This window comes from Coregonus clupeaformis, chromosome 29 (genome assembly GCF_020615455.1).
Source record: "Coregonus clupeaformis isolate EN_2021a chromosome 29, ASM2061545v1, whole genome shotgun sequence".
Taxonomy (NCBI): domain Eukaryota; kingdom Metazoa; phylum Chordata; class Actinopteri; order Salmoniformes; family Salmonidae; genus Coregonus; species Coregonus clupeaformis.
This window is the reverse complement of record NC_059220.1, coordinates 36,331,587-36,402,811: the sequence shown is the minus strand read 5'-3', so window position 1 is coordinate 36,402,811 and position 71,225 is coordinate 36,331,587. Positions and strand designations below refer to the sequence as shown.

General features: G+C 44.1%; 4 protein-coding genes and 2 long non-coding RNA genes across 6 annotated transcripts in view; all 6 read right to left on the bottom strand.

The window, feature by feature from the left end:
- Positions 1–7,939, bottom strand: part of LOC121545068 — a 9,996-nt gene extending 2,057 nt beyond the window's left edge. The window contains exons 1-5 of the mRNA XM_041855435.2: positions 7,859–7,939; positions 1,838–1,924; positions 1,623–1,695; positions 1,367–1,436; positions 1,097–1,202 (exon numbers count right to left, since the gene is read on the bottom strand). Of these exons, the coding sequence (XP_041711369.2) occupies positions 1,097–1,202; positions 1,367–1,436; positions 1,623–1,695; positions 1,838–1,852 (264 nt within the window). The 5' untranslated portion in view covers positions 1,853–1,924; positions 7,859–7,939. The remainder of the gene's footprint in view (positions 1–1,096; positions 1,203–1,366; positions 1,437–1,622; positions 1,696–1,837; positions 1,925–7,858) is intronic.
- A 29,051-nt stretch (positions 7,940–36,990) lies between these two features.
- On the bottom strand, positions 36,991–38,728 carry LOC121545069 (protein transport protein Sec16A-like). Its single transcript, XM_041855437.2, has 5 exons — positions 38,685–38,728; positions 37,763–37,980; positions 37,601–37,657; positions 37,397–37,496; positions 36,991–37,295 (listed from the first exon to the last, which is right to left on the bottom strand). Exons 2-5 carry the CDS (start codon positions 37,946–37,948, stop codon positions 37,123–37,125), a joined length of 516 nt encoding a protein of 171 aa, XP_041711371.2. The 5' UTR covers positions 37,949–37,980; positions 38,685–38,728; the 3' UTR covers positions 36,991–37,122.
- On the bottom strand, positions 38,627–48,332 carry LOC121545070 (uncharacterized protein KIAA0754-like). The gene is made up of 4 exons (XM_045208971.1): positions 48,299–48,332; positions 41,115–41,184; positions 40,845–40,950; positions 38,627–39,418 (listed from the first exon to the last, which is right to left on the bottom strand). Exons 1-4 carry the CDS (start codon positions 48,330–48,332, stop codon positions 38,627–38,629), a joined length of 1,002 nt encoding a protein of 333 aa, XP_045064906.1.
- Positions 48,333–54,148: 5,816 nt separating this feature from the next.
- LOC121544411 lies at positions 54,149–54,633 on the bottom strand. Its single transcript, XR_005996103.1, has 3 exons — positions 54,546–54,633; positions 54,342–54,441; positions 54,149–54,240 (listed from the first exon to the last, which is right to left on the bottom strand). It is a non-coding gene; the product is annotated as an uncharacterized LOC121544411 (long non-coding RNA).
- Positions 54,634–58,139: 3,506 nt separating this feature from the next.
- LOC121544410 lies at positions 58,140–59,676 on the bottom strand. Its single transcript, XR_005996102.1, has 4 exons — positions 59,444–59,676; positions 58,691–59,005; positions 58,435–58,504; positions 58,140–58,270 (listed from the first exon to the last, which is right to left on the bottom strand). It is a non-coding gene; the product is annotated as an uncharacterized LOC121544410 (long non-coding RNA).
- Positions 59,677–60,480: 804 nt separating this feature from the next.
- Positions 60,481–62,399, bottom strand: LOC121544409 (zinc finger BED domain-containing protein 4-like). Its single transcript, XM_041854347.2, has 2 exons — positions 60,912–62,399; positions 60,481–60,757 (listed from the first exon to the last, which is right to left on the bottom strand). Exons 1-2 carry the CDS (start codon positions 62,090–62,092, stop codon positions 60,544–60,546), a joined length of 1,395 nt encoding a protein of 464 aa, XP_041710281.2. The 5' UTR covers positions 62,093–62,399; the 3' UTR covers positions 60,481–60,543.
- Between the last annotated feature and the right edge of the window lie 8,826 nt (positions 62,400–71,225).

Genomic DNA, 71,225 nt, shown 5'->3' with positions numbered 1-71,225 from the left:
GGCGCACCGGTTTGTGTCAAGAACTGCAACGCTGCTGGGTTTTTCACGCTGAACAGTTTTCCGTGTGTATCAAGATTGGTCCACCACCCAACTCAATATTAGGAAGCTGTTCTTAATGTTTTGTACACTCATTGTAGATCAATCCCAAACATGTACATTCATTTGTACGTGTACTGATACTGTAAATACACAAATTACATTAATGTTATCTACAATATATTATAATACCGTAAGCCTCTTTGCTGCGGGGGATCTCCTTCTACAATTTTGAGTGGATGTTCTTCATTTTAGGCATATTCCGCTGTGTTTTGTATTTTTGTTTATTTAAAAAAATATGTGTTTGGAATGGCACTCTTAACTACAGGAGATGATGCTGTCATAAAGCATTTGATGTAAGTATGTAGGACAATTACCCATAATGCTCACTGACTGAACATTTAAAATTACCATGGCAATTATTGACGCATTCACGTACTATCGGAAACTTGGAACCTCAGAGTTAAAATGAATATAAGTTATTTGCGTAGAGTTTCCTATTGGTTGATTCTGATACTTCACACGTGGGAAAATTGGGATCAGAAATGTCAGAGTTTCCTAGTTCCGACTTGCACTTGAACGCGGCATATGGTGAGGGGCCTTCTATGATGTAGGGCAGGTCAGCAACCAAATTATTTTACTGTGCCCAGTCGCACACAGACTTTTATGATCCCACACGTTGCCACCAATGGATTCAAAATGAGTAGCCTAACAATTATTTACATGGCCCCAGTTACATTTGCAACCAAATTATTTTTCTGAGAGAAATCAATAATAGTTGCACACAAATGGTAACAGTGAGCAATTCACAGTGAGCAGTGAGCAAAATAACCATAGATGGGAAGTTGACAATAGCTTATTAGTAGCATAAATAAATTGTATTTCTATGGTTGCAGTCCTCAAAGATTGAATTGCATTGAACTGAATTAATCAGATCCAATGATTTACCGCCCGTAGGGTGGGGTACCGCTAGTCATCATTATTATAATCACCATCTCAATCATTATCACCATACCATCATAGACTTATTCTTCTGTATCTCAGACTCATCTGGCACTACCTTAGATATGGCAGTCTGCAACTCAATACACTGCCCCTGCATGGTGTTCAGCTTCCCCTGCATGTGGTTAATGGACTGCTTAACATCGTTCAGCAGGATCTGAATCCTATAGGAAATCAGGTGGTTCAACATGCTGAGGTGATGAGAGGCTTCAGACAATGCCCATTGGACCATCTTTAGGATTCTTTCTCACTTAACACCAATCTTATTAGGAATGTACCTTTGTGCAGAAGATGTTACTATAGTGTTATTTAGAAGAAAAAAGTGTACTTTGTCAGGTGCCGAAGGGATGACGGGATGTCTCCCTGCTCCAGTGAGCTCTGTTGGCAGGTCTTGTTCACTGTTGGAGGAACGTGAGCCAAATTAGAGGAAAAATATCTATGGTTGTTCAGCAATGAAACATTCAAGGCATATGGGGGATTGTTCTTCCCTGGGAAAAGAATAACAACAGCTGGGGTTTACTTTCAAACTTTTAGATAAAGTGATACGATACAATCTTTAAACCCATCAGAAGTGTAGTGCTTACCTCCATGAAAACATTTATTTTGGGCAACATTGTCCCAATTTTGACCACTAGATCCAACTTGTGATGCGCAGATCTTGATGAAACGGTCAAGTCAACATTTTGTTAGACATTTCAGAGATAACATTAACAATTGTACATGAGACAGTGCTTCCAGATATTGCAATCCCAGTTGGTCCTTCTGAGGTATGTAAAAAATCTGGTGTGTGAGTACTCACATGAAAGGTATCCATGATTCTAGATTAAGTGATAACCATCCGATGGGTCAGCAATGGAATGATTGCAGGCTACTTTATGTCTTGGGCCTTTATGAATCATTGAAATACAAGTAATATTGTGAATTTGTAATGCATAACTGCCATGGTAATATGGAATATTCCATCAATGAGGGTTCCAGTGGCCATGCTGTTTTTGGACTATGAGACCCTGGGCTATATACTATGATGAGCAAATAACATGCATAGATTTTGCATTACCCATTGAACGAGTCAATGTCAACTGATTATTCGCAAAAATAGCAACTTTATTTTCCTTCCTGGACACTGACTCGTGCAATGCGTAATGCATAATCTATGCTTGTTATTGTCTCATTATAGTATATAGCCGAGGGTCTCATAGTCCTAAAACAGCATTGGCCTGTAACGATTCCGGCAGTCTGAGTCGGTTCCGTCTGTGTATTAGTTTTTCTGGTCGGGATCTCCAGTTTCCCGAGGGTTCTGGAACGCTCCCTGCCTGGTTGCCGGGCTACGTTGCTAGGCGGGAGCTCTCCTGATTTCCACACCTGCATTCCATCAGCAATCTGCACACCTGGCCCTGATCATCACCTTCATAAGCTCTGACCTGACATCCATTCCCTGCCGGATCGTTAGCCATGAACAGTATGTTTGTCCGTGTATCAGCCTTGGAACTTCTAGCGTTAGTTTTGTTGTTTTGCACATTTTTGACTTGCTGTATACTTACCTCCGTTTTGTTCTATCTGCAGTCACTCACCCGGAACCTTCACCCAACCTCTGCCTGATGGTCGGCGGCTGCCGAGCCATTACTGGACCTACCACTGCACCCTCAACAACCCATCCACGCCACCCGCTCTGTTCCCTGGATTATTCAGCCTCACTCGTGGATCTATTAAATAAACACTCACCTTTGTTTCAACTTACCTTGTCCTGGTCTGCTTCTGGGTTCTGGCTTAGTAAACCGTGACAGAACGATCCGGCCAGTAATGAACCCAGCGGACCTGGACTCTGTTCGCCATGCCATTACCCATCAGGAGAAGATGTTGGGCCATCATAGCACGGTACTACAGGAGATCGCGTTGTCAGTTCGGAACCTTTCTACCGGTCTGACGGAGGTCCAGAACCAGCGCAAGTTTCCGGTGGAGGATCCACTACCGGTTTCACCCATCTCGCCTGCCGCTTCTGGAGCCGTGTCCTTCCGTGAGCCCAAGGTTCCGACGCCGGATAAATATGAGGGGGAGCTGGGAAGATGCCGTTCCTTCCTTATGCAGTGTGGGTTAGTGTTCGATCTACAGCCCTACTCTTATGCCACAGACAAGGCTAGGATAGCCTTTGTGATTGAGTTGCTGCGTGGTCGAGCGCTGGAGTGGGCTTCAGCCGTTTGGGAACGACAGGATCCCTGCATGGCTTCATACCAGGGGTTCACGGCCGAGATGAGGAAGCTCTTCGACCATTCCGTCCGAGGGAGGGACGCAGCTAGGCGCCTGTTTTCGCTTCGCCAAGGAACTCGCAGCGTGGCCGACTTCGTGATCGAGTTCAAGACGTTGGCTGTGGAGAGTGGGTGGAATGAGGAGTCTCTGCAAGCGGCCTTTTACCAGGGTCTGTCGGAGCAGCTCAAGGATGAGTTGATCTCCTATCCGGAGCCTAGTGACCTGGACAGCTTGGTAGCCTTGTCTATTCGGGTGGATAATCGAGTCCGAGAGCGAAGGAGGGAGAAGCAATGGGTCCCGTTCCAACCGATCAGCTTCTCAGGTTCCAGTCGGGTCAGGGATTGGACCAGAATACGTCGATCATCGTCCACCACACAGGATTAGTGGAGAGGTCCTGTCTCCCGATTCTGAACCCATGCAAGTGGGGCGGCACGGGTTAACCAAGGAGGAGCGCCAACACAGACGTAGGACTAACTGTTGCCTCTACTGTGGTGGTTCGGGACATTACCTCGCCACTTGTTCCCGGCGGTCGTCAAACTGCGTGGCTCGCTAAAGTTGGGAGGACTTTTAGCGAGCCAGTTTCGACCTCTCAATACCTCTGTCAGACCCCGTTTCCCGGCTACCCTTGTGAACAGGAATCAGAGCTTAGCGATTAACGCTTTTATCGATTCAGGTGCCGGCGGAAGCTTTCTTGATGCCGAGTTGGTGGAACAGCTGGGGCTTTCCAAGGAGCAATTGCCGGAAGCCATTGAAGCTACCACTCTGGACGGCAGTAGTCTGGTACGTATCACGATGAGGACTGAACCGGTTAAGATGCTGTTGTCGGGGAATCATTCTGAGATGATTTCATTCTTCATTCTGCCGTCTTCCCATGTTCCTCTGGTCCTTGGATACCCCTGGCTGAAGGAACACAATCCCACGTTCGATTGGGTGACGGGCAAGGTAACGAGTTGGAGCCTTGATTGTCATGCTAACTGTCTCAAGACTGCCTGTCCCCATTCGGTTCCCAGTCAGGTGATTGAGGCTAAACCCCCAGATTTGTCCCTGGTTCCCGAGACATATCACGATTTGGGGGAAGTGTTCAGTAAGCAGAAGGCTCTGTCACTCCCTCCCCACCGACCATATGATTGTGCCATCAACCTGTTCCCTGGAGCTGTCTACCCCAAGGGAAGGTTATACAGTATCTCCCGACCTGAACGTGAGGCTTTGGAGACCTACATCAAGGAGTCCCTAGCTGCTGGTCTCGTTCGTCCCTCGTCATCACCCCTGGGGGCAGGATTCTTCTTTGTGGGTAAGAAGGATGGCTCTCTTCGACCGTGTATTGATTATCGGGGGTTGAATGACATCACGGTCAAGAACAAGTATCCCCTGCCCTTGATGAGTTCTGCCTTCGACTGCTTACAGGGTGCTACGGTGTTCACCAAGCTAGACCTACGCAATGCGTATCACATGGTCCGGATCAGAGAGGGGGACGAGTGGTTGACGGGTTTCAATACACCGATGGGTCACTTCGAGTATCAGGTGATGCCGTTTGGACTGACCAATGCTCCAGCGGTATTCCAGAGTATGGTGAACGACGTCCTGAGAGATATGATCGGTCTCTTTGTGTTTGTTTACCTGGATGACATTCTGATCTTCTCAAAGGAACCTTCCGACCACGTCCAGCATGTCCGGCAGGTTCTGCAGCGATTGTTGGAGAATCGCCTGTTCGTGAAGGCCGAGAAGTGCGAGTTCCACGCCCACACGACATCCTTTCTCGGGTACATCATCTCCAGGGGAGAGATTAGGATGGACCAGGAGAAGGTTAGAGCGGTTCTGGAATGGGCCCAGCCGGTACGAGATTGCAGCTCCAGAGATTTTTGGGGGTTTGCGAATTTCTACCGCAGATTCATCCGGGATTACAGCCGTGTGGCCGCTCCGTTAACTGCCTTGACTTCCAGTATCAGGACCTTCAAGTGGAATCCGGAGGCGGATCGAGCGTTTCTGGATTTGAAGAGGCGATTCACCAACGCACCGATTCTCTCTCAACCGGACACGGCCCGTCAGTTCGTCATTGAAGTGGACGCGTCTGATGTGGGAGTTGGCGCCATCCTGTCGCAGCGATGCTCCACGGACAGTAAACTCCATCCCTGCGCCTACTACTCGCTCGCCTTTCGCCTGCGGAGAGGAACTACGATGTGGGTAACCGGGAGCTTCTCGCGGTGAAACTTGCCTTGGAGGAGTGGCGCCACTGGTTGGAGGGGGCGGAGCAACCGTTTATTGTCTGGACTGACCACAAGAATCTTGCTTACGTGCAATCGGCTAGACGCCTCAACTCCCGGCCAGGCCAGGTGGGCGTTGTTTTTCGGACGATTCAATTTTTTCCCTGACGCTCCGACCTGGATCTAAGAACGGCAAGGCGGACGCCTTGTCCCGGATGTTCTCCAAGACGGAAGAGAGTGGGTCCAAGACCGAGACAATTCTTCCCCCGGAACTGCGTCGTGGGAGCAGTTATGTGGAAGATTGAGGAGGAGGTGATGGCGGCCCTTCGGACGCAGCCCGGTCCCGGTAACGGTCCACCCGGTCGGTTGTTTGTGCCTGAGTCGGTTCGTCCTGCTGTCCTCAAATGGTCCCACGCCAGCAAGATGGCTTGTCACCCTGGCGTGGCTCGGACGATGGCGTTTCTTCGCAGACGTTTTTGGTGGCCTGCCATGGCCGAGGATACTCGGGGTTTTGTTGCTGCCTGTCCAGTGTGTGCGCAGAATAAGAGTACCAATCGGCCCAGCTCTGGACTACTTCACCCCCTTCCTATTCCCCGCGACCATGGTCGCATCTGGCCCTGGACTTTGTCACTGGGTTGCCCGCTTCTGAGGGGAACACGGTCGTTCTGACTATCGTGGACAGATTCAGCAAGTTCGCCCACTTTGTGCCAATTGCCAAGCTTCCCTCTGCCTCGGAGACGTCCGAGATCCTGGTTAGGGAGGTTTTCAGGGTCCACGGTTTGCCCAGTGATATCGTTTCCGACCGTGGCCCTCAGTTTACCTCTGCTGTCTGGAAGTCCTTCTGTTTGGCCATTGGAGCTACAGTCAGTCTCACATCTGGTTTTCACCCCCAATCTAATGGTCAGGCGGAGAGAGCCAACCAGAAGATGGAATCCACGCTACGCTGCCTTGTCTCTTCCAACCCCACCTCCTGGGTCTCTCAGTTGCCTTGGGTTGAGTATGCCCACAATACTCTCCCTACATCTGCCACTGGGATGTCTCCCTTCCAGTGCTTGTATGGCTACCAACCTCCCTTGTTCCCTTCTCAGGAGAAGGAGCTCTCAGTGCCCTCTGTTCAGGCCCATATTCGTCGTTGCCACCGGACCTGGCATCGGGCCAGAAAGGCACTCCTTAAAGTTTCGGACCGGTATCAGCTCCAGGCGAATCGTCGCCGGATCCCCGCTCCCACCTATACCATCGGAGATAGGGTCTGGTTGGCCACACGGGATCTTCCTTTACGGACTGAGTCTAGGAAGTTGTTACCGAAGTTCATTGGTCCGTTTGTGGTGGAGAAGGTGATCAATCCGGTGGCAGTTCGACTCAAACTACCGAGGACGCTCAGAGTCCATCCCACCTTTCATGTCTCCTGCCTCAAGCCTGTTTTCCTCAGTCCTCTGTTGCCCCCTCCGCCTCCTCCTCCTCCTCCTCGGATGATCGGAGGTGGTCCTGCCTACACGGTGCGACGCATCATGGATTCCAGACGGCGGGGCCGGGGTTTCCAGTATCTCGTGGACTGGGAGGGGTATGGTCCTGAAGAGAGGAGTTGGATTCCGCGGCAACAGATCCTAGATGCTGACCTCATTCGTGACTTCTACCGCCTCCATCCTGGCGCTCCGGGAGTCCGCCCGGTGGCGTTTGCCGGAGGGGGGGTACTGTAACGATTCCGGCAGTCTGAGTCGGTTCCGTCTGTGTATTAGTTTTTCTGCTCGGGATCTCCAGTTTCCCGAGGGTTCTGGAACGCTCCCTGCCTGGTTGCCGGGCTACGTTGCTAGGCGGGAGCTCTCCTGATTTCCACACCTGCATTCCATCAGCAATCTGCACACCTGGCCCTGATCATCACCTTCATAAGCTCTGACCTGACATCCATTCCCTGCCGGATCGTTAGCCATGAACAGTATGTTTGTCCGTGTATCAGCCTTGGAACTTCTAGCGTTAGTTTTGTTGTTTTGCACCTTTTTGACTTGCTGTATACTTACCTCCGTTTTGTTCTATCTGCAGTCACTCACCCGGAACCTTCACCCAACCTCTGCCTGATGGTCGGCGGCTGCCGAGCCATTACTGGACCTACCACTGCACCCTCAACAACCCATCCACGCCACCCGCTCTGTTCCCTGGATTATTCAGCCTCACTCGTGGATCTATTAAATAAACACTCACCTTTGTTTCAACTTACCTTGTCCTGGTCTGCTTCTGGGTTCTGGCTTGGTAAACCGTGACATGGCCATTGGAATGATCAGTCAAAACAACTAACTTTTACGATAAATCACTTGACTTGAGTATTTTGAGTTCGGAACTAAAACATTAAAAGTAGGCTATAGCTTGACGCATATGCTTACCTTGGACAAGCGTATCCAAAAGGCCTATCCAGTCGTGCGTGAAGATACCGTTATGCAGATAAAAGCGCAGGACCGTTTGAGACACGCTCGGTAATGTGAATCTGTCACACTGATGTAAAAGCACATTTTAATTTATAATTCACACTGTTGAATGTCCTGCAAGCCAATCAGAATCGAGTTTTAAACAATAACGTGGGTTCCGTGGAACGTCACAAACATATTAGGCCACTTGCGTCACAGATTACAGTCAGTGAACATGGGTTTAATAGAATAACTTTGTTTTTCCCCAGAGGAAACTTCAGGGAAATCTTATTTGTCTATATGTATATGCACATCGTATTGAATTGAGATTACATTTACTGCACCACTGAAACTATGTAACCTAATCCTATGAGGATCATATGTCAAATGTCAGAATCATGGCACATGAAAACATAATGAAACTGACTTTGTAACAGTTGTTAAAGTACTTTGTGAATTTCACAATGTTCATATATTAATATAGCATGTTGATTTGTTATTATGCATGCCTGCATCCTGGGAATAGGAGAGTGTGTATTTACGTTTTGCCCTGCGTGCTCAAATAATTTTGATGCACTATGAGAGGTAGGCACGCTTTTTCTGTCGTCTTTAGAAAAGTTAGATTCCTTCAAGCACAAAGTCATACACACAGTGTTTTGTTCATGAATAATGTTGTATATTTAGAGTTTACTCATGAGTGGATGGTATTGTTAAGATGCAATTGTAATTTTTAGGATGATATTAACATGGTTACCAGCTAGCTAAGGTATTGTATGTGTGAACATGGCTAGCTCCTCGACTGATCCCAGTCCTTTGTATTGTGCGTCTATGTTGTAGAAAGAGGCGACAATGGGCAGAACATATTTGTGCTCTACAAATGTTTTGTCTTTTCTTTTGGATGCAGAGATAATTCTGATTCATTAAAACAGCCTGATCTCCGAAGTCCACGTCTATAGTCCCAATCAATCACACACAATGCAGAGATACAGCCGTGCAGTACAGTGCCGGTTATGGGGCCTTCTAGACCCGGATTCATCGTTGATCGACGTCAGCTCAATCACCGCGGCCCTGAGACTCTGTTTACATCATTAAGGTACTCCTGCCGCCTTGTGGCAAAAAGCGGATCTGCAGTCTATATTCTCTCTTGTTTATTTCTTTTCTGAAAACGATGTATTGAGAGTGCTGTTTATGGTTAACTAATATAGAAGTGTGTTCATCAACAGAAATTTTAACATAACATTAGTGGTTTAGTGACATGGCATCTTTTAATGGTGATGATGAACCCAAATTCACTGCTGCGAGGGGGAGGTTTTTCTCATACCCTGATCAAACACCTGTAAAGCGTGTAGGTGCAGTAGGTTCCCCCATGTTTTGCTCCACAAAAAATACTGATGAAAGCCCTTCATCTAGTGTTAATCAAAATGCCCCTGTAGATGGTTTAGCTGAGCTGGTCACTCAGCTAGCCCAGGAAATAGGGAGCTCCATTAGGGAGGAAATACAGAGTGGCAGGTCCAGCACTCATGAGCCACCAGTAACTACAGAAAAGATAAGTGATCATCACTCAGAGTCAGCAGGATATGTAGACCTCAGTAAAATGAAGTTCATCATGCAATCAGATGTAAAGGAACCTCCTACATATAGAGGAGATGGTAGAGGCAAATGCTCCATTCATGAATGGGAGGAGTTGATGAGAATATACTTGAGGAGGAAGAGATGTCCTGTTGGCTGTTGGGGAACAATCGGATGAGATGATTAGTCGATTATCTGGCAAAGCAAGAGACATGGTAAAGATACATTTACGCAATGAGACAACTGTTAATCCTAAAGAGAAGCCAGAGATTGTATTTGACATTCTGAAACAGAATTTCAGCGAATTGGCCTACTCATGCATGCCTTTAGCTGATTTTTACAATACTAAACCTGTACCCGGAGAGGCTGTTATGTTATCTTTGAACGTACCTTAGAGAAGAGCATACCATCTGTTATGGTTTCACAGACACAGGCCAGGGCGCCATCTTTCCCCGCCCTTCAGGCGTAGGGAATGCAGGGTTTGTGGCTCAACAGATCACTCCACTGTGATGCACTGTAGACATGAGAACCTGTGCTTCTGGTGCTTTTCCCCAGATCATTGGAAATCAAATTGTCCAAAACAGGGGGAACGCTATGCCAATCCCGGCAGTGAGAGACGCCCAACACAGCAGCAGAGAAACCCACTACAGCAGCAACCGTTAAACTGACACGCCCACAGGTGAAGGGGGGAAATGTGGGTGTTCAACTGTCTACCCCCAGGAAAGAATCTGATGATCTTGAGAAAACATATGAGATGTTGTGCTCTGATGCGAAAGAAGGAGAGAAAATTGTTATGTTAGGTTCACAAGAGGTTGAGGCTTTTTCAGATTTGTTTTACACCTCTGTGTCTGTACATGGGAAAGTGCAGCTTAAGGGCATGCTTGACACTGGGTCTATGGCCTGTACATTGAGTGAACCTACTGAGCAGAGACTTTTGGAAGCAGGTGCCCTTCCTCAGCAATATCAGCCTCCTAAAGAGTTAGTGTTAGTGGGTTGTGGGGGGAAGAAGGCCTCACCAAAGTGTTTCTATGGGATTTATGTTAAAGTGCCCACCCTAGTTGTTCCTGGACAGCGTGATGATCTTATCCTGGGATCGAACGTCATTAAGCATCTATTGCATGAGATGAAGGGCACTGACGAATACTGGAAGCTAGTCAACAACATGGATGGCTGAGACTCACTCACCAGAGGGTGAGCAGTTTTTGCAGATGATGACAAGTGTCACAAGATGGAAGGGACAGCAAGTTGATGGCAAGATTAGGACCGTGAAGCTCACTCAAGCTGTGACTCTTTTTCCCAAGACTGAACACTTAGTTTGGGGTAAACTTCCTAAAAAATGTGGCATTGTCTCCAGGCAGCACTGTAATAGTCGAGCCTACCAGGTCAAAGGTCATGCCCAGAAACATACTTGTGGGTAGAGTTATTACGCCCATGTGGGGAGATGGCTTGGTCACTTTAAAGGTAGTAAACTGTTCAGATAAACATCTCACTCTAAGACGTAACATGAAGCTGGCCGATGTGTCTACATGCTTGGCTGTTGAGGATGCAACAATTTGTCAGGGCCTTCATGAGGTGAGGAAAACCCCAGTGGAACAGAAGCAGGATGACAATGGCTGCCACAACCTGAAACAAAGACTGTCTGATCTAGGATTAGGAGACATCGACATTGATGGATGCCAAGTGACTGACCAGTGGAAGGAGAAGCTTGTGAATACCATCACAATATATGAAGACATCTTCTCAAATCATAATCTGGACTGCGGAGAAGCCAGGGGTTATGTTCATCGTATCCATCTGGTTGATGACAGACCCTTCCGCCTACCATACAGAAGGGTTCCGCCTGCTCATTACCTGAAGCTGAGGAAGGTATTAACAGATATGGAGGAAGTAGGCCTTATACGCAAGTCGGTTAGTGAGTATGCCTCCCCTTTAGTCATGGTATGGAAGAAAGACGGGAGTCTGAGGTTATGCACTGACTTCAGGTGGATGAATGCACGAACGGTGAAGGACGCTCATCCCCTTCCTCATCAAGCAGATTGCCTCGCAGCCCTTGGTGGCAGTGCATTTTTCAGCACCATGGACTTGACCTCAGGATTTTATAACATTCCAGTTCATGAAGAGGACAAGAAGTACACAGCCTTTACCACACCGATGGGACTTTGAGTACAATCGCATGCCACAAGGTCTGTGTAACAGCCCGGCCTCTTTCATGAGAATGATGTTAAGTATATTTGGGGACCTACATTTCTCAAATCTCCTTTGTTACCTAGATGACTTGTTGGTCTTTGCACCCACCGAGGAACTGGCTCTGCAGCGACTTGAAGTTGTGTTTAGCCGTCTAAGTGCCAACAATCTCAAACTAGCACCAAAGAAATGCCACTTCCTACGAAGAACAGTGAAATTCCTCGGACATATAATTAAAGAGGACGGTGTGTCTGTGAACGCTGAGAAGGTGGAGGCCATTGCCAAGATGAGCCAAGCTAAGCTATCTCCCGATTGGCGCAGTGGTCTAAGGCACTGCATCGCAGTGCTAGCTGTGCCATTAGAGATCCTGGTTCGAATCCAGGCTCTGTCGTAGCCGGCCGCGACCGGGAGACCCATGGGGCGGCGCACAATTGGCCCAGCGTCGTCCAGGGTAGGGGAGGGAATGGCCGGCAGGGATGTAGCTCAGTTGGTAGAGCATGGCGTTTGCAACTCCGGGGTTGTGGGTTTGATTCCCACGGGGGGCCAGTATGAAAAAAAAATATATAATAATAATGTATGCACTCACTAACTGTAAGTCGCTCTGGATAAGAGTGTCTGCTAAATGACTAAAATGTAAATGTGTACTCCCTCTGCTCGGAGACTGAAATCCTTCTTGGGGATGGTATTATATTACCAGCACTTCATTCCTGATTGTTCCTCCATAGCCAAGCCTTTGTTTGCACTCACTGGGGGTCAAAAGAGAAGAGGAAGAGATGGGAGGAAGAAGGGCAACAGTGGGATTTTCCGGAAGCTGATGCTATCGGATTGGACTGAGGAGTGTGTCATTGCATTCCAGAAGCTGAAGGATGCTCTTCTGAATTGTGTCGTGCTGGCTCACCCTGATTTTGAGAGGCCGTACATTCTCTTCACTGACACTTCTTTGGATGGTCTCGGGGCTGTGCTTTGTCAAGTGCCTGAAGGTGAAGATAAAGCAAGGCCCATAGCATTCGCGAGCAAGACCCTGAGTAAGTCGCAGAGAAGGTATCCGGCACACAGACTTGAATTTCTAGCACTGAAATGGAGCGTGTGTGAGAAATTCAGTCACTGGCTTAAGGGGCACGCGTTCACTGTCTGGACAGATAGTAACTCGTTAACGTACATCATGACAAAACCCAAGCTGGACGCTTGCGAGCAAAGATAGGTTGCCAAGCTTGCGCCGTACAACTTCGATTGAAGCGTATCCCAGGCAGCAAGAATACAGTTGCAGATGCACTGAGCCGCGACCCCTTCGCAGTGACTGCCGCGGGGAGACTTATGAGGGAGTCCTACCTAGCACTTCTGTCTGAGGCTGTTGGGACGCCAAATGATGATATCCAAGATGCCTTCCGGTGGGCTTCTTATCCCCAAGAGATAACCTCCTTGACCACTGCTGAAGTGAAAGCTATATGTCAGCTCCATATCGACTGGGAATGTTCAACGGAGATGCAAGCAATCCAGCTTGGTTCCAACATCCAACAGCTGCTTTCTCCTGGTATTGACACTTTGCCTGAACTCTTGCATGAGGAACTTCGAGGTCTCCAGCTGCAAGACTCTGTGGTTTCCAAGGTCATCCCTTTCGTCTTCAGTAAGAAACGGCCCACCAGACGAGACCGATATGATGTTTCTTCTAAAGTGTTGTTGCTGATGAAGCAGTGGGACCGCTTAATCCTAAGAGAGGGAGTTCTGTATCGTGTCATTAAGGAGAGTCACACAAACCGGAGAAAATTCCAGTATGTCTTACCAGAGGTGTTGCGACTCAAAGCAATGACCGGCATTCACGACCTTGCAGGACATCAAGGCCAGGCTAGAACTCTAGCCCTGGCAAGACAGAGGTTTCTCTGGCCTGCAATGGAGAGAGACATCAAGGAGTATGTACGCTGCTGCCAGAGATGCGTTCTAGCAAAGACTCCAGAGCCAGCGGCTAGAGCCCCGTTAGAGAGCATCAAAACCTGCTCTCCCGTGGAGTTTGTTTGTTTGGATTTTTGAACAGCGGAAGACAATAAGAAGAACTCAGTTGACGTTCTGGTGGTGACTGACCACTTCACTAAACTTGCCCGTGCATGGCCATGCAGAAACCAGACAGCCAAGCAAGTAGCTCGTAAACTGTGGGATCATGTCTTCTGTGTCTATGGATTTGCTGCAAGGATCCATTCTGATCAGGGCGCGAATTTCGAGAGCGAGTTAATAGCAGAATTGCTTAAGCTCTCTGGTGTCCAAAAGTCAAGAACTACGGCATATCACCCTATGGGGAATGGAGAGACTGAACGCTTCAACAGGACTTTAGGCAGCATGCTCAGGAGTCTACCCCTGAAAACCAAGGAACATTGGCCTGAACAAATCCAGTCATTGACATTCACCTATAATGCCACTGTTCACGAGACCACGGGCTATGCTCCATTCTTTCTCATGTTTGGTAGGGTCCCTCGGCTACCAGTGAATGTGATGTTCCACAATGTCTTGGACGACTCCAGTGTTGTGGATTGCAACAAGTATGTCGAGACGCTGATCACTGGGCTGAAGGAAGCTATGAGTGTTGCCCAAAGGCACACTGACAAGCAACAGAGACGACAAGGTTGGGAGTACGACAAGGTCGGGAGAACGACAAGCGGGTTAAAGGCATCAGTTTCCTCTGTAGCTCAGCTGGTAGAGCACGGCGCTTCTAATGCCAAGGTAGTGGGTTCGATCCCCGGGACCACCCATACACAAAAAAAATTATGCACGCATGACTGTAAGTCACTTTGGATAAAAGCGTCTGCTAAATGGCATATTATTTGTCCATGGGGGATCGTGTCCTCATCACCAACAAGGATGAAAGGGGCCGTCGCAAGTTGGCTGACAAGTGGAATCCCGAGATTTTCACAGAGACTTCAGTCAATCCACTTACTCACACATACAGAATCCAAGGCCGCGATGGCAGTGAGAAGGTGGTTCACATAAATCTACTGCTGCAGGTGAACTTCCTGCCATTTGAAATGTATGATTCAGAGTACTTCAATGACAGTGATGCTGCAGGACCTTCGATCAATGTAGATGCAGGAGAGGCCACGCATTCCGGTGATGGACTGGACAGGGAAGACATGGAGGACTCTGTGGAGGAAAGTGCATCTTGGATGGCGGAGGATTCAAGCGATTACTCCGAGCTGAGGACATCGGATGCAAAGACAGAACCAGAAGAACCTCGCCTGCCTGAGGAAAATGACCTGGGAAGCACTTCTGAGATCCTGGAGCTGATTCCTTCAAACCCTCCTCTGATCAATGATCTAAGGCCAGAACCACTGTTAGTCACCATGGCCCCTAGCCCAGTGGTGGGTCACACAAGGGCAGGGAGGGTAGTTAAACCTGTCAAGAGACTAATTGAGTCAATCCCCCAGAAGGTGCAAGTTGAACATAGTACAGAGATATAGTACAGAATTACAGTTTATTTTACGGCTAAGAAGGTAGATATATTGTAAGAGGCACTATGCATCTAGGGGCAGTTGAAGATCTGACCAACTTTCACTTGCCCTGAACCCTATGGGTAGCTTTGAGCTGAATTCAGAATTATGCCTTGAGCTTGGTAGATTATTTTGTTTCGTTTTACAAGGTTGGTGAAATTCAGGAGGGGTGAATGTATCAGTTGTTAAAGTACTTTGTGAATTTCACAATGTTCATATATTAATATAGCATGTTGATTTGTTATTATGCATGCCTGCATCCTGGGAATAGGAGAGTGTGTACTTATGTTTTGCCCTGCGTGCTCGTGCTCAAATAATTTTGATGCACTATGAGAGGTAGGCACGCTTTTTCTGTCGTCTTTAGAAAAGTTAGATTCCTTCAAGCACAAAGTCATACACACAGTGTTTTGTTCATGAATAATGTTGTATATTTAGAGTTTACTCATGAGTGGATGGTATTGTTAAGATGCAATTGTAGCTTAGTGGGTAAGAGCGTTGTGCCAGTAACCGAAAGGTCGCTGGTTCTAATCCCCGAGCCGACTAGGTGAAAAATCTGTCGATGTGCCCTTAAGCAAGGCACTTAACCCTAATTGCTCCTGTAAGTCGCTCTGGATAAGAGCGTCTGCTAAATGACTAAACATTTTTTTAAATGTAAATGTAATTCTACTTTTTAGGATGATATTAACATTCTGAATTCAACATGTGGTTACTAGCTAGCTAAGGTATTGTATGTGTGAACGATGGCTAGCTCCTCGCCTGATCCCAGTCCTTTGTATTGTGCGTCTATGTTGTAGAAAGAGGCGACAATGGGCAGAACATATTTGTGCTCTACAAATATTTTGTCTTTTCTTTTGGATGCAGAGAGAATTCTGATTAATTAAAACAGCCTGATCTCCGAAGTCCACGTCTATAGTCCCAATCAATCACACACAACGCAGAGATACAGCCGTGCATAACAGTGCCGGTTACAACTGCAGATTATAAAATTCACTGTGACACAATAAACCCACTGGGCATCAAAGTTGTTTCCAACGTGGAATAGAAGTTGAATTGACTTATGTGCCCAGTGGGAAGAGATCAATTCAAAATTATGGAATACATACAGTATTACAAAGAAAGAGATACAAAAAATTGCTTTGAAAAGTCTCATTTCCCTGGGCCACCCATACGTAAAATGTATGCACTCATTACTGTAAATCGCTTTGGATGAAAGCGACTTTTAAATGGCATATTATATTATATTATAATCCAGTTTCAAACCCCTGACTCTCACACATAATTACATTCTCGCGATGTTTATTTCTGGCGCGTTCACGTTTGCGGGATTTTGTGAAGCAAATGATGCACAGTTGAGCTCCTGGAAATCAGCGACATTGACGGGTCCAAATCTAGCAATAAGCTTCAAATTAAAAGTCCTCCGTTTACTTGAAACTTGTTGTATATTTTCCTGTTTCAAGATGAGTTCTGTTTCTCTGATCCTATGGAAACCGTATTGGAACAACAGTGTCTGTCGTGTAACTATTATTTCAAAGTTCAAATCCAGAAATAGAAAAGGTCTCTTCTACTGAAAAAGACAGAAAAAGACAGGAGAAATAATGAAATTTCAACACCTCCCCCACTCAATGATGAGCTCTGTACTGACTATAAAAGTGCAGGATGGCAAAGAAAGAAAACAGTCTTTCAGTCTTCAGGACTGTCCAATTGGAGGGCAGAGGGACACATAGAGAAGACAAACAAAAGCATGAGCATGGTTCAGCAATTACACAAATATGAGAGTCAGTTTGCAATGCCTGGATGTGTATGTTGAAACAGCATGTTACAGTTGAAGTCGGAAGTTTACATACCACTTAGCCAAATACATTTAAACTCTGTTTTTCACAATTCCTGACATTTAATCCTAGTAAAAATTCCCTGTCTTAGGTCAGTTAGGATCACCACTTTATTTTAAGAATGTGAAATGTCAGAATAGTAGCAGAGAGTATGATTTATTTCATCTTTTATTTCTTTCATCACATTCCCAGTGGGTCCGAAGTTTACATACACTCAATTAGTATTTGGTAGCATTGCCTTTAAATTGTTTAACTTGTGTCAAACTTTTCGGGTAGCCTTCCACAAGCTTCCCACAATAAGTTGGGTGAATTTTGGCCCATTCCTCCTGACAGAGCTGGTGTAACTGAGTCAGGTTTGTAGGCCTCCTTGCTCGCGCACGCTCTTTCAGTTCTGCCCACAGATTTTCTATAGGATTGAGGTCAGGGCTTTGTGATGGCCAGTCCAATACCTTGACTTTGTTGTCCTTAAGCCAATTTGCCACAACTTTGGAAGTATGCTTGGGATCATTGTCCATTTGGAAGACCCATTTTGCGACCAAGCTTTAACTTCCTGACTGATGTCTTGAGATGTTGCTTCAATATATCCACATAATTTTCCTTCCTCATGATGCCATCTATTTTGTTAAGTGCACCAGTCCTTCCTGCAGCAAAGCAACCCCACAGCATGATGCTGCCACCCCTGTGCTTCACGGTTGGGATGGTTTTCTTCGGCTTGCAAGGTACCCCCTTTTTCCTCCAAACATAACAATGGTCATTATGGCCAAACAGTTCTATTTTTGGTTCATCAGACCAGAGGACATTTCTCCAAAAAGTACGATCTTTGTCCCCATGTGCAGTTGCAAACCGTAGTCTGGCTTTTTTATGGTGGTTTTGGAGCAGTGGCTTCTTCCTTGCTGAGCGGCCATTCAGGTTATGTCGATATAGGACTCGTTTTACTGTGGATATACAGTGGGGGGAAAAAATATTTAGTCAGCCACCAATTGTGCAAGTTATCCCACTTAAAAAGATGAGAGAGGCCTGTAATTTTCATCATAGGTACACGTCAACTATGACAGACAAATTGAGGAGAAAAAATCAAGAAAATCACATTGTAGGATTTTTTATAAATTTATTTGCAAATTATGGTGGAAAATAAGTATTTTTTTCCCCCACTGTAGATGCTTTTGTACCTTACCTGTTTCCTCCAGCATCTTCACAAGGTCCTTTGCTGTTGTTCTGGGATTGATTTGCACTTTTCACACCAAAGTACGTTAATCTCTAGGAGACAGAACGAGTCTCCTTCCTGAGCGGTATGACGGCTGCGTGGTCCCATGGTGTTTATACTTGCGTACTATTGTTTGTACAGATGAACGTGGTACCGTCAGGCATTTGGAAATTGCTCCCAAGGATGAACCAGACTTGTGGAGGTCTACAATTTTTTTTCTGAGGTCTTGGCTGATTTCTTTTGATTTTCCCATGATGTCAAGCAAAGAGGCACTGAGTTTGAAGGTGGGCCTTGAAATACATCCACAGGTACACCTCCAATTGACTCAAATGATGTCAATTAGCCAATCAGTAGCTTCTAAAGCCATGACATCATTTTCTGGAATTTTCCAAGCTGTTTAAAGGCACAGTCAACTTAGTGTATGTAGACTTCTGACCCACTGGAATTGTGATACAGTGAATTATAAGTGAAATAATATGTATGTAAACAATTGTTGGAAAAATTACTTGTGTCATGCACAAAGTAGATGTCCTAACCGACTTGCCTCACAACTAGAGTACCATCACAAACAACAAAATATCTGAAATTTCCTCAATTGTAGAGAAAGAGATACACTTTTAGTGTGCTGTACAAGAGTCGACTGCAATAGAGTTACTATACAGTATTAGCAGAATATTTTTTATTACCTCACAAATTACAGAAATTACAGGCTAAGAATAGACAGAGAGATAGGCCTATTTAAAGAGCTCAATTTAAAGTACGTTTTGTCCCTTGTATGATCTAAATTGATATTGTTGTATGATGATAACATCTATCTTTTCATATTTGTGCAAATCTTTCTAAAACAGAAAATGGACATGATTCAATGGATATCAATCAACAAAGAGGTAAGAATATGTATGCTATAAGAATATGTTGAAGGCTAGCTGTATTGGGTGCAGATGACTGAACTGCTCACAGTGCCAAGAGTTGCACCCCTTCTCAAAAAAACAACACTCAATCCCTCTGATGTTAACAACTACAGACCAGTATCCCTTCTTTCTTTTCTCTCCAAAACTCTTGAGCGTGCCGTCTTTAGCCAACTCTCTTGCTATCTCTCTCAGAATGACCTTCTTGATCCAAACCAGTCAGGTTTCAAGACTGGTCATTCAACTGAGACTGCTCTTCTCTGTGTCACGGAGGCTCTCCGCACTGCTAAAGCTAACTCTCTCTCCTCTGCTCTTGTCCTTCTAGACCTGTCTGCTGCCTTTGATACTGTGAACCATCAGATCCTCCTCTCCACCCTCTCCGAGTTGGGCATCTCCGGTGCGGCTCACTCTTGGATTGCGTCATACCTGACCGGTCGCTCCTACCAAGTGGCGTGGCGAGAATCTGTCTCCGCACCACGTGCTCTCGCCACAGGGCTCAGTTCTAGGCCCTCTCCTATTCTCGCTATACACCAAGTCACTTGGCTCTGTCATATCCTCACATGGCCTCTCCTATCATTGCTACACTGACGACACACAACTAATCTTCTCCTTTCACCCTTCTGATAACCAGAGGTGGCGAATCGCATCTCTGCATGTCTGGCAGACATATCAGTGTGGATGACGGATCACCACCTCAAGCTGAACCTCGGCAAGACGGAGCTGCTCTTCCTCCCGGGGAAGGCCTGCCCGTTCCATGATCTCGCCATCACGGTTGACAACTCCGTTGTGTCCTCCTCCCAGAGTGCGAAGAGCCTTGGCGTGACCCTGGACAACACCCTGTCGTTTTCCGCTAACATCAAGGCGGTGACCCGATCCTGTAGGTTCATGCTCTACAACATTCGGAGAGTACGACCCTGCCTTACACAGGAAGCGGCACAGGTCCTAATCCAGGCACTTGTCATCTCCCGTCTGGATTACTGCAACTCGCTGTTGGCTGGGCTCCCTGCCTGTGCCATTAAACCCCTACAACTCATCCAGAATGCCGCAGCCCGTCTGGTGTTCAACCTTCCCAAGTTCTCTCACGTCACCCCGCTCCTCCGCACACTCCACTGGCTTCCAGTTGAAGCTCGCATCTGCTACAAGACCATGGCACTTGCCTACGGAGCTGTGAGGGGAACGTCACCTCCGTAACTTCAGGCTCTGATCAGTCCCTACACCCAAACGAGGGCATTGCGTTCATCCAACTCTGGCCTGCTGGCCCCCCTACCTCTGCGGAAGTACAGTTTCCGCTCAGCCCAGTCAAAACTGTTCGCTGCTCTGGCACCCCAATGGTGGAACAAGCTCCCTCACGACGCCAGGACAGCGGAGTCACTCACCACCTTCCGGAGACACTTGAAACACCACCTCTTTAAGGAATACCTGGGATAGGATAAAGTAATCCTTCTACCCCCCCTTACCCCACCCCAAAGAAAAAAAAACTAACAAAAAAAAAAAATGGTTGTTTAGGGGTTATCCCACTGGCTATGAGGTGAATGCACCAATTTGTAAGTCGCTCTGGATAAGAGTGTCTGCTAAATGTAAATGTAAATGTTTTATGTCGGTGTCTGCAGGTATACAGACGAGGAGGCATGCAAAGGTATGTAAATTGGTATTGGTATGTTATGCAGATCACATTTACCATCCTCCTCCCTTACCTCTTCAATAAATATCCCTTAGGTCTCTACATTATGGACAAGGTATGTGTATGAAAACCATTATCAAAACAGTTTTTTTCATTCACATTTACCACAAAAACCAAGGTATGAATACTGTCGTGTGCATGTTTTATTAATCATCTGTATAATTACTATTTTTGGGATTCACAGACTTCACCCTCCCTACACCTCTGATGAATATAACAGGAAACCTGTTTGATCACCATGCACTGCAAAATCATTCTGGCTATGGATATGGAGAACATCAACACTAACATCAACACGCCAGAGGATATACCCATTGGACTTGGGGCTCTGCTGGGAGTTTACCTCATATTTAGATTTTTTAATTCTGCTTTGCCACTAAAATCATAATAAACAATGACAACTAAAATATTGTGTTATTGTTGTTATTGTTATGAGTATAATAATAATAATAATAATAATAATAATAATAATAAATAATAATAAAAAATGAACCCCAAAAGGTTCTTCAAAAGGTTCTTCAAGAATCCATTAAAAGGGGTTCTTTGAAGAACTTATAGGGGTTCCCACACAGTTTCAATTTGAAGAAGCCCTAAAGGATACTCCAGGAACCTTTTCTTTTTAGAGTGTACTGACGCAGAAAAATGTCAACTTTAACTGCTGGCTACTCTTCTTCTGTGGCTTAACCCAACGAGAGGAGGTCACAAGTGTTTCCCTAAAAGCTGTCTGGGTTTAAACATCTTACATTTTACATGACATTTTAGTCATTTAGCAGACGCTCTTATCCAGAGCGACTTACAGTTAGTGAGTGCATACATTTTCCATCTTCTATTGTACAGAACGTGAATAGCATAATCAATTGATAGTGACAGAATTAGATTACTTCCAAAGCAAAGTCCATGTTTTGTCTCCTCGGCTATAGAAGGTTGTAGCTCAGCCTCTGAATGTCAAAGAAATTGAATAATGATATTCCCATATGCATCAGAGTCACGTCTTTCCTGGGTAGGCCTATTTTACAGCTTGTTTCTAGCATAAAGTATCGCGGACCAAAGCGCTGTTATAGATCATTTTATATAATCGGATCCGTTTTATTTTCTTCAAAATCTTAAGCTAACAATGGGTAGGCCTGTAGTTCTTGCCAATTTCTTTAAGAAAATGTAGGCCTATGGCATACCCTCTTGTACCCACTAAATTCAAGTCTTTGTTTTATCTTAACAGCCCTTCATTGGCACGGAGGTGGGCTATTTAAAGAGTGCATGGCGGGTGGAGGAATTGATCGACAAATCTATTGATATAGCAGCCTATAGCAAATTTGCATACTTTCAGCACCATAAACTGTCCATTTCCGATTGATGGTGCCATGGCTGCTGCTTCAAGTTTCAGCAACACAATGTAAGTTACTCAAATCTGGCTTATTGTGAGTTAAATAACTCTGATAAATACATCATGGGCAAGAAACATATTGTTTTTAATCAATTCAATTATAGTAGTAGCAACCTATCAAAGTTGACCTCCGGTCCTCCTTCTCATCTTCAAGCACTCCTTCTCAAACTGAACAGAACATAGGCTAGTCCGCGTGTAAGATAGTGCATGTTTTGGACTAGGCCTAAAAAATTCAAACATGTGTAAGAAGCCTTTGACTCGACTCCTGAACTGCCATTCGTTAGGCAGCACACAAATACGTTTTTGATCAGCAAGAGTAGAGCAGGCCAGGGGTCAGGGTTGAAATATCCATTGCAGTGTGTAATGCAGTTTAATGCAGATGAGGGGCAGCATCGGGCACATATCGATATATAGCCTAATAAGCAACTAATTCTAAAACACTGAAAAATATAGACATTTCATCAATTACAAATTACATGACCCTCCCATGGACAAGATGAAAAAAAAACACTAAACCCTCCCCTTGACTGAAATTGAAAAAACATGACCCTCCCCCATTTTCCTCCAGGTAACCATTGTGCAAATGTCGACCCATCCCTAATGTTTGGCCTAATAACCTGCATGCTTTCACAAGTCGTATTGGGAAGACCATATATCGTCTTATGACTCCAAGTTTACTTCGATATGATGGTTATTATATAAAAATTATATTACGCAAAAAGATCCCAACATGTCGAACGAACAAATTGTCTGTCGACATTTTGAAAATTGTACCGGCATTTCCTATTTCCATCAACCCCATCGTGAATTTGACATGGGTCAGGTAATTCATCCGCATAAAATGGTTGGACGGAAACCTGGTTAATGACATATCTGAACAAGACTATAAACTTGAAATATAATTAGATCATGGGTGTGTGTCTGTTTGATTGAGCACTTGCTATTGTGCAATTAGGCATCATCATTGTCATCCTCCATATGTCCAACAAAGAGGTCAATTACATTTTACATTATTTAGCAGACGCTCTTATCCAGAGCGACTTACAGGAGCAATTAGGGTTAAGTGCCTTGCTCAAGGGCACAGCGACAGATTTTCCACCTAGTCGGCTCGGGGATTAGAACCAGCGACCTCTCGGTTACTGGCACAATGCTCTTAACCACTAAGCTACCTGCCGCCTGAGCAGCTTTAAATTATACTGAACAAAAATATAAATGCAACATGCAACAATTTCAAAGATTTTACTGAGTTACAGTTCATATAAGGAAATCAGTTAATTGAAATAAACAGTGGTGTAAAGTACTTAAGTAAAAATACTTAAAAGTACTAATTAAGTCGTTTTTTTGTGTATCTGTACTTTACTTTACTATTTATATTTTTGACTACTTTTACTTTTACTTCACTACATTCCTAAAGAAAAGAATGTACTTTTTACTCCACACATTTTCCCCTGACACCCAAAAGTACTCTTTACATTTTGAATGCTTAGCAGGACAGGAAAAGGGTCAAATTCACACAATTATCAAGAGAACATCCCTGGTCGCCCCTACTGCCTCTGATCTGGCGGACTCACTAAACACACATGCTTCATTTGTAAATGATGTCTGAGTGTTGGAGTGTGCCCCTGGCTTTCAATTTTAAAAAAAAAGAAAATTGTGCCGTCTGGTTTGCTTAATATAAGGGATTTGAAATGATTTGTACATTTACTTTTGATACTTTAGTTACAATACTTAAGTATATTTAAAACCAAATACTTTTTGACTTTTACTCAAGTAGTATTTTACTGGGTGACTTTCACTTTTACTTGAGTCATTTTCTATTAAGGTATCTTTACTTTTACTCAAGTATGAGCATTGGCTACTTTTTTTTTCCACCACTGGAAATAAATTCACTAGGCCCTAATCTATGGATTTCACATGACTGGGAATACAGATATGCATTTGTTTGTCACAGATACCTTAAAAAAAAAAGTGGATCAGAAAACCAGTCAGTTTCTGGTGTGACCACCATTTGCCTAATGCAGCACGACACATCTCCTTTGCATAGAGTTGATCAGGTTGTTGATTGTGGCCTGTGGAATGTTGTCCCACTCTTCTTCAATGGCTGTGCGAAGCTGCTGGATATTGGCGGGACCTGGAACATGCTGTCGTAGATGTCGATCCAGAGCATCCCAAACATGCTCAATGGGTGACATTTCTGGTGAGAATGCAGGCCATGGAAGAACTGGGACATTTTCAGAATTGCATCATGGGCTGTGCATTATCATGCTGAAATATGAGGTGATGGTGTCGGATGAATGGCAAGACAATGGACTTCAGGATCTTGTCACGGAATCACTGTGCATTCAAATTGCCATCGATAAAATGCAATTGTGTTCGTTGTCTGTAGCTTATACCTGCCCATACCATAACCCCACCGCTACCATGGGGCACTCTGTTGACATCAGCAAACCGCTCGCCCACACGATGCCATACATATGGTCTGCGGTTGTGAGGCTGGCTTACCTGGTTAAATAAAGGTGAAATAAAAAATAAAAAAAACATATGGTCTGCGGTTGTGAGGCCGGTTGGACGTATTGCAAATTCTCTAAAACGTCATTGAGTCGGCTTATGGTAGAGAAATGAACATTTAATTATCTGGCAACAGCTCTGGTTAACATTCCTGCAGTCAGCATGCCAATTGCACGCTCACTAAAAACTTGAGACATCTGTGGCATTGTTTTGTGTGACAAAACGGCACATTTTAGAGTGGCCTTTTATTGTCCCCAGCACAAGTTGCACCTGTGTAATGATCATGCTGTTTAATCAGCTTCTTGATATGCCACACCTGTCAGGTGAATGGATTATCTTGGGAAAGGAGAAATGCTCACTAACAGGAATGTAAACAAATTTGTGCACATCATTTGAGAGAAATAAGCTTTTTGTTTGTATGGAACATTTCTGAGATATTTTATTTCAGCTCATGAAACATGGGACCAACACTTTACATGTTGCGTTTATATTATTGTTCAGTGGAGAATATAATTGAATAACAATATACTCTATTCTATCCTATCGTCATTATTCTACCTACCTCCAACAAAAACATATATTCCTCCAGCAGCTTTATAATATAGTAAATACAATCTATACACTATTGTATTCCATCATCATTATCCTCCCTACCTACCTCCAACAAAGAGGTAGATTCCTCCAGCAGCTTTGATCTTCTAGGAGGAATCACACTCTATGAGGAAGGCAGTGTTATTATTCAGAATATGGGTGTTCTCCGATTTGATGTCAACGTGCTTGAAGAAGTTATTCCAGATGAAGTAATGGCAGCTCTCTGGGTGATTCCTATGAATACCTGCATAGTTTGTCGAGAATGTCAGAGGTGACAGTACATTTCTGAAGGAAAAAACGAACTTATGTGGTCAATCTCTATGGTATGACACTGGATGTTTTTAGGAAAGGATCTGAAGATTCTAAAACACCCCCCTTTTATGCTGCAACTTCTATAGTTTTAAGAGTACAGTAGAAAACAGCTGTAAGCAGCTGCAATGAGGAGCTGTATTAAAAATATGATTAAATGATGTTCTGTTAGCAGTTAAAAAACACTAATACTTCCAGCAACAGTGTTAGTATTGTGTTTTTGTTGCTGTTTTTTACAGGGGACTATAACAAAAAAACTCATTATGTCACGCCCTGGCTCTGGGACTCTATATGTTGAGCCAGGGTGTGTTCTTTCTGTTGTGTTTATTTCTATGTTGGCCAGAGTGACTCCCAATCAGAGGCATCGAGTGTCAGCTGTCGTTGGTTGTCTCTGATTGGGAGACATATTTAAACTGTCTGTTTTCCCTTTGTGTTTGTGGGTTCTTGTTCCGTGTTGGTCATTGTTACCGTGGACTTCACGAGTCTTTTGTTGTTTTGTTGATTGTTGTCTATTATCACTAATGATAATAAAGTTTAAACATGTTCGTTCATCACGCTGCGCCTTGGTCTATTCCCTACGACGATCGTGACAGAAGAACCCACCATAAAAGGACCAAGCAGCGTGTCCAGGAGCAGGCAGACTGGACATGGGAGGAAGCGCCGGGAAAGGAGATGGAGAGGTTGGCGATGGCCCAGGTGGGCAAATCGTGGTCCTGGGAGGACATGCTCGGGGGCAAGGGACCTTGGGCTAGGATTAAGGCCCTGGCGAGAGAGGAGCAGCGGCGTCAGCATTGTCATCGTCGGACGGACGAGAGGCAACCCAAAAAAAAATTTAGGGGGGGGCACACGGCATGGGCGGCTGGGCAGCAGGAGGCTGCCACAGGGCGATTTGGAGAGGAGGCCACCGGGTTAGGGGGGCCAGAAGGCAGGTTGGCGGAGCCTGGATGGAGAGCGGAACCAACTTCCCGTACTCAGGCATGGCAGCATGGGACGGGGCAGGTTCCGCGGTATGCGGAGCGGCGTACTGTGCCACGAGTGGTCCGGCATAGTCCTGTACGTCCTGTGCGAGCACCCCGCACGTGTCGTGCGAAGGGGGGTATGCAGCCAGGACGGAGTGTGCCGGCTCAACGCTCGTGGTCTCCAATGCCTCTCCGCGGTCCCGGATATCCTGCTCCAGTGTCACGTGCTGTTATGCCAGTACGGGTACACAGCCCTGTACGTCCTGTGCGGATGCCTCACACAGAGTGTGTGAGGGTAGGCATTCAGCCAGGACGGGTTGTGGCCGCTCTTCACTCCAGGTCTCCTATCCGTCTCCACAGCCCGGTTCGGCCTGTCCCTGCTCCACGCACCAAGCCTACGGTGTGCGTCGCCAGCCCGGTCCGGCCTGTCCCTGCTCCACGCACCAAGCCTACGGTGTGCGTCGCCAGCCCAGTCCGGCCTGTCCCTGCTCCTCGCACCAAGCCTACGGTGTGCGTCGCCAGCCCAGTCCGGCCTGTCCCTGCTCCACGCACCAAGCCTACGGTGTGCGTCGCCAGCCCGGTCCGGCCTGTCCCTGCTCCACGCACCAAGCCTACGGTGTGCGTCGCCAGCCCAGTCCGGCCTGTCCCTGCTCCTCGCACCAAGCCTACGGTGTGCGTCGCCAGCCCGGTCCGGCCTGTCCCTGCTCCATGCACCAAGCCTACGGTGTGCGTCGCCAGCCCGGTCCGGCCTGTCCCTGCTCCTCGCACCAAGCCTACGGTGTGCGTCGCCAGCCCAGTCCGGCCTGTCCCTGCTCCACGCACCAAGCCTACGGTGTGCGTCGCCAGCCCGGTCCGGCCTGTCCCTACTCCACGCACCAAGCCAGGGGTGCGAGTCGCCAGCCCAGTCCGGCCTGTTCCTACTCCACGCACCAAGCCAGGGGTGCGCATCGTCGGCCCGTTCCGGCTCCACGCACAAGCCAGGGGTGCGCGTCGCCAGCCCGGCCCGGCCTGTTCCTGCTACTCGCACTAAGCCAGGGGTGCGAGTCGTCAGCCTGGTAAGGCCCGTTCCTCCTCCACGCACCAATCCAGGGGTGGCGCGTCGTCAGCCTGGTAAGGCCCGTTCCTCCTCCACGCACCAAGCCAGGGGTGCGCGTCGTCAGTCCAGCACAACCCGTGCCTGGGTCACCGGTGCCTGGTAAGGTACCGGTCAACTGCTCCACTACGGAGCTGAAGCTAACCGCTCCTGCTGCGTCCAGTTCAGCTCCAGCCAGCGGGGCCAGACTGGACCAGGGGCGCTATGGGGGGTTTATTTTAGGGTGGTGGGCAAGGCCGGAGCCAGAACCGCCGCCGAGGAGGAATGCCCACCCAGCCCTCCCCTGTTTTGTTCAAGTTGAGGAGCGGTCGCAGTCCGCGCGTTTAGGGGGGGGTACTGTCACGCCCTGGCTCTGGGACTCTATATGTTGAGCCAGGGTGTGTTCTTTCTGTTGTGTTTATTTCTATGTTGGCCAGAGTGACTCCCAATCAGAGGCAACGAGTGTCAGCTGTCGTTGGTTGTCTCTGATTGGGAGCCATATTTAAACTGTCTGTTTTCCCTTTGTGTTTGTGGGTTCTTGTTCCGTGTTGGTCATTGTTACCGTGGACTTCACGAGTCGTTTGTTGTTTTGTTGATTGTTGTCTATTATCACTAATGATAATAAAGTTTAAACATGTTCGTTCATCACGCTGCGCCTTGGTCTATTCCCTACGACGATCGTGACACATTATCATTATAGTATGCAAAATCATACAGTAAATCGATATTTGTTAATTGATTCCTATAATATATTGTTTCTATTATATGTTAAAGTAATTTAAAACACCATTTTTTGGTGGTTTTAAAACAGAAAAACGTCCTGTTAACAGCCAAGTAAAATTTATTTTGAAAAACATCTGTATGATCACGTGACCTTAATGTAGCTAGTTTCACAATTCTGCACAGTAGCTAGCTATACATGGTAATGGCGCCCGCGTTGAACTCTAGCAAAAAGACAATTATCTAGCTAGCTAGACTAGTTCAGAAGACTTTAGTGTTTTTAAAAGACACAGGCCTACACACTAAAATATTTGTGGGTTTTAGACATTTGTCTTCAACAACAAAAGGGATTGGAAGAAAATCTGATTATTATGACAGGGCCGAAGAAGAGTCGCAACGGAGAAGACATCACCGCATTTTATTCTAACTACGCTGCCAGTTGGTAGAATGGGCGGATTAGCTCACAAGCACAACTGAGCAGTACATTTAGCTAAATCGGCTTGTACCTAACGTTAGCTACTGTACCTAACTATTTTAGTTAGGTAGCCAACATTAGTTAGGCGGCTAATGTTAGTATAATGCAACCTCATGCAAGGTTTTGATTCACCCGTCTCATAATCATAACGTCAATGTAAGACATATAGCAAGTGTCATCAGTGACTTAGCTAGTGTAGTGTGCAAGTTATTTCACAAGTTTTTCCCCACATTTTCCACCAAACAGACAATTGACCTGAACAACACTTTTACTTTAGATGCGCTTCAGTTTGCTGCAACTAACGTGATGTCTGTGCTTTGGTAGTCTCGCGTTGCCATACCTCCAAAATCACGTTGTTGTCACGCCTCCGTTTTAGGGAACGCCTCTATCACACCGACCGTGTCGTTCAATTTTGGTTACACCAGAAGTACATTCATTTCCAATGGAACGCTGCTTTTGCCTTGCAGCATTGCGTTTCATGCCTCGATCACACTGATAGTGTTTTTGGCGCACACATGACGCAGCATCATCTGGATATGTGTGCAACAAAAGTTCAACATTCACCTTCTGCTACCATTTCTGTCTAGCCGTCTACACATACGGTTTGATGCATACAGTTTGATAAATCTAACACAGAATGCACTGCAACTGCCTCTGCAACACAATGCTGCAAGGCAAACACAGCGTTCCATTAGAAAATAATGTACTTCTGGTGTACCAAAATGCAAGGCACTGTTGGTGTGATCGAGGCGTCAGAGGCAGTTGTAGTGCATTCTGTGTGGTGCATACATTGGATTTTTCGAACATACAGTTGAAGTCGGAAGTTTACATACACCTTAGCCAACTACTTTTAAACTCAGTTTTCACAATTCCTGACATTTAATCCTAGTAAATATTCCCTGTCTCAGGTCAGTTAGGATCACCACTTTATTTTATGAATGTGAAATAAATGTGAATAATAGTAGAGTGATTTATTTCAGCTTTTATTTCTTTCATCACATTCCCAGTGGGTCAGAAGTTTACATACACTCAATTAGTATTTGGTAGCATTACATTTTAGTCATTTAGCAGACACTCTTATCCAGAGCGACTTACAGTTAGTGAGTGCATACATTTTTCATACAGCATTTTTTTTAAAAAAAATGGGGGGTGGGGTGGTTTGGGGTAAGGGGGGGGTAAAAGGATTACTTTATGCTATCCCAGGTATTCCTTAAAGAGGTGGGGTTTCAAATGTCTCCGGAAGGTGGTGAGTGACTCCGCTGTCCTGGCGTCGTGAGGGAGCTTGTTCCACCATTGGGGTGCCAGAGCAGCGAACAGTTTTGACTGGGCTGAGCGGGAACTATGCTTCCGCAGAGGTAGGGAGCCAGCAGGCCAGAGGTGGATGAACGCATTGCCCTCGTTTGGGTGTAGGGACTGATCAGAGCCTGAAGGTACAGAGGTGCCGTTCCCCTCACAGCTCCGTAGGCAAGCACCATGGTCTTGTAGCAGATGTGAGCTTCAACTGGAAGCCAGTGGAGTGTGCGGAGGAGCGGGGTGACGTGAGAGAACTTGGGAAGGTTGAACACCAGACGGGCTGCGGCATTCTGGATGAGTTGTAGGGGTTTAATGGCACAGGCAGGGAGCCCAGCCAACAGCGAGTTGCAGTAATCCAGACGGGAGATGACAAGTGCCTGGATTAGGACCTGTGCCGCTTCCTGTGTAAGGCAGGGTCGTACTCTCCGAATGTTGTAGAGCATGAACCTACAGGATCGGGTCACCGCCTTGATGTTAGCGGAGAACGACAGGGTGTTGTCCAGGGTCACGCCAAGGCTCTTCGCACTCTGGGAGGAGGACACAACGGAGTTGTCAACCGTGATGGTGAGATCATGGAACAGGCAGTCCTTCCCCGGGAGGAAGAGCAGCTCCGTCTTGCCAAGGTTCAGCTTGAGGTGGTGATCCGTCATCCATACTGATATGTCTGCCAGACATGCAGAGATGCGATTCGCCACCTGGTTATCAGAAGGGGGAAAGGAGAAGATTAGTTGTGTGTCGTCAGCGTAGCAATGATAGGAGAGGCCATGTGAGGATATGACAGAGCCAAGTGACTTGGTGTATAGCGAGAATAGGAGAGGGCCTAGAACTGAGCCCTTGGGGACACCAGTGGTGAGAGCACGTGGTGCGGAGACAGCTTCTCGCCACGCCACTTGGTAGGAGCGACCGGTCAGGTAGGACGCAATCCAAGAGTGAGCCGCGCCGGAGATGCCCAGCTCGGAGAGGGTGGAGAGGAGGATCTGATGGCTCACAGTTTCAAAGGCAGCAGACAGGTCTAGAAGGACAAGAGCAGAGGAGAGAGAGTTAGCTTTAGCAGTGCGGAGAGCCTCCGTGACACAGAGAAGAGCAGTCTCAGTTGAATGACCAGTCTTGAAACCTGACTGGTTTGGATCAAGAAGGTCATTCTGAGAGAGATAGCAAGAGAGTTGGCTAAAGACGGCACACTCAATAGTTTTGGAGAGAAAAGAGAGAAGGGATACTGGTCTGTAGTTGTTGACATCAGAGGGATCGAGTGTTGGTTTTTTGAGAAGGGGTGCAACTCTCGCTCTCTTGAAGACGGAAGGGACATAGCCAGCGGTCAAGGATGAGTTGATCAGCGAGGTGAGGTAAGGGAGAAGGTCACCGGAGATGGTCTGGAGAAGAGAGGAGGGGATAGGGTCAAGCGGGCAGGTTGTTGGGCGGCCTGCCGTCACAAGTCGCAAGATTTTATCTGGAGAGAGAGGGGAGAAAGAAGTCAAAGCATAGGGTAGGGCAGTGTGAGCAGGACCAGCAGTGTCATTTGACTTAACAAACGAGGATCGGATGTCGTCAACCTTCTTTTCAAAATGGTTGATGAAGTCATCCACAGAGAGGGAGGATGGGGGGCAGGGGGGATTCAGCAGGGAGGAGAATGTGGCAAAGAGCTTCCTAGGGTTAGAGGCAGATGCTTGGAATTTAGAGTGGTAGAAAGTGGCCTTAGCAGCAGAAACAGATGAAGAAAATGTAGAGAGGAGGGAGTGAAAAGATGCCAGGTCCGCAGGGAGTCTAGTTTTCTTCCATTTCCTCTCAGCTGCCCGGAGCTCTGTTCTGGGAGCTCGCAATGAGTCATCAAGCCACGGAGCTGGAGGGGTGGACCGAGCCGGCCGGGAGGATAGGGGACATAGAGAGTCAAAGGATGCAGAAAGGGAGGAGAGGAGGATTGAGGAGGCAGAATCAGGAGATTGGAGGGAGAAGGCTTGAGCAGAGGGAAGAGATGATAGGATGGAAGAGGAGAGAGTAGCGGGAGAGAGAGAGCGAAGGTTGCGACGGCGCATTACCATCTGTGTAGGGGCAGAGTGAGTAGTGTTGGAGGAGAGGGAGAGAGAAAAGGATACAAAGTAGTGGTCGGAGACTTGGAGGGGAGTTGCAGTGAGATTAGTAGAACAACAGCATCTAGTAAAGATGAGGTCAAGCGTATTGCCTGCCTTGTGAGTAGGGGGGGACGGTGAGCGGGTGAGGTCAAAAGAGGAGAGGAGTGGAAAGAAGGAGGCAGAGAGAAATGAGTCAAATGTAGACGTAGGGAGGTTGAAATCCCCAGAACTGTGAGGGGTGAGCCATCCTCAGGATACTGTGACAAGTAAACATCTTATCCCCTTTACTTTTGGTTTTGCGGTCGGCGCAGGGTCAATTTAGAAAAATCATGGGTGTTGTGTCATGATATTTTCATCTGATTGTCAAACAAATCACTTCAAAAAGTAGGCTCCCTGCGCAGGTCGATCCACCATAATAATTCCATAATAATGTAGCCTACTATAATTAATTTACTATAATTTACTATTAGCTACTTTCACCCCTAATTTAGTTTCTGCTTATAATATTATAATTTACGAAAATGGATAGGCCGTTTGTTTGTCAACTATAGTTTGATACTACATGCAGCTGCTCTTCTGTCATAACTTGTTGCCCCAGAAGACTAAATAAAGTAGTGCTCGAATATAATTAATACATTAGTAATCTAGTTAACACCGGTAAAGTTGTCTGTTTTGTTTAGGGACCGGGGAGAAAACACAATAACTCCAAAACAGTGGAAAGCTTGGTGCTGTGCAAAATGTCCAAATGTCATCAGTTTTACCGGTTTTAAGGAATGAAAAGCTGAGAAAACGACGAAACAAGACTTCAGTTCATCTTGGGTGCATATTTTATGTTGTTGAAATACTGTCTGCTTGCATAAAACTTTCAAAGATAACACATTACACGCACATTTGCATTTATTCAAGAGATGCTGAAAGAAAGAAATCATATTTCTCCACTCCTGTTCCCGAGACAAAATTAACATTTGTTGTATAATTTCAATGCAAGAAATTCATAATTCTGCAGGAGTTCATATTATGCTACGTGAAAGGTTCAATGGTGGAAAAAGTACACAATTGTCATAATGACTCAAGTAACAGTGAAAGTCACCCAGTAAAATACTACTTGAGTAAAAGTCTAAAAGTATTTGGTTTTAAATATACTTAAGTATCAAAAGTAAATACAGAACAATTTTCTTGTTTTTTTTTAATTTACAGATAGCCAGTGGCACACTCCAACACTCAGACATCATTACAAACAAAGCATGTGTGTTTAATGAGTCCACCAGATCAGAGGCAGTAGGGATGAACACCTGTTCTCTTGATAGAGGCATGTTCCAGTGTAGCTCAGTTGGTAGAGCATGGAACGTGCAACGTCAGGATTGTGGATTCGATTCCCACGTGGGACTAGCTCGAGCAAAGTATGAAAATAAATGCACTCACTACTGTAAGTCGCTCTAGATAAAAATGACTGAAATGTAAATGAATTGGACACTTTTCCTGTCCTGCTAAGCATTCAAAATGTAATGAGTACTTTTGCATGTCAGGGAAAATGTATGTAGTAAAAAAGTACATTATTTTCTTAAGGAATGTAGTGAAGTAAAAGTTGTAAAAAAAAATAGCAATATTAAAGAAAAGTACAGATACCCCCAAAAACTGTAAAAATACTTAAAAGTACTATTTAAGTACTTTACACCACTGGAGAGGTTATAGGCCTACAGTCAGTGTCCGTATTTCAGTTACTATTCCATTTAACCCATATGAGTTTAAATGAGGAATATTCTGTTTATTGATGGAGCAGGCAAACTCATGAGTGGGTGTCACGCCCTGGCTCTGGGGACTCTAGTATGTTGAGCCAGGGTGTGAGTTTTCATTTGTTTTTGTTCTAGTTTTGTATTTCTATGTTGGCCAGTGTGGTTCTCAATCAGAGGCAACGTGTATCAGCTGTTGCTTGTTGTCTCTGATTGGGAACCATACTTAAGCAGCCAGTTTTCCCACAGTGTTTGTGGGATCTTGTTCCAGTGTGGTTTGTGTTAAACCGAGGACGTCACGTTATCGTTTGTTGTTTTTGTTCGTGTTATCATTATTTAATAAATATGTTCACCTTTCACGCTGCGCCTTGGTCCTCTGTTCCCGACGATCGTGACAGAAGATCCCACCAACACTGGACCAAGCAGCGTGTCCAGGAGCCAGCGCCAGTGGTATCGCTAAAGGACATCAACCTCGGCTGGGCCTGGCCCACGGGGAGGAGAGACCCCCAGAAAATGTTTAGTTGGGGGCTCACGCCGTGGACGACGGGGCAGCAGGAGGCAGCGATAGAGCGGTCCAGCGGGTTTGCAGAGGAGGCCGCCAGGTTAAGGGGGCCACTGGTCACAGAGGAGAGGGAAAGTGTAGAGGCACGGCGAGAGGTACTGGGGTGTGTTACCAGTCCGGTCCGGCCCGTTCCTGATCCCTGCGTAGGGCCAGTGGTGTGTGTGTCCCCAGTACGGTCCGGCCTGTTCCTGTTCCTCGCATCGAGCCTGTGGTGCGCGTCGTCAGCCCGGCCCGGCCTGTTCCTGCTCCACGCACCAAGCCTATAGTGCGCATCGTCAGCCCGGCCCGGCCTGTTCCTGCTCCACGCACCAAGCCTATGGTGCGCATCGTCAGCCCGGTTCGGCCTGTTCCTGCTCCCCACACCAAGCCAGTGGTGTGCGTCGTCAGTCCGGCACAGCCCGTGCCTGTTCCACCGGTGCCTTGTCCGGCACCGGTCAGCTGCTCCACGCCGGAGCTAGAGCAATCCGGTGTTCAGTCCAGCTCCAGCCAGCAGGGTCAGACCGGACCAGGGGTACTTTGGGGGGTTGGAGTGGGAATCATGTCCGGAGCCGGATCTGCCGCCAAGGCGGAGTGCCCACCCGGTCCCTCCCCTGTGGTGTTTGGTTGGCACGGTCGGAGTCCGCGCCTTTGGGGGGGTACTGTCATGCCCTGGCTCTGGGGACTCTAGTATGTTGAGCCAGGGTGTGAGTTTTCATTTGTTTTTGATCTAGTTTTGTATTTCTATGTTGGCCAGTGTGGTTCTCAATCAGAGGCAACAGGTATCAGCTGTTGCTTGTTGTCTCTGATTGGGAACCATACTTAAGCAGCCAGTTTTCCCACAGTGTTTGTGGGATCTTGTTCCAGTGTGGTTTGTGTTAGACCGAGGACGTCACGCTAACGTTTGTTGTTTTTGTTCGTGTTATCATTATTTAATAAATATGTTCACCTTTCACGCTGCGCCTTGGTCCTCTATTCCCGACGATCGTGACAGTGGGATATCAAAGGTGCATGCAAACAGTTTATCCCGAATAAGACCTTAAGCTGGATATGAGCAACTATTTGGAAAACTGTGCACATTTAAACGTGGTCAGTGTCAGTCATTATTTTGATGTATGGATGATTATGGTCAGAGTCTTATATTGATACTATGTTGAGAAGGGATCTGATAGCTGTTACATGTAAAGGTTTTTGTAATGACATATAATAAAAAAAAAAAATAATTGAAAGATGACCTTCAGCTTTTCAACAGAAAATATTCTTATGAGAATACATGCAACAGTGAGCTCACAATGTTAAAAGCCCAGTGCAGTCAAAATCAAATCAAATGTTATTGGTCACATACACGTTTAACAGATATTATTGCGGGTGTAGCGAAATGCTTGTGTTTCTAGCTCCCAACAGTGCAGTAATATCTAACAAATAATATCTAGCAATTTCACAACAATAAATTAAAGTTTTTCCTGTGTTTTGTATCATATTGTACAACAGCTAATGAAACTAACACTGTAAAAGTTATTTCCTGATAGTTGCTGGTTGAAAATACAATCTACACAGGACCTTCTAATCAGCAGGTTTTGCATGGTTGGAGTTTTGGCTTGCCTGGTGACATCACCAGGTGATATAGGTTTATATAGACCAATAACAAAGAGCGTTCCAAACCTCTACCAATAACAGCTAGTTTTCAGATTAAATATTACCCCCCTCCCAACTCAGACCACTCCCAGATAGTCCTAGCAAAATTCTTGCCTGAGAAAGTTTATTTTACTAAAAAAACTATTTGTTTCTTTTTGACCATTTTAATTGTAAACTATTACAGTAAGATACTTAATTGTTACCCAGAAATGATTTGATATTGAGATAAGAATGGCTGCATTGGGCCTTTAATGATCTCTAAAATGTATTTGGATGCATTTTCTGGGAATCAGACTCACTGTAATTTATTAATCTCACATAAATTTACTGCAGTGTTTGTATTGACCTGCTGTGTGTTATAAATTTGAAAAATGAATAAAAACAAATGGCCATATACACCAATGCTTGTGCTGTGACAGACTGGAGATTCAAATTCTCACAGTCATCTTTCAATGCTCAGTGCTATTCGGAATCCTTGGGACGTCCTTACTCTAAACCTTAACCCTTACACTAACCTTAAACATAACCCTTACCTAACCCTAACCATTTTACATTTCAACTTCAATGGGGTAAGGACGTCCCAAGGAACCTGGATTGCACGGACCATCTCTCAATTGTGCTCACTCGCCTTGGCCTTTCAGCAATTAAAATCAACTGAGTTAACCTGTGTCTACAATCACCAACCATGTGCCCTCTGAATTAAATAATAATATTGTTTCCAGTCAAGCAGATGAGTTACATTTCCTGAATCAACCAATGAGACAATAAAACCAGTGTCATTAGATGGGTTTGTTGTGTGTCAAATATACTTGTCTGTACAGTATGTAACGTAAAGCAATGCGCAAGCAATGAGCATGGTAAATTATGATAGAACACATCAAATTAAATTGAACATGACGACCCGAAGGAGAGATATAATTAAAAGATGATCTTTTAATAAATGTTCAATGCTGACGTTTTTTTATGCTGAAAAATGTATGGTGAATTTGCCTGTTGGCCTGTTGGACAAAAAGAAAAATAGTTAACATCCGTGCTACTTCAGCCTTTTGCTATGTTAAAGTAAAAGCTCAGTTAATGATGAATGGATACATTTTGGAAGGATTTTCCAGATTCATACATCAGTAGGGTAGAGTGTCAGGTGGCACAATCATTGGTGCCATGAGGTCAAAGTGTGAGGGAGGGAGCAGGCCAGAGAGCTGTCGAGGAAGTGGTCCAGGCCCCTGGCTTGGAGGCTTTGAGTTGGTCCCATCAGTGTAATGCATTGTAGGGTATCTGCTGCCCCATAGACCTGCTGGTAGTGGGAAAGGTGTTAGCAGGAGATCACCAGGGAAAGCTATGATTGGCTGACAGATTCTTGGAGTTAAACCACATGTAGTCTAAAACAATATTCACCTGCTTTCATGGAGTAAGGATTCACTCCTTTGGGGACACTGCCAGGGTTCCCCTGAAATCCATACATCCCCATCGGTGGAGTTGGTGGTACAAGCTTGTTCTGTAAAACACATCAACACATTTTCTAAATTGTTAGTAACATTAGCACAGTTGAAATACAATGGTCTTTCACTGCTTTTTATTGAATGTAATTTAAGTGTATACCTCAGCCTTGGGCTCAGTTTTGTCAACCCATCTGTGCAGAGTTGGATCCCAGACAATCTGAGGAAGAAGATATTAGCAATGTGAAGCAAGCCAAAAATGAAAAATGAATAATCCACCCAATTGTCTCTACATAGAATATACTGTAAATAACAGGTTCCTTACAGATCTGTCTTTGTCCTCAGGTAGATGAACCTCCTTCTTATTAACTTTTCCACTCCCAAAGACCCAGCTGAGCCAGCTTCCACTGTTCTTGTGAACAGCAGGGGTCTCGGGCTCAGCCACCGGCCGGCTGCCAGTCTGGCACTGAGGGTTGGCCTCGGAGTGTTCTGGCTTGGTGATGGACATCATAGCAGGATGCTCAACATATCTAAGCCGGACATCTGTAATAAGTGGGAGAAGTCAGGCGACTGCTCATGTCACCATACAGAACAATCACTAGCTGACAGGTAGGAACGTCTTGCTCTGTTACAACCCAATCTTAACCTCCAAGCAGTCACAGGGATTACTGGAAGGTTCCTCAAGGATGCTGCGATCACATTTTTGTTGTTGTTTCAAAATCAACAAATCCCGGCATATTATGTGAGGGCTTGCAAATTTGCCAATCGCCGCATTATTTCAATGTAAATGTATTTCGGCATAAAACAGTCAAATCATCGCAATATTATCGCATAGAACTGACCCATTAACATATTACAAAAAGCACATTTACTGCATAATAAGGTTCAATCAAGCCACACGTCAACAAATGTTTCCCTTGTCAGCTCATTTTCGCAAGAATTGCCGCAGCAAAATCTAGCATATTTGCCTGCAAATATCACAAAAATCCCTGCGATATCCTGGAGAGATTGACTGGATTACGAAAATGTATAAACTCACTACTGTAAATCGCTCTGGATAAGAGTGTCTGCTAAATGACGAAAATGTAAATAGAAAATAGAGCTAAACCTGTTTTATGTAGAAAATGCATGAAAGTATTACAGCCATACACTCACATGAGCCATACATACACATTTGGTCTGTCACAACTTATTCCCACGCTATCACAATGGCAATGTCTTTACTTATAAGATAAGGCTTAAATGACCTCTTCTCTTGGAATAGAAATCCACAGGTGGAGTACACACTCCACCATCCCATTTCAACAGTGGTGCCAACATGGGGATGATGGGAGGTGGTTGTGGATGATTGTTTCCATTCTCCACAGGGGACGCTGGCTGTGGGGAGGATCCCCTCCCTCTGTGCAGGAACACTGGCCTTTGGGAAGATCCACTCCCTGTGAGCAGGGACGCTGGCTGTTGGGAAGATTCCCTTCCTTTGCGCAGTGACACTGGCCATCAGGAGGATCAACTCCCTCTGTGTAGTGATGATGACAGCTGGGAGAATCCCTTCCCTCTGTGCAGGGACACTGGTTGATTGGAGGATCCCATCCCTCTGTGCAGGGATGAGGCCTGATGCTCGGAGGATCTCCTCCCTCTGTGCCGTGATGATGGCTGCTGGGAGAATCCCTTCCCTCTGTGCAGGGACACTGGTTTTTTGGAGGATCCCATCCCTCTGTGCAGGGATGAGGCCTGATGCTCGGAGGATCTCCTCCCTCTGTGCCGTGATGATGGCTGCTGGGAGAATCCCTTCCCTCTGTGCAGGGACACTGGTTGTTTGGAGGATCCCATCCCTCTGTGCAGGGATGAGGCCTGATGCTCGGAGGACCTCCTCCCTCTGCGCAGCAAAGTTGGCTTTTGGGAGGATCCCCTCCCCCTGCCCAGCGATGTTGGATGTTTCCCCCCCCCCACTCTGTACAGCAACGTCGGCTGCTGGGATGATCTGCAGGTATAATATAGAACACATAGTAATTCCCTAAAATATCAACCACAATCTATAACATCATTGTCACATACACTGAGTGTGAAAAACATTAAGAACACCTGCTCTTTCCATGACATAGACTGACCAGGTGAAAGCTATAATCTCTTATTGATGTCACTTGTTAAATCCACTTCTCAGTGTAGATGAAGGGGAGGAGTGAGGTTAAAGAAGAATTTTTAAGCCTTGAGACAATTGAGACATGGATTGTGTATGTGTGCCATTCAGACGGTGAATGGGCAAGACAACATTTTTAAGAACCTTTGAATGGGGTATGGTAGTAGGTGCCAGGCGCACCGGTTTGTGTCAAGAACTGCAACGCTGCTGGGTTTTTCACGCTGAACAGTTTTCCGTGTGTATCAAGATTGGTCCACCACCCAACTCAATATTAGAAAGCTGTTCTTAATGTTTTGTACACTCATTGTAGATCAATCCCAAACATGTACATTCATTTGTACGTGTACTGATACTGTAAATACACAAATTACATTAATGTTATCTACAATATATTATAATACCGTAAGCCTCTTTGCTGCGGGGGGATCTCCTTCTACAATTTTGAGTGGATGTTCTTCATTTTAGGCATATTCCGCTGTGTTTTGTATTTTTGTTTATTTAAAAAAATATGTGTTTGGAATGGCACTCTTAACTACAGGAGATGATGCTGTCATAAAGCATTTGATGTAAGTATGTAGGACAATTACCCATAATGCTCACTGACTGAACATTTAAAATTACCATGGCAATTATTGACGCATTCACGTACTATCGGAAACTTGGAACCTCAGAGTTAAAATGAATATAAGTTATTTGCATAGAGTTTCCTATTGGTTGATTCTGATACTTCACACGTAAGAAAATTGGGATCAGAAATGTCAGAGTTTCCTAGTTCCGACTTGCACTTGAACGCGGCATATGGTGAGGGGCCTTCTATGATGTAGGGCAGGTCAGCAACCAAATTATTTTACTGTGCCCAGTCGCACACAGACTTTTATGGTCCCACACGTTGCCACCAATGGATTCAAAATGAGTAGCCTAACAATTATTTACATGGCCCCAGTTACATTTGCAACCAAATAATTTTTCTGAGAGAAATCAATAATAGTTGCACACAAATGGTAACAGTGAGCAATTCACAGTGAGCAATGAGCAAAATAACCATAGATGGGAAGTTGACAATAGCTTATTAGTAGCATAAATAAATTGTATTTCTATGGTTGCAGTCCTCAAAGATTGAATTGCATTGAACTGAATTAATCAGATCCAATGATTTACCGCCCGTAGGGTGGGGTACCGCTAGTCATCATTATTATAATCACCATCTCAATCATTATCACCATACCATCATATACTTATTCTTCTGTATCTCAGACTCATCTGGCACTACCTTAGATATGGCAGTCTGCAACTCAATACACTGCCCCTGCATGGTGTTCAGCTTCCCCTGCATGTGGTTAATCGACTGCTTAACATCGTTCAGCAGGATCTGAATCCTACAGGAAATCAGGTGGTTCAACATACTGAGGTGATGAGAGGCTTCAGACAATGCCCATTGGACCATCTTTAGGATTCTTTCTCACTTAACACCAATCTTATTAGGAATGGACCTTTGTGCAGAAGATGTTACTATAGTGTTATTTAGAAGAAAAAAGTGTACTTTGTCAGGTGCCGAAGGGATGACGGGATGTCTCCCTGCTCCAGTGAGCTCTGTTGGCAGGTCTTGTTCGCTGTTGGAGGAACGTGAGCCAAATTAGAGGAAAAATATCTATGGTTGTTCAGCAATGAAACATTCAAGGCATATGGGGGATTGTTCTTCCCTGGGAAAAGAATAACAACAGCTGGGGTTTACTTTCAAACTTTTAGATAAAGTGATACGGTACAATCTTTAAACCCATCAGAAGTGTAGTGCTTACCTCCATGAAAACATTTATTTTGGGCAACATTGTCCCAATTTTGACCACTAGATCCAACTTGTGATGCGCAGATCTTGATGAAACGGTCAAGTCAACATTTTGTTAGACATTTCAGAGATAACATTAACAATTGTACACGAGACAGTGCTTCCAGATATTGCAATCCCAGTTGGTCCTTCTGAGGTATGTAAAAAATCTGGTGTGTGAGTACTCACATGAAAGGTATCCATGATTCTAGATTAAGTGATAACCATCAGATGGGTCAGCAATGGAATGATTGCAGGCTACTTTATGTCTTGGGCCTTTATGAATCATTGAAATACAAGTAATATTGTGAATTTGTAATGCATAACTGCCATGGTAATATGGAATATTCCATCAATGAGGGTTGCAGTGGCCATGCTGTTTTTGGACTATGAGACCCTGGGCTATATACTATGATGAGCAAATAACATGCATAGATTTTGCATTACCCATTGAACGAGTCAGTGTCAACTGATTATTCGCAAAAATAGCAACTTTATTTTCCTTCCTGGACACTGACTCGTGCAATGCGTAATGCATAATCTATGCTTGTTATTGTCTCATCAAAGTATATAGCCGAGGGTCTCATAGTCCTATAACAGCATTGGCCATTGGAATGATCAGTCAAAACAACTCACTTTTACGATAAATCACTTGACTTGAGTATTTTGAGTTCGGAACTAAAACATTAAAAGTAGGCTATAGCTTGACGCATATGCTTACCTTGGACAAGCGTATCCAAAAGGCCTATCCAGTCGTGCGTGAAGATACCGTTATGCAGATAAAAGCGCAGGACCGTTTGAGACACGCTCGGTAATGTGAATCTGTCACACTGACGTAAAAGCACATTTTAATTTATAATTCACACCGTTGAATGTCCTGCAAGCCAATCAGAATCGAGTTTTAAACAATAACGTGGGTTCCGTGGAACGTCACAAACATATTAGGCCACTTGCGTCACAGATTACAGTCAGTGAACATGGGTTTAATAGAATAACTTTGTTTTTCCCCAGAGGAAACTTCAGGGAAATCTTATTTGGCTATATGTATATGCACATCGTATTGAATTGAGATTACATTTACTGCACCACTGAAACTATGTAACCTAATCCTATGAGGATCATATGTCAAATGTCAGAATCATGGCACATGAAAACATAATGAAACTGACTTTGTAACAGTTGTTAAAGTACTTTGTGAATTTCACAATGTTCATATATTAATATAGCATGTTGATTTGTTATTATGCATGCCTGCATCCGGAGGCATTTGAAACCCCACCTCTTTAAGGAATACCTGGGATAGGATAAAGTAATCCTTCTACCCCCCCCAAAAAATTGTAAAGTGGTTATCCCACTGGCTATAGGGTGAACGCACCAATTGGTGAGTCGCTCTGGATAAGAGCGTCTGCTAAATGACGTAAATGTGCCCTTGAGCAAGGCACCTAACCCTAATTGCTCCTGTAAGTCGCTCTGGATAAGAGCGTCTGCTAAATGACTAAAATGTAAATGTAAATGTAAATGAATAGGAGAGTGTGTATTTACGTTTTGCCCTGCGTGCTCAAATAATTTTGATGCACTATGAGAGGTAGGCACGCTTTTTCTGTCGTCTTTAGAAAAGTTAGATTCCTTCAAGCACAAAGTCATACACACAGTGTTTTGTTCATGAATAATGTTGTATATTTAGAGTTTACTCATGAGTGGATGGTATTGTTAAGATGCAATTGTAATTTTTAGGATGATATTAACATTCTGAATTCAACATGTGGTTACTAGCTAGCTAAGGTATTGTATGTGTGAACATGGCTAGCTCCTCGACTGATACCAGTCCTTTGTATTGTGCGTCTATGTTGTAGAAAGAGGCGACAATGGCCAGAACATATTTGTGCTCTACAAATATTTTGTCTTTTCTTTTGGATGCAGAGAGAATTCTGATTCATTAAAACAGCCTGATCTCCGAAGTCCACGTCTATAGTCCCAATCAATCACACACAATGCAGAGATACAGCCGTGCAGTACAGTGCCGGTTATGGGTCCTTCTAGACCCGGATTCATCGTTCATCGACGTCAGCTCAATCACCGCGGCCCTGCTGCTCTAGAGACTCTGTTTACATCATTAAGGTACTCCTGCCGCCTTGTGGCAAAAAGCGGATCTGCAGTCTATATTCTCTCTTGTTTATTTCTTTTCTGAAAACGATGTATTGAGAGTGCTGTTTATGGTTAACTAATATAGAAGTGTGTTCATCAACAGACATTTTAACATAACATTAGTGGTTTAGTGACATGGCATCTTTTAATGGTGATGATGAACCCAAATTCACTGCTGGGAAGGGGAGGTTTTTCTCATACCCTGATCAAACACCTGTAAAGCGTGTAGGTGCAGTAGGTTCCCCCATGTTTTGCTCCACTAAAAATACTGATGAAAGCCCTTCATCTAGTGTTAATCAAAATGCCCCTGTAGATGGTTTAGCTGAGCTGGTCACTCAGCTAGCCCAGGAAATAGGGAGCTCCATTAGGGAGGAAATACAGAGTGGCAGGTCCAGCACTCATGAGCCACCAGTAAGTACAGAAAAGATAAGTGATCATCACTCAGAGTCAGCAGGATATGTAGACCTCAGTAAAATGAAGTTCATCATGCAATCAGATGTAAAGGAACCTCCTACATATAGAGGAGATGGTACAGACAAATGCTCCATTCATGAATGGGAGGAGTTGATGAGAATATACTTGAGGAGGAAGAGATGTCCTGTTGGGGAACAATCGGATGAGATGATTAGTCGATTATCTGGCAAAGCAAGAGACATGGTAAAGATACATTTACGCAATGAGACAACTGTTAATCCTAAAGAGAAGCCAGAGATTGTATTTGACATTCTGAAACAGAATTTCAGCTAATTGGCCTACTCATGCATGCCTTTAGCTGATTTTTACAATACTAAACCTGTACCCGGAGAGGCTGTTATGGAGTATTGGGTTCGATTGAACAAGGCCGTAGATGTTGCTGACGAGGGTCTTAAGAGACAAGGTAAGAAGATTGACAGTTACAACTCAGATGTCGTCATGATGTTTGTAACATACTGCCCCGACCCCAAACTGGCAGCAGTATTCCAATACAAGTCTGCTGAGAAATGGACTGCGAGTGAAGTACAGGAGAGAATGTATGAACATGAACGCCGCAGAAAGGCCACCATGTGTCATTCTACCGCTGTATCCTCAAAGCAAGTAACAGTACATCCCCAGAAAACTCAATTTGAAGGCGGGGCCAATGCTGGTGCGTGCAGTGACACTTCTCTCACATCAAGCGCCAAACAAGATGGGCAGAGTGCAAGTATCGAGAGGCTCATTCACCTCCTTGAACGTACCTTAGAGAAGAGCATACCACCTGTTATGGTTTCACAGACACAGGCCAGGGCGCCATCTTTCCCCGCCCAGCCCTTCAGGCGTAGGGAATGCAGGGTTTGTGGCTCAACAGATCACTCCACTGTGATACACTGTAGACATGAGAACCTGTGCTTCTGGTGCTTTTCCCCAGATCATTGGAAATCAAATTGTCCAAAACAGGGGGAACGCTATGCCAATCCCGGCGGTGAGAGACGCCCAACACAGCAGCAGAGAAACCCACTACAGCAGCAACCGTTAAACTGACACGCCCACAGGTGAAGGGGGGAAATGTGGGTGTTCAACTGTCTACCCCCAGGAAAGAATCTGATGATCTTGAGAAAACATATGAGATGTTGTGCTCTGATGCGAAAGAAGGAGAGAAAATTGTTATGTTAGGTTCACAAGCGGTTGAGGCTTTTTCAGATTTATTTTACACCTCTGTGTCTGTACATGGGAAAGTGCAGCTTAAGGGCATGCTTGACACTGGGTCTATGGCCTGTACATTGAGTGAACCTACTGAGCAGAGACTTTTGGAAGCAGGTGCCCTTCCTCAGCAATATCAGCCTCCTAAAGAGTTAGTGTTAGTGGGTTGTGGGGGGAAGAAGGCCTCACCAAAGTGTTTCTATGGGATTGATGTTAAAGTGCCCACCCTAGTTGTTCCTGGACAGCGTGATGATCTTATCCTGGGATCGAACGTCATTAAGGATCTATTGCATGAGATGAAGGGCACTGACGAATACTGGAAGCTAGTCAACAACATGGATGGCCAGACTCACTCACCAGAGGGTGAGCAGTTTCTGCAGATGATGACAAGTGTCACAAGATGGAAGGGACAGCAAGTTGATGGCAAGATTAGGACCGTGAAGCTCACTCAAGCTGTGACTCTTTTTCCCAAGACTGAACACTTAGTTTGGGGTAAACTTCCTAAAAAGGTGGCATTGTCTCCAGGCAGCACTGTAATAGTCGAGCCTACCAGGTCAAAGGTCATGCCCAAAAACATACTTGTGGGTAGAGTTATTACGCCCATGTGGGGAGATGGCTTGGTCACTTTAAAGGTAGTAAACTGTTCAGATAAACATCTCACTCTAAGACGTAACATGAAGCTGGCCGATGTGTCTACATGCTTGGCTGTTGAGGATGCAACAATTTTTCAGGGCCTTCATGAGGTGAGGAACACCCCAGTGGAACAGAAGCAGGATGACAATGGCTGCCACAACCTGAAACAAAGACTGTCTGATCTAGGATTAGGAGACATCGACATTGATGGATGCCAAGTGATTGACCAGTGGAAGGAGAAGCTTGTGAATACCATCACAAAATATGAAGACATCTTCTCAAGACATAATCTGGACTGCGGAGAAGCCAGGGGTTATGTTCACCGTATCCATCTGGTTGATGACAGACCCTTCCGCCTACCATACAGAAGGGTTCCGCCTGCTCATTACCTGAAGCTGAGGAAGGTATTAACAGATATGGAGGAAGTAGGCCTTATACGCAAGTCGGTTAGTGAGTATGCCTCCCCTTTAGTCATGGTATGGAAGAAAGACGGGAGTCTGAGGTTATGCACTGACTTCAGGTGGATGAATGCACGAACGGTGAAGGACGCTCATCCCCTTCCTCATCAAGCAGATTGCCTCGCAGCCCTTGGTGGCAGTGCATTTTTCAGCACCATGGACTTGACCTCAGGATTTTATAACATTCCAGTTCATGAAGAGGACAAGAAGTACACAGCCTTTACCACACCGATGGGACTTTGAGTACAATCGCATGCCACAAGGTCTGTGTAACAGCCCGGCCTCTTTCATGAGAATGATGTTAAGTATATTTGGGGACCTACATTTCTCAAATCTCCTTTGTTACCTAGATGACTTGTTGGTCTTTGCACCCACCGAGGAACTGGCTCTGCAGCGACTTGAAGTTGTGTTTAGCCGTCTAAGTGCCAACAATCTCAAACTAGCACCAAAGAAATGCCACTTCCTACGAAGAACAGTGAAATTCCTCGGACATATCATTAAAGAGGACGGTGTGTCAGTGGACGCTGAGAAGGTGGAGGCCATTGCCAAGATGAGCCAAGCTCAGCTATCTCCCGATTGGCGCAGTGGTCTAAGGCACTGCATCGCAGTGCTAGCTGTGCCACTAGAGATCCTGGTTTGAATCCAGGCTCTGTCGTAGCCGGCCGCGACCGGGAGACCCATGGGGCGGCGCACAATTGGTCCAGGGTAGGGGAGGGAATGGCCGGCAGGGATGTAGCTCAGTTGGTAGAGCATGGCGTTTGCAACTCTGGGGTTGTGGGTTTGATTCCCACGGGGGCCAGTATGAAAAAAAATATATATAATAATAATGTATGCACTCACTAACTGTAAGTCGCTCTGGATAAGAGCGTCTGCTAAATGACTAAAATGTAAATGTGTACTCCCTCTGCTTGGAGGCTGAAATCCTTCTTGGGGATGGTATTATATTACCAGCACTTCATTCCTGATTGTTCCTCCATAGCCAAGCCTTTGTTTGCACTCACTGGGGGTCAAAAGAGAAGAGGAAGAGATGGGAGGAAGAAGGGCAACAGTGGGATTGGACTGAGGAGTGTGTCATTGCATTCCAGAAGCTGAAGGATGCTCTTCTGAATTGTGTCGTGCTGGCTCACCCTGATTTTGAGAGGCCGTACATTCTCTTCACTGACACTTCTTTGGATGGTCTCGGGGCTGTGCTTTGTCAAGTGCCTGAAGGTGAAGATAAAGCAAGGCCCATAGCATTCGCAAGCAAGACCCTGAGTAAGTCGCAGAGAAGGTATCCGGCACACAGACTTGAATTTCTAGCACTAAAATGGAGCGTGTGTGAGGAATTCAGTCACTGGCTTAAGGGGCACGAGTTCACTGTCTGGACAGATAGTAACCCTTTAACGTACATCATGACAAAACCCAAGCTGGACGCTTGCGAGCAAAGATGGGTTGCCAAGCTTGCGCCGTACAACTTCGATTGAAGCGTATCCCAGGCAGCAAGAATACAGTTGCAGATGCACTGAGCCGCGACCCCTTCGCAGTGACTGCCGCGCGGAGACTTATGAGGGAGTCCTACTTAGCACTTCTGTCTGAGGCTGTTGGGACGCCAAATGATGATGTCCAAGATGCCTTCCGGTGGGCTTCTTATCTCCAAGAGATAACCTCCTTGACCACTGCTGAAGTGAAAGCTATATGTCAGCTCCATATCGACTGGGAATGTTCAACGGAGATGCAAGCAATCCAGCTTGGTTCCAACATCCAACAGCTGCTTTCTCCTGGTATTGACACTTTGCCTGAACTCTCGCATGAGGAACTTCGAGGTCTCCAGCTGCAAGACTCTGTGGTTTCCAAGGTCATCCCTTTCGTCTTCAATAAGAAACGGCCCACCAGACGAGACCGATATGATGTTTCTTCTAAAGTGTTGTTGCTGATGAAGCAGTGGGACTGCTTGATCCTAAGAGAGGGAGCTCTGTATCGTGTCATTAAAGAGAGTCACACAAACCGGAGAAAATTCCAACTATGTCTTACCAGAGGTGTTGCGACTCAAAGCAATGACCGGCATTCACGACCTTGCAGGACATCAAGGCCAGGCTAGAACTCTAGCCCTGGCAAGACAGAGGTTTCTCTGGCCTGCAATGGAGAGAGACATCAAGAAGTATGTACGCTGCTGCCAGAGATGCGTTCTAGCAAAGACTCCAGAGCCAGCGGCTAGAGCCCCGTTAGAGAGCATCAAAACCTGCTCTCCCGTGGAGTTTGTTTGTTTGGATTTTTGAACAGCGGAAGACAGTAAGAAGAACTCAGTTGACGTTCTGGTGGTGACTGACCACTTCACTAAACTTGCCCGTGCATGGCCATGCTGAAACCAGACAGCCAAGCAAGTAGCTCGTAAACTGTGGGATCATGTCTTCTGTGTCTATGGATTTGCTGCAAGGATCCATTCTGATCAGGGCGCGAATTTCGAGAGCGAGTTAATAGCAGAATTGCTTAAGCGCTCTGGTGTCCAAAAGTCAAGAACCACGGCATATCACCCTATGGGGAATGGAGAGACTGAACGCTTCAACAGGACTTTAGGCAGCATGCTCAGGAGTCTACCCCTGAAAACCAAGGAACATTGGCCTGAACAAATCCAGTCATTGACATTCACCTATAATGCCACTGTTCACGAGACCACGGCCTATGCTCCATTCTATCTCATGTTTGGTAGGGTTCCTCGGCTACCAGTGAATGTGATGTTCCACAATGTCTTGGACGACTCCAGTGTTGTGGATTGCAACAAGTATGTCGAGACGCTGATCACTGGGCTGAAGGAAGCTATGAGTGTTGCCCAAAGGCACACTGACAAGCAACAGAGACGACAAGGTCGGGAGTACGACAAGGTCGGGAGTACGACAAGCGGGTTAAAGGCATCAGTTTGTCCATGGGGGATCGTGTCCTCATCACCAACAAGGATAGAAGGGGCCGTCGCAAGTTGGCTGACAAGTGGAATCCCGAGATTTTCACAGAGACTTCAGTCAATCCACTTACTCACACATACAGAATCCAAGGCCGCGATGGCAGAGAGAAGGTGGTTCACAGAAATCTACTGCTGCAGGTGAACTTCCTGCCATTTGAAATTTATGATTCAGAGTACTTCAATGACAGTGATGCTGCAGGACCTTCGATCAATGTAGATGCAGAAGTGGCAACGCATTCTGGTGATGGATTGGACAGGGAAGACATGGAGGACTCTGGGGAGAAAAGCGCATCTTGGATGGCGGAGGATTCAAGCGATTACTCCGAGCTGAGGACATCGGATGCAAAGACAGAACCAGAAGAACCTCGCCTGCCTGAGGAAAATGACCTGGGAAGCACTTCTGAGATCCTGGAGCTGATTCCTTCAAACCCTCCTCTGATCAATGATCTAAGGCCAGAACCACTGTTAGTCACCATGGCCCCTAGCCCAGTGGTGGGTCACACAAGGGCAGGGAGGGTAGTTAAACCTGTCAAGAGACTAATTGAGTCAATCCCCCAGAAGGTGCAAGTTGAACATAGTACAGAGATATAGTACAGAATTACAGTTTATTTTACGGCTAAGAAGGTAGATATAGTGTAAGAGGCACTATGCATCTACGTGCAGTTGAAGGTCTGACCAACTTTCACTTGCCCTGAACCCTATGGGTAGCTTTGAGCTGAATTCAGAATTATGCCTTGAGCTTGGTAGATTATTTTGTTTCGTTTTACAAGGTTGGTGAAATTCAGGAGGGATGAATGTAACAGTTGTTAAAGGACTTTCTGAATTTAACAATGTTCATATATTAATATAGCATGTTGATTTGTTATTATGCATGCCTGCATCCTGGGAATAGGAGAGTGTGTACTTACGTTTTGCCCTGCGTGCTCGTGCTCAAATAATTTTGATGCATATGAGAGGTAGGCACGCTTTAGAAAAGTTAGATTCCTTCAAGCACAAAGTCATACACACAGTGTTTTGTTCATGAATAATGTTGTATATTTAGAGTTTACTCATGAGTGGATGGTATTGTTAAGATGCAATTGTAGCTTAGTGGGTAAGAGCGTTGTGCCAGTAACCGAAAGGTTGCTGGTTCTAATCCCCGAGCCGACTAGGTGAAAAATCTGTCGATGTGCCCTTAAGCAAGGCACTTAACCCTAATTGCTCCTGTAAGTCGCTCTGGATAAGAGCGTCTGCTAAATGACTAAAAAATTTTAATGTAATTGTACTTTTTAGGATGATATTAACATTCTGAATTCAAAATGTGGTTACTAGCTAGCTAATGTATTGTATGTGTGAACGATGGCTAGCTCCTCGACTGATCCCAGTCCTTTGTATTGTGCGTCTATGTTGTAGAAAGAGGCGACAATGGGCAGAACATATTTGTGCTCTACAAATATTTTGTCTTTTCTTTTGGATGCAGAGAGAATTCTGATTCATTAAAACAGCCTGATCTCCGAAGTCCACGTCTATAGTCCCAATCAATCACACACAACGCCTCTGCCGTGCAGTACAGTGCCGGTTACAACTGCAGATTATAAAATTCACTGTGACACAATAAACCCACTGGGCATCAAAGTTGTTTCCAACATGTAATAGAAGTTGAATTGACTTATGTGCCCAGTGGGAAGAGATCAATTCCAAATTACGGAATACATACACTATTACAAAGAAAGAGATACAAAAAATTGCTTTGAAAAGTCTCATTTCCCTGGGCCACCCATACGTAAAATGTATGCACTCATTACTGTAAATCGCTTTGGATGAAAGCGACTTTTAAATGGCATATTATATTATATTATAATACAGTTTCAAACCTCTGACTCTCACACATAATTACATTCTCGCGATGTTTATTTCTGGCTCGTTCACGTTTGTGGGATTTTGTGAAGCAAATTATGCACAGTTGAGCTCCTGGAAATCAGCGACATTGACGGGTCCAAATCGAGCAATAAGCTTCAAATTAAAAGTCCTCCGTTTACTTGAAACTTGTTGTATATTTTCCTGTTTCAAGATGAGTTCTGTTTCTCTGATCCTATGGAAACCGTATTGGAACAACAGTGTCTGTCGTGTAACTATTATTTCAAAGTTCAAATCCAGAAATAGAAAAGGTCTCTTCTACTGAAAAAGACAGAAAAAGACAGGAGAAATAATGAAATGTCAACACCTCCCCCACTCAATGATGAGCTCTGTACTGACTATAAAAGTGCAGGATGGCAAAGAAAGAAAACAGTCTTTCAGTCTTCAGGACTGTCCAATTGGAGGGCAGAGGGACACATAGAAAAGACAAACAAAAGCATGAGCATGGTTCAGCAATTACACAAATATGAGAGTCAGTTTGCAATGCCTGGATGTGTATGTTGAAACAGCATGTTACAGTTGAAGTCGGAAGTTTACATACCCCTTAGCCAAATACATTTAAACTCAGTTTTTCACAATTCCTGACATTTAATCCTAGTAAAAATTCCCTGTCTTAGGTCAGTTAGGATCACCACTTTATTTTAAGAATGTGAAATGTCAGAATAGTAGCAGAGAGTAGGATTTATTTCAGCTTTTATTTCTTTTATCACATTCCCAGTGGGTCCGAAGTTTACATACACTCAATTAGTATTTGGTAGCATTGTCTTTAAATTGTTTAACTTGTGTCAAACGTTTCGGGTAGCCTTCCACAAGCTTCCCACAATAAGTTGGGTGAATTTTGGCCCATTCCTCCTGACAGAGCTGGTGTAACTGAGTCAGGTTTGTAGGCCTCCTTGCTCGCGCACGCTTTTTCAGTTCTGCCCACAGATTTTCTATAGGATTGAGGTCAGGGCTTTGTGATGGCCAGTCCAATACCTTGACTTTGTTGTCCTTAAGCCAATTTGCCACAACTTTGGAAGTGTGCTTGGGATCATTGTCCATTTGGAAGACCCATTTGCGACCAGGCTTTAACTTCCTGACTGATGTCTTGAGATATTGCTTCAATATATCCACATAATTTTCCTTCCTCATGATGACATCTATTTTGTGAAGTGCACCAGTCCTTCCTGCAGCAAAGCAACCCCACAGCATGATGCTGCCACCCCTGTGCTTCACGGTTGTAATGGTGTTCTTCGGCTTGCAAGGTACCCCCTTTTTCCTCCAAACATAACGATGGTCATTATGGCCAAACATTTCTATTTTTGTTTCATCAGACCAGAGGACATTTCTCCAAAAAGTACGATCTTTGTCCCCATGTGCAGTTGCAAACCGTAGTCTGGCTTTTTTATGGTGGTTTTGGAGCAGTGGCTTCTTCCTTGGTGAGCGGCCTTTCAGGTTATGGCGATATAGGACTCGTTTTACTGTGGATATAGATGCTTTTGTACCTTACCTGTTTCCTCCAGCATCTTTACAAGGTCCTTTGCTGTTGTTCTGGGATTGATTTGCACTTTTCACACCAAAGTACGTTCATCCCTAGGAGACAGAACGCGTCTCCTTCCTGAGCGGTATGACGGCTGCGTGGTCCCATGGTGTTTATACTTGCGTAATATTGTTTGTACAGATGAACGTGGTACCGTCAGGCATTTGGAAATTGCTCCCAAGGATGAACCAGACTTGTGGAGGTCTACAATTTTTTTTCTGAGGTCTTCGCTGATTTCTTTTGATTTTCCCATGATGTCAAGCAAAGAGGCACTGAGTTTGAAGGCAGGCCTTGAAATACATCCACAGGTACACCTCCAATTGAGGTTAAATATCCCCCCCCTCCCAACTCAGACCACTCCCAGATAGTCCTAGCAAAATTCTTTCCTGAGAAAGTTTATTTTACTAAAAAACTATTTGTTTATTTTTGACCATTTAAATTGTAAACTATTACAGTAAGATACTTAATTGTTACCCAGAAATGATTTGATATTGAGATAAGAATGGCTGCATTGGGCCTTTAATGTTCTCTAAAATCTCTTTGGATGCATTTTCTGGGAATCAGACTCACTGTAATTTATTCATCTCACATTAATTTACTGCAGTGTTTGTATTGACCTGCTGTGTGTTATAAAATTGAAAAATGAATAAAAACAAATGGCCATATACACCAATGCTTGTGCTGTGACAGACTGGAGAGCCAAATTCTCACAGTCATCTTTAAATGCTCAGTGCTATTCGGAATCCTTGGGACGTCCTTACTCTAAACCCTAACCTTAACCCTTACCCTTACACTAACCTTAACCATAACCCTTACCTAACCCTAACCATTTTACATTTCAACTTCAATGGGGTAAGGACGTCCCAAGGAACCTGGATTGCACGGACCAGCTCTCAATTGTGCTCACTCGCCTTGGCCTTTCAGCAATTAAAATCAACTGAGTTAACCTGTGTCTACAATCACCAACCATGTGCCCTCTGAATGAAAGAATAATATTGTTTCCAGTCAAGCAGATGAGTTACATTTCCTGAATCAACCAATGAGACAATAAAACCAGTGTCATTAGATGGGTTTGTTGTGTGTCAAATATACTTGTCTGTACAGTATGTAACGTAAAGCAATGCACAAGCAATGAGCATGGTAAATTATGATAGAACACATCAAATTAAATTGAACATGACGACCCGAAGGAGAGAGATAATTAAAAGATGATCTTTTAATAAATGTTCAATGCTGACGTTTTTTTATGCTGAAAAAAATCAATTTATGGATATGGGCAAATTCACTCTTGGTGAATTTGCCTGTTGGCCTGTTGGACAAAAATAAAAATAGTTAACATCCGTGCTACTTCAGCCTTTTGTTATGTTAAAGTAAAAGCTCAGTTAATGATGAATGGATACATTTTGGAAGGATTTTCCAGATTCATACATCAGTAGGGTAGAGTGTCAGGTGGCACAATCATTGGTGCCATAAGGTCAAAGTGTGAGGGAGGGAGCAGGCCACAGAGCTGTCGAGGAAGTGGTCCAGGCCCCTGGCTTGGAGGCTTTGAGTTGGTCCCATCAGTGTAATGCATTGTAGGGTATCTGCTGCCCCATAGACCTGCTGGTAGTGGGAAAGGTGTTAGCAGGAGATCACCAGGGAAAGCTAGGATTGGCTGACAGATTCTTGGAGTTAAACCACATGTAGTCTAAAACAATATTCACCTGCTTTCATGGAGTAAGGATTCACTCCTTTGGGGACACTGCCAGGGTTCCCCTGAAATCCATACATCCCCATCGGTGGAGTTGGTGGTACAAGCTTGTTCTGTAAAACACATCAACACATTTTCTAAATTGTTAGTAACATTAGCACAGTTGAAATACAATGGTCTTTCACTACTTTTTATTGAATGTAATTTAAGTGTATACCTCAGCCTTGGGCTCAGTTTTGTCAACCCATCTGTGCAGAGTTGGATCCCAGACAATCTGAGGAAGAAGATATTAGCAATGTGAAGCAAGCCAAAAATGAAAAATGAATAATCCACTCAATTGTCTCTACATAGAATATACTGTAAATAACAGGTTCCTTATAGATATGTCTTTGTCCTCAGGTAGATGAACCTCCTTCTTATTAACTTTTCCACTCCCAAAGACCCAGCTGAGCCAGCTTCCACTGTTCTTGTGAACAGCAGGGGTCTCGGGCTCAGCCACCGGCCGGCTGCCAGTCTGGCACTGAGGGTTGGCCTCGGAGTGTTCTGGCTTGGTGATGGACATCATAGCAGGATGCTCAACATATCTAAGCCGGACATCTGTAATAAGTGGGAGAAGTCAGGCGACTCAGCTCATGTCACCATACAGAACAATCACTAGCTGACAGGTAGGAACGTCTTGCTCTGAAACTCTGTTACAACCCAATCTTAACCTCCAAGCAGTCACAGGGATTACTGGAAGGTTCCTCAAGGATGCTGCGATCAAAATCAACAAATCCCGGCATATTATGTGAGGGCTTGCAAATTTGCCAATCGCCGCATTATTTCAATGTAAATGTATTTCGGCATAAAACAGTCAAATCATCGCAATATACACATAGAACTGACCCATTAACACATTACAAAAAGAGGGCTCGCAATTTCAACCAATCACCGCACATTTACTGCATAATAAGGTTCAATCAAGCCACACGTCAACAAATGTTTCCCTTGTCAGCTCATTTTCGCAAGAAATTGGACAAAACAATTGCATACTGCCATGCAAAATGTAAGAATTGCCGCAGCAAAATCTAGCATATTTGCCTGCAAATATCACAAAAATCCCTGCGATATCCTGGAGAGATTGACTGGATTACGAAAATGTATGCACTCACTACTGTAAATCGCTCTGGATAAGAGTGTCTGCTAAATGACGAAAAATGTAAATAGAAAATAGAGCTAAACCTGTTTTATGTAGAAAATGCATGAAAGTATTACAGCCATACACTCACATGAGCCATACATACACATTTGGTCTGTCACAATTTATTCCCACGCTATCACAATGGCAATGTCTTTACTTATTAGATAAGGCTTAAATGACCTCTTCTCTTGGAATAGAAATCCACAGGTGGAGTACACACTCCACCATCCCATTTCCACAGTGGTGCCAACATGGGGATGATGGGAGGTGGTTGTGGATGATTGTTTTCATTCTCCACAGGGACGCTGGCTGTGGGGAGGATCCCCTCCCTCTGTGCAGGAACACTGGCCTTTGGGAAGATCCACTCCCTGTGAGCAGGGACGCTGGCTGTTGGGAAGATTCCCTTCCTTTGCGCAGTGACACTGGCCATCAGGAGGATCAACTCCTCTGTGCAGTGATGATGACTGCTGGGAGAATCCCTTCCCTCTGTGCAGGGACACTGGTTGATTGGAGGATCCCATCCCTCTGTGCAGGGATGAGGCCTGATGCTCGGAGGATCTCCTCCCTCTGCGCAGCAAAGTTGGCTTTTGGGAGGATCCTCCCCCCCTGCCCAGCGATGTTGGATGTTTCCCCCCACTCTGTACAGCAACGTCGGCTGCTGGGATGATCTGCAGGTATAATATAGAACACATAGTAATTCCCTAAAATATCAACCACTTGCAATCTATAACATCATTGTCACATACACTGAGTGTGGAAAACATTAAGAACACCTGCTCTTTCCATGACATAGACTGACCAGGTGAAAGCTATAATCTATTATTGATGTCACTTGTTAAATCCACTTCTCAGTGTAGATGAAGGGGAGGAGTGAGGTTAAAGAATAATTTTTAAGCCTTGAGACAATTGAGACATGGATTGTGTATGTGTGCCATTCAGACGGTGAATGGGCAAGACAACATTTTTAAGAACCTTTGAATGGGGTATGGTAGTAGGTGCTAGGCGCACCGGTTTGTGTCAAGAACTGCAACGCTGCTGGGTTTTTCACGCTGAACAGTTTTCTGTGTGTATCAAGATTGGTCCACCACCCAACTCAATATTAGGAAGCTGTTCTTAATGTTTTGTACACTCATTGTAGATCAATCCCAAACATGTACATTCATTTGTACGTGTACTGATACTGTAAATACACAAATTACATTAATGTTATCTACAATATATTATAATACCGTAAGCCTCTTTGCTGCGGGGGATCTCCTTCTACAATTTTGAGTGGATGTTCTTCATTTTAGGCATATTCCGCTGTGTTTTGTATTTTTGTTTATTTAAAAAAATATGTGTTTGGAATGGCACTCTTAACTACAGGAGATGATGCTGTCATAAAGCATTTGATGTAAGTATGTAGGACAATTACCCATAATGCTCACTGACTGAACATTTAAAATTACCATGGCAATTATTGACGCATTCACGTACTATCGGAAACTTGGAACCTCAGAGTTAAAATGAATATAAGTTATTTGCGTAGAGCTTCCTATTGGTTGATTCTGATACTTCACACGTGGGAAAATTGGGATCAGAAATGTCAGAGTTTCCTAGTTCCGACTTGCACTTGAACGCGGCATATGGTGAGGGGCCTTCTATGATGTAGGGCAGGTCAGCAACCAAATTATTTTACTGTGCCCAGTCGCACACAGACTTTTATGGTCCCACACGTTGCCACCAATGGATTCAAAATGAGTAGCCTAACAATTATTTACATGGCCCCAGTTACATTTGCAACCAAATTATTTTTCTGAGAGAAATCAATAATAGTTGCACACAAATGGTAACAGTGAGCAATTCACAGTGAGCAGTGAGCAAAATAACCATAGATGGGAAGTTGACAATAGCCTATTAGTAGCATAAATAAATTGTATTTCTATGGTTGCAGTCCTCAAAGATTGAATTGCATTGAACTGAATTAATCAGATCCAATGATTTACCGCCCGTAGGGTGGGGTACCGCTAGTCATCATTATTATAATCACCATCTCAATCATTATCACCATACCATCATAGACTTATTCTTCTGTATCTCAGACTCATCTGGCACTACCTTAGATATTGTCACGATTTAAACTGAATATGAACCCAAATGCAAACAACTACACCGAGCCAGAGAAGGTTTAACAGGTTTATTTCAAAGTTAAATTGTCCAGGTTTCCAAAAATAGGGGAAGAGCAAGTCCAGGTCTACAGGGAGGGTAACAGATCCAGGGTTCTGAGCAGGAGTGGTACCGTAACGTCCTAGTGTCCGTGGTGAGTCCAAATGTGAGGTCCAGTAGTGGAAAGCAGGATGGTGGTGGCAGGAGTGAAGCGGAGGCAGGAGTCAGGTTCCAATAATCTGTGGCACGGGAGAAATATAAATAGAACAGGCCAAAAACACAAAGAGCGAAAACAAGCAGGTTGAGTCAGCAGCGAGACTAACATGGTCGTCTTGACTATGATCTGACGATGAGTGGCAAGTTTGACCGGGTCTTTAAGGCTGAGGTGATTATGGTGAATGAGCTGCAGCTGGAACCCTGACTCCCGCACACCAGACTTCACTCCTGCAATTAAGAACAGACAGAGGGGAGGGGGAGAGCAGAGAGAGAGCTACCTAGCAGCAGTAGGCCTAACAGATATGGCAGTCTGCAACTCAATACACTGCCCCTGCATGGTGTTCAGCTTCCCCTGCATGTGGTTAATGGACTGCTTAACATCGTTCAGCAGGATCTGAATCCTATAGGAAATCAGGTGGTTCAACATACTGAGGTGATGAGAGGCTTCAGACAATGCCCATTGGACCATCTTTAGGATTCTTTCTCACTTAACACCAATCTTATTAGGAATATACCTTTGTGCAGAAGATGTTACTATAGTGTTATTTAGAAGAAAAAAGTGTACTTTGTCAGGTGCCGAAGGGATGACGGGATGTCTCCCTGCTCCAGTGAGCTCTGTTGGCAGGTCTTGTTCACTGTTGGAGGAACGTGAGCCAAATTAGAGGAAAAATATATATGGTTGTTCAGCAATGAAACATTCAAGGCATATGGGGGATTGTTCTTCCCTGGGAAAAGAATAACAACAGCTGGGGTTTACTTTCAAACTTTTAGATAAAGTGATACGATACAATCTTTAAACCCATCAGAAGTGTAGTGCTTACCTCCATGAAAACATTTATTTTGGGCAACATTGTCCCAATTTTGACCACTAGTTCCAACTTGTGATGCGCAGATCTTGATGAAACAGTCATGTCAACATTTTGTTAGACATTTCAGAGATAACATTAACAATTGTACATGAGACAGTGCTTCCAGATATTGCAATCCCAGTTGGTCCTTCTGAGGTATGTAAAAAATCTGGTGTGTGAGTACTCACATGAAAGGTATCCATGATTCTAAATTAAGCCAATCCTCTATGTGATAACCATCCGATGGGTCAGCAATGGAATGATTGCAGGCTACTTTATGTCTTGGGCCTTTATGAATCATTGAAATACAAGTAATATTGTGAATTTGTAATGCATAACTGCCATGGTAATATGGAATATTCCATCAATGAGCGTTCCAGTGGCCATGCTGTTTTTGGACTATGAGACCCTGGGCTATATACTATGATGAGCAAATTACATGCATAGATTTTGCATTACCCATTGAACGAGTCAGTGTCAACTGATTATTCGCAAAAATAGCAAATTTATATTCCTTCCTGGACACTGACTCGTGTAATGCATAATCTATGCTTGTTATTGTCTCATCATAGTATATAGCCGAGGGTCTCATAGTCCAAAAACAGCATTGGCCATTGGAATGCTCATTCAAAACAACTAACTTTTATGATTAATCACTTGACTTGAGTATTTTGAGCTCGGAACTAAAACATTAAAAGTAGGCTATAGCTTGACGCATATGCTTACCTTGGACAAGCGTATCCAAAAGGCCTATCCAGTCGTGCGTGAAGATACCGTTAGGCAGATAAAACCGCAGGACCGTTTGAGACACGCTCGGTATTGTGAATCTGTCACACTGACGTAAAAGCACATTTTAATTTATAATTCACACCGTTGAATGTCCTGCAAGCCAATCAGAATCGAGTTTTAAACAATAACGTGGGTTCCGTGGAACGTCACAAACATATTAGGCCACTTGCGTCACAGATTACAGTCAGTGAACATGGGTTTAATAGAATGACTTTGTTTTTCCCCAGTGTGATGGGAAGTTCGGCTCTTTTCTGAGAGCCGGCTCTTTTGACTCGGCTCCCAAAGAAGAGCCGGCTCTTTCGACTCCCGAACGGCTCTTTATTTAGGATCTTTTGTAGCCTATATTTTACCTTAACTTTGAAAAAAAATCATGGTTTATGTGTTGAAAACCCTTTTGCTTTCAGTGTTTTTATGAGAGACCTTATAATGCCTAATTCTGTGCATTTATTCTGTGACAAAACCACTCTTACATTTGTTTATTTCAATTAAACTTTTTTATTGCACAAATTAACAATAAACTTCAAACAAATCCACAGAACAGAATCAAAACCAGAACCAAACTCCAGCAAACAGCATTAGTCCTCAGGGCAGGTTGGCATTCAGGAAGATCAGATGCCTCAGCTTGGATGGGCTGATAGGCCTGATACGATTTCGCCTCTCCGTGAGTATCTGCCCTGTTTTGGAGAAGATTCTCTCAGAAGGAACTGATGTGGCAACAATACATAGTCTCCCCTCCATCACCTTCACCAGGAGTGGAAAGACTGAGGCCTTGGCCTGCCACCAGCTCAGTGGGTCTTCTGCTCTCTGGATGAGGGGCTCCTCAAGGTAGCTCCTCACCTCCATTATAGCATCAGCTGTCGGATTTCTCCTTGAAGCATCTCCTGTAGCTCTGTCATCAAAAAGCCTCCAAACAGCAGAGGTTTGCTGCTCCTCCTCCACTTGGCCCTGTAATGGTGGAGCTGGCTGGCTGCTGGGGGGTGCATTTTGCTGCTGCTGCTGCACTAATCCTCTGAAGAGCTTCATCAACAGCTCTACGATCACTGAAGGCAAGTTTTTTTAAACCTTGGATCCAATAAGGTAGTTTCTGAAAGGACAGTGTTGTACTCCATCCGCAGAAATTTGCGGTCCATGGCTGAACAAAGAGCTGCAACTAATTCCTTCACTTTCTGCACAGTTACTGTCCATTGGTTCTCGGCTGTCACCAGCTGCAGACCTTTGCAAAGCAGGAGCATTTTCGAGGCTGTGACATAGCTGAAGGAGAGAAAACAGCAACTTTTAGAATTTAGTTTTTTAAAAGTATGTGGCATATTATACGTGATGCATTATACTGTATGTGTTGTGTTTGCAATGTATAATAGTGACTGAATAGTAGTAGAGAAAACAATGCTTCAATGGTTCTAGGTACCTGTCTGCACTTATCTCCACAGTCACCTCCTGGAATGGTTGCAGGACGGCGCAGACCTCTTTCACCAGCTCCCATTCCTCTTGGCTTAATGGCTCAATAGATGCGTTGATGAGGGCCAGGGTGGAGATGATGGCATCTTTTATTTCAAGCATTCGTTTCAACATATCAAATGTTGAGTTCCACCTGGTGGCACACTCTTGTTTGGGCCTCAGTTCAGGAATCCCCATTTGGCGCTGTGTGGACTTTAGCTTCTGTGCTGCTACTGTGCTTTTGTGGAAAAACTCCACAACAGCCTTCACCTTATCCACGGTTGTTTTGATCACCTTCAGAGCATCTCTAACCACCAGGTTTAGTGTATGCGCCAGACATGGGTGATGGGTCCACTTCAAAACTTTTATGGCTTTGGTGATGTTTGCAGCATTATCACTCACACAGCACACCACTTTGTCCTCTACTTGCCACTCTTTTGCCACTCTTAGTAGCTCCACTGCCAAGTTTTCTGCAGTGTGTCTGTCGGTGAACTCGAAGCAGTCCAGAAGGCAAGATGTCATCTTGTAATCTTCAATAAAGTGGCAAGTGACAGACATGAAAGAGCAGGTTGTTCTGGAGGTCCAGCAGTCAGTTGTCAGGCAAACTGATGGAGCTTTTGTCACCCTTTCTTGCCATAATGCACGTTCTGTGTCATATAGTTTTGGGATCATTGTTTGGGAAAGTGTTTTTCTACTGGGTAGAGTGTATGTGGGATTTAGGGCTTTGACAAAGTTTTTCATTCCTTTGTCCTCCACAATGGAAAAGGGTTGAAAATCAGAAGCTACCATTTTAGCCAACTCATCATCAATACTGTGCTGTTTGGCTGGGGTCATCAGTTTAGGTAAAAACTGACTTATTTTGCTTTGAGTTGCAGTAGGAGAGGTTATACTTGCACGCATGGGGATGGCAGTAGACGTTACAGCAGCTGTTGTTCTGGTATGAGACACACCAGGATCAGTAGATGGTGAGCTGGCTTGCCCTCTCTCCTCTAACTGCACTGTAGGATGGACAGTTCTTGTATGTCTATGCAGGTTTGTGGTGGAACCTGCTCTTATAGTGACCTTCGTTTTGCAGTGAAGGCACTCTGCTTTCTTGTTCCCAATATCTTTAAACTGCAGCCAGATGCTGCTTCGCTTTCTAGTGTCACTCATAGTTAAACGACACGACAATGCAAGACGCACACACGCTCCTCAGTCCGCTCTGTCTCTCTCTTCACTTGCAGTGGAGTCAAGTGGTGTGTCTGCCCCGCCCCCTCTCTGTTTACACATCCTTAATTCTCACGTGAATGCCGCATGCTGGTCGCCATGCTGGCCAATCATAACAGACCTCTGTGAAAGTGAAACCTAAGCAGCGAATGGGCAAAAAACTGGGAGCCGGCTCTCACTCGATGCGAGCCGGCTCTTCTGATTCACTACAAAGAGCCGGCTCTCAGAGCCGATGCTTGTGCGCATGACCCATCACTAAGAGGAAACTTCAGGGAAATCTTATTTGTCTATATGTATATGCACATCGTATTGAATTGAGATTACATTTACTGCAACACTGAAACTATGTACCATAATCCTATGAGGATCAAATGTCAAATGTCAGAATCATGGCACATGAAAACATAATGAAACTGACTGTGTAACAGTTGTTAAAGTACTTTGTGAATTTCACAATGTTCATATATTAATATAGCATGTTGATTTGTTATTATGCATGCCTGCATCCTGGGAATAGGAGAGTGTGTATTTACGTTTTGCCCTGCGTGCTCAAATAATGTTGATGCTCTATGAGAGGTAGGCACTCTTTTTCTGTCCATTAGAAAAGTTAGATTCCTTCAAGCACAAAGTCATACACACAGTGTTTTGTTCATGAATAATGTTGTATATTTAGAGTTTACTCATGAGTGGATGGTATTGTTAAGATGTAATTGTAATTTTTAGGATGATATTAACATGGTTACTAGCTAGCTAAAGTATTGTATGTGTGAACGATGGCTAGCTCCTCGACTGATCCCAGTCCTTTGTATTGTGCGTCTATGTTGTAGAAAGAGGCGACAATGGGCAGAACATATTTGTGCTCTACAAATGTTTTGTCTTTTCTTTTGGATGCAGAGAGAATTCTGATTCATTAAAACAGCCTGATCTCCGAAGTCCATGTCTATAGTCCCAATCAATCACACACAACGCCTCTGCCGTGCAGTACAGTGCCGGTTACAACTGCAGATTATAAAATTCACTGTGACACAATAAACCCACTGGGCATCAAAATTGTTTCCAACGTGGAATAGAAGTTGAATTTACTTATGTGCCCAGTGGGAAGAGATCAATTCAAAATTATGGAATACATACAGTATTACAAAGAAAGAGATTTTTTTAAAATGCTTTGAGAAGACTCATTTCCCTGGGCCACCCATACGTAAAATGTATGCACTCATTACTTTAAATCGCTTTGGATGAAAGCGTTTTTTAAATGGCATATTATATTATATTATATTCCAGTTTCAAACCTCTGACTCTCACCCATAATTACATTCTCGCGATGTTTATTTCTGGCGCGTTCACGTTTGTGGGATTTTGTGAAGCAAATGATGCACAGTTGAGCTCCTGGAAATCAGCGACATTGACGGGTCCAAATCGAGCAAAAAGCTTCAAATTAAAAGTCCTCCGTTTACTTGAAACTTGTTGTGTATTTTCCTGTTTCAAGATGATTTATGTTTCTCTGATCCCATGGAAACCGTATTGGAACAACAGTGTCTGTCGTGTAACTATTATTTCAAAGTTCAAATCCAGAAATAGAAAAGGTCTCATCTACTGAAAAAGACAGAAAAAGACAGGAGAAATAATGAAATGTCAACACCTCCCCCACTCAATGATGAGCTCTGTACTGACTATAAAAGTGCAGGATGGCAAAGAAAGAAAACAGTCTTTCAGTCTTCAGGACTTTCCAATTGGAGGGCAGAGGGACACATAGCCTCACAAATTACTGAAATTACAGGCTAAGAATAGACAGAGAGATAGGCCTATGTGTTCATCTTATTATATTTATCCAATGCCAAATCACAGTGTCCCCGTTTGCAAATAATTACATCTGAGACATCATAAGGAATCTGAGCATGGTACTTTCAAAATGTAGGCCTACCTTTCCACCCCAGACAGAGTAGGCCTACACTCTAAAAATTAGGGGTTCAACAAGGGTTCTTCTAAGATCCTCACAGTTCTTTGAAGAACCTTAGGGTTCTTGGCACTGAAAATTGCCCCCAAAAGGTTCTTCCAAGAACCCAATTGGAGGTGGGGTTCATCGAGGAACCTCCTTAGGTGGTAGGGGTTCTTGCAGGAACCTAACTGCCCAACTGAAACATTTGGATTTGAATTTGAAAGGACAGAAGGTGCAGGAACTTAACTGAAAAATGTAAAGAGCTCAATTTAAAGTACGTTTTGTCCCTTGTATGATCTAAATTGATATTGTTGTATGATGATAACATCTATCTTTTCATATTTGTGCAAATCTTTCTAAAACAGAAAATGGACATGATTCAATGGATATCAATCAACAAAGAGGTAAGAATATGTATGCTATAAGAATATGTTGAAGGCTAGCTGTATTGGGTGCAGATGACTGAACTGCTCACTTTTATGTCGGTGTCTGCAGGTATACAGACGAGGAGGCATGCAAAGGTATGTCAATTGGTATTGGTATGTTATGCAGATCACATTTACCGTCCTCCTCCCTTACCTCTTCAATAAATATCCCTTAGGTCTCTACATTATGGACAAGGTATGTGTATGAAAACCATTATCAAAACAGTTTTTTTCATTCACATTTACCACAAAAACCAAGGTATGAATACTGTTGTGTGCATGTTTTATTAATCATCTGTATAATTACTATTTTTGGGATTCACAGACTTCACCCTCCCTACACCTCTGATGAATATAACAGGAAACCTGTTTGATCACCATGCACTGCAAAATCATTCTGGCTATGGATATGGAGAACATCAACACTAACATCAACACGCCAGAGGATATACCCATTGGACTTGGGGCTCTGCTGGGAGTTTACTTCATATTTAGATTTTTTAATTCTGCTTTGCCACTAAAATCATAATAAACAATGACAACTAAAATATTGTGTTATTGTTGTTATTGTTATGAGTATAATAATAATAATAATAATAATCATTAATAATAATAAAAAATGAACCCCAAAGGGTTCTTCAAAAGGTTCTTCAAGAATCCATTAAAAGGGGTTCTTTGAAGAACTTATAGGGGTTCCCACACAGTTTCAATTTGAAGAATCCCTAAAGGATACTCCAGGAACCTTTTCTTTTTAGAGTGTACTGACGCAGAAAAATGTAAACTTTAACTGCTGGCTACTCTTCTTCTGTGGCTTAACCCAACGAGAGGAGGTCACAAGTGTTTCCCTAAAAGCTGTCTGGGTTTAAACATCTTACATTTTGCATGACATTTTAGTCATTTAGCAGACGCTCTTATCCAGAGCGACTTACAGTTAGTGAGTGCATACATTTTCCATCTTCTATTGTACAGAACGTGAATAGCTTAATCAATTGATAGTGACAGAATTAGATTACTTCCAAAGCAAAGTCCATGTTTTGTCTCCTCGGCTATAGAAGGTTGTAGCTCAGCCTCTGAATGTCAAAGAAATTGAATAATGATATTCCCATATGCATCAAAGTCACGTCTTTCCCGGGTAGGCCTATTTTACAGCTTGTTTCTAGCATAAAGTATCGCGGACCAAAGCGCTGTTATAGATCATTTTATATAATCGGATCCGTTTTATTTTCTTCAAAATCTTAAGCTAACAATGGGTAGGCCTGTAGTTCTTGCCAATTTCTTTAAGAAAATGTAGGCCTATGGCATACCCTCTTGTACCCACTAAATTCAAGTCTTTGTTTTATCTTAACAGCCCTTCATTGGCACGGAGGTGGGCTATTTAAAGAGTGCATGGCGGGTGGAGGAATTGATCGACAAATCTATTGATATAGCAGCCTATAGCAAATTTGCATACTTTCAGCACCATAAACTGTCCATTTCCGATTGATGGTGCAATGGCTGCTGCTTCAAGTTTCAGCAACACAATGTAAGTTACTCAAATCTGGCTTATTGTGAGTTAAATAACTCTGATAAATACATCATGGGCAAGAAACATATTGTTTTTAATCAAATCAATTATAGTAGTAGCAACCTATCAAAGTTGACCTCCGGTCCTCCTTCTCATCTTCAAGCACTCCTTCTCAAACTGAACAGAACATAGGCTAGTCCGCGTGTAAGATAGTGCATGTTTTGGACTAGGCCTAAAAAATTAAAACATGTGTAAGAAGCCTTTGACTCGACTCCTGAACTGCCATTCGTTAGGCAGCACACAAATACGTTTTTGATCAGCAAGAGCAGAGCAGGCCAGGGGTCAGGGTTGAAATATCCATTGCAGTGTGTAATGCAGTTTAATGCAGATGAGGGGCGGCATCGGGCACATATCGATATATAGCCTAATAAGCAACTAATTCTAAAACACTGAAAAATATAGACATTTCATCAATTACAAATTACATGATCCTCCCATGAACAAGATGAAAAAAAAACACTAAACCCTCCCCTTGACTGAAATTGAAAAAACATGACCCTCCCCCATTTTCCTCCAGGTAACCATTGTGCAAATTTCGACCCATCCCTAATGTTTGGCCTAATAACCTGCATGCTTTCACAAGTCGTATTGGGAAGACCATATATCGTCTTATGACTCCAAGTTTACTTCGATATGATGGTTATTATATAAAAATTATATTACGCAAAAAGATCCCAACATGTCGAACGAACAAATTGTCTGTCGACATTTTGAAAATTGTACCGGCATTTCCTATTTCCATCAACCCCATCGTGAATTTTACATGGGTCAGGTAATTCATCCGCATAAAATGGTTGGACGGAAACCTGGTTAATGACATATCTGAACAAGACTATAAACTTGAAATATAATTAAATCATGGGTGTGTGTCTGTTTGATTGAGCACTTGCTATTGTGTAATTAGGCATCATCATTGTCATCCTCCATATGTCCAACAAAGAGGTCAATTACATTTTAATTATTTAGCAGACGCTCTTATCCAGAGCGACTTACAGGAGCAATTAGGGTTAAGTGCCTTGCTCAAGGGCACAGTGACAGATTTTCCACCTAGTCGGCTCGGGGATTAGACCAGCGACCTCTCGGTTACTGGCACAATGCTCTTAACCACTAAGCTACCTGCCGCCTGAGCAGCTTTAAATTATACTGAACAAAAATATAAATGCAACATGCAACAATTTCAAAGATTTTACTGAGTTACAGTTCATATAAGGAAATCAGTTAATTGAAATAAACAGTGGTGTAAAGTACTTAAGTAAAAATACTTAAAAGTACTAATTAAGTCGTTTGTTTGTGTATCTGTACTTTACTTTACTATTTATATTTTTGACTACTTTTACTTTTACTTCACTACATTCCCTAAAGAAAATAATGTACTTTTTACTCCACACATTTTTCCCTGACACCCAAAAGTACTCTTTACATTTTGAATGCTTAGCAGGACAGGAAAAGGGTCAAATTCACACAATTATCAAGAGAACATCCCTGGTCGCCCCTACTGCCTCTGATCTGGCGGACTCACTAAACACACATGCTTCATTTGTAAATGATGTCTGAGTGTTGGAGTGTGCCCCTGGCTTTCAATAAAAAAAAATTAAAAAATTGTGCCGTCTGGTTTGCTTAATATAAGGGATTTGAAATGATTTGTACATTTACTTTTGATACTTAAGTATATTTGAGCAATTACATTTACTTACAATACTTAAGTATATTTAAAACCAAATACTTTTTGACTTTTACTCAAGTAGAATTTTACTGGGTGACTTTCAATTGTACTTGAGTCATTTTCTATTAAGGTATCTTTACTTTTACTCAAGTATGAGCATTGGCTACTTTTTTTTCCACCACTGGAAATAAATTCACTAGGCCCTAATCTATGGATTTCACATGACTGGGAATACAGATATGCATTTGTTTGTCACAGATACCTTAAAAAAAAAAGTGGATCAGAAAACCAGTCAGTATCTGGTGTGACCACCATTTGCCTCATGCAGCACGACACATCTCCTTTGCATAGAGTTGATCAGGTTGTTGATTGTGGCCTGTGGAATGTTGTCCCACTCTTCTTCAATGGCTGTGCGAAGCTGCTGGATATTGGCGGGACCTGGAACATGCTGTCGTAGATGTCGATCCAGAGCATCCCAAACATGCTCAATGGGTGACATTTCTGGTGAGAATGCAGGCCATGGAAGAACTGGGACATTTTCAGAATTGCATCATGGGCTGTGCATTATCATGCTGAAATATGAGGTGATGGTGTCGGATGAATGGCAAGACAATGGACTTCAGGATCTTGTCACGGAATCACTGTGCATTCAAATTGCCATCGATAAAATGCAATTGTGTTTGTTGTCTGTAGCTTATGCCTGCCCATACCATAACCCCACCGCTACCATGGGGCACTCTGTTGACATCAGCAAACCGCTCGCCCACACAATGCCATACATATGGTCTGCGGTTGTGAGGCCGGTTGGACGTATTGCCAAATTCTCTAAAACGTCATTGGAGTCGGCTTATGGTAGAGAAATGAACATTTCATTATCTGGCAACAGCTCTGGTTAACATTCCTGCAGTCAGCATGCCAATTGCACGCTCACTAAAAACTTGAGACATCTGTGGCATTGTTTTGTGTGACAAAACGGCACATTTTAGAGTGGCCTTTTATTGTCCCCAGCACAAGGTGCACCTGTGTAATGATCATGCTGTTTAATCAGCTTCTTGATATGCCACACCTGTCAGGTGAATGGATTATCTTGGGAAAGGAGAAATGCTCACTAACAGGAATGTAAACAAATTTGTGCACATCATTTGAGAGAAATAAGCTTTTTTTTGTATGGAACATTTCTGAGATATTTTATTTCAGCTCATGAAACATGGGACCAACACTTTACATGTTGCGTTTATATTATTGTTCAGTGGAGAATATAATTGAATAACAATATACTCTATTCTATCCTATCGTCATTATTCTACCTACCTCCAACAAAAACATCTATTCCTCCAGCAGCTTTATAATATAGTAAATACAATCTATACTCTATTGTATTCCATCATCATTATCCTCCCTACCTACCTCCAACAAAGAGGTAGATTCCTCCAGCAGCTTTGATCTTCTAGGAGGAATCACACTCTATGAGGAAGGCAGTGTTATTATTCAGAATATGGGTGTTCTCCGATTTGATGTCAACGTGCTTGAAGAAGTTATTCCAGATGAAGTAATGGCAGCTCTCTGGGTGATTCCTATGAATAACTGCATAGTTTGTGGAGAATGTCAGAGGTGACAGTACATTTCTGAAGGAAAAAACGAACTTATGTGGTCAATCTCTATGGTATGACACTGGATGTTTTTTGGAAAGGATCTGAAGATTCTAAAACACCCCCTTTTATGCTGCAACTTCTATAGTTTTAAGAGTACAGTAGAAAACAGCTGTAAGCAGCTGCAATGAGGAGCTGTATTAAAAATATTATTAAATGATGTTCTGTTAGCAGTTAAAAAACACTAATACTTCCAGCAACAGTGTTAGTATTGTGTTGTTGTTGCTGTTTTTTACAGGGGACTATAACAAAAAAACTCATTATCATTATAGTATGCAAAATCATACAGTAAATCGATATTTGTTAATTGATTTCTATAATATATTGTTTCTATTATATGTTGAAGTAATTTAAAACACCATTTTTTGGTGGTTTTAAATCAGAAAAACGTCCTGTTAACAGCCAAGTAACATTTTTCAGGGACCTTTATTTTAAAAAACATCTGTATGATCACGTGACCTTAATGTAGCTAGTTTCACAATTCTGCACAGTAGCTAGCTATACATGGTAATGGCGCCCGCGTTGAACTCTAGCAAGAAGACAATTATCTAGCTAGCTAGACTAGTTCAGAAGACTTTAGTGTTTTTAAAAGACACAGTCCTACACACTAAAATATTTCTGGGTTTTAGACATTTGTCTTCAAAAACAAAAGGGATTGGAAGAAAATCGGATTATTATGACAGGGCCGAAGAAGAGTCGCAACGGAGAAGACATCACCGCATTTTATTCTAACTACGCTGCCAGTTGGTAGAATGGGCGGATTAGCTCACAAGCACAACTGAGCAGTACATTTAGCTAAATCGGCTTGTACCTAACGTTAGCTACTGTACCTAACTATTTTAGTTAGGTAGCCAACATTAGTTAGGCGGCTAATGTTAGTATAATGCAACCTCATGCAAGGTTTTGATTCACCCGTCTCATAATCATAACGTCAATGTAAGACATATAGCAAGTGTCATCAGTGACTTAGCTAGTGTAGTGTGCAAGTTATTTCACAAGTTTTTCCCCACATTTTCCACCAAACAGACAATTGACCTGAACAACACTTTTACTTTAGATGCGCTTCAGTTTGCTGCAACTAACGTGATGTCTGTGCTTTGGTAGTCTCGCGTTGCCATACCTCCAAATTCACGTTGTTGTCACGCCTCCGTTTTAGGGAACGCCTCGATCACACCGACCGTGTCGTTCAATTTTGGTTACACCAGAAGTACATTCATTTCCAATGGAACGCTGCTTTTGCCTTGCAGCATTGCGTTTCATGCCTCGATCACACTGATAGTGTTTTTGGCGCACACATGACGCAGCATCATCTGGATATGTGTGCAACAAAAGTTCAACATTCACCTTCTGCTACCATTTCTGTCTAGCGGTCTACACATACGGTTTGATGCATACAGTTTGATAAATCCAACACAGAATGCACTGCAACTGCCTCTGCAACACAATGCTGCAAGGCAAACACAGCGTTCCATTAGAAAATAATGTACTTCTGGTGTACCAAAATGCAAGGCACTGTTGGTGTGATCGAGGCGTCAGAGGCAGTTGTAGTGCATTCTGTGTGGTGCATACATTGGATTTTTCGAACATACAGTTGAAGTCGGAAGTTTACATACACCTTAGCCAACTACATTTAAACTCAGTTTTCACAATTCCTGACATTTAATCCTAGTAAATATTCCCTGTCTCAGGTCAGTTAGGATCACCACTTTATTTTATGAATGTGAAATAAATGTGAATAATAGTAGAGTGATTTATTTCAGCTTTTATTTCTTTCATCACATTCCCAGTGGGTCAGAAGTTTACATACACTCAATTAGTATTTGGTAGCATTACATTTTAGTC

What these genes read in the sequence shown, in the direction of transcription:
- LOC121545070 (XM_045208971.1), bottom strand. Translation starts at nt 48,332, where the DNA reads ATGCCGGTCATTGCTTTGAGTCGCAACACCTCTG. An exon ending in TCCCTTCGGCACCTGACAAA is followed by an intron (nt 40,951 to 41,114) that starts GTACACTTTTTT and finishes GATTTCCTGTAG; the next exon opens with GATTCAGATCCTGCTGAACG. An exon ending in TGCAGACTGCCATATCTAAG is followed by an intron (nt 39,419 to 40,844) that starts GTAGTGCCAGAT and finishes TTATACCTGCAG; the next exon opens with ATCATCCCAGCAGCCGACGT.
- LOC121544409 (XM_041854347.2), bottom strand. Translation starts at nt 62,092, where the DNA reads ATGAGTGACACTAGAAAGCGAAGCAGCATCTGGCTGCAGTTTAAAGAT. An exon ending in GTGGAGATAAGTGCAGACAG is followed by an intron (nt 60,758 to 60,911) that starts GTACCTAGAACC and finishes TCTCTCCTTCAG; the next exon opens with CTATGTCACAGCCTCGAAAA.
- LOC121545069 (XM_041855437.2), bottom strand. Translation starts at nt 37,948, where the DNA reads ATGATGTCCATCACCAAGCCAGAACACTCCGAGGCCAACCCTCAGTGC. An exon ending in AAACTGAGCCCAAGGCTGAG is followed by an intron (nt 37,497 to 37,600) that starts GTATACACTTAA and finishes TGTGTTTTACAG; the next exon opens with AACAAGCTTGTACCACCAAC. An exon ending in TCCTTACTCCATGAAAGCAG is followed by an intron (nt 37,296 to 37,396) that starts GTGAATATTGTT and finishes TCCCACTACCAG; the next exon opens with CAGGTCTATGGGGCAGCAGA.